Source organism: Haliotis cracherodii, unplaced genomic scaffold (assembly GCF_022045235.1).
Source record: "Haliotis cracherodii isolate W230 unplaced genomic scaffold, xgHalCrac1.p SCAF_8, whole genome shotgun sequence".
Taxonomy (NCBI): domain Eukaryota; kingdom Metazoa; phylum Mollusca; class Gastropoda; order Lepetellida; family Haliotidae; genus Haliotis; species Haliotis cracherodii.
Window position 1 is genome coordinate 10136857 of NW_027266341.1, and position 52104 is coordinate 10188960.

At 39.9% G+C, this 52104-nt stretch overlaps 2 protein-coding genes across 2 annotated transcripts; both read left to right on the forward strand.

The window, feature by feature from the left end:
- The first annotated feature begins 22432 nt into the window (after window positions 1-22432).
- Window positions 22433-44578, forward strand: LOC139450369 (uncharacterized). The gene is made up of 6 exons (XM_071232050.1): window positions 22433-22459; window positions 26831-26864; window positions 27545-28780; window positions 35303-35491; window positions 43303-43506; window positions 44448-44578. Exons 1-6 carry the CDS (start codon window positions 22433-22435, stop codon window positions 44576-44578), a joined length of 1821 nt encoding a protein of 606 aa, XP_071088151.1.
- An 893-nt stretch (window positions 44579-45471) lies between these two features.
- LOC139449388 (uncharacterized) lies at window positions 45472-48023 on the forward strand. The gene is made up of 2 exons (XM_071230754.1): window positions 45472-45553; window positions 47329-48023. Exons 1-2 carry the CDS (start codon window positions 45472-45474, stop codon window positions 48021-48023), a joined length of 777 nt encoding a protein of 258 aa, XP_071086855.1.
- Window positions 48024-52104: the final 4081 nt, after the last annotated feature.

Sequence of the window (52104 nt, forward strand, 5' to 3'; positions counted from 1 at the left end):
ACAGTTTAAAAAGGGCATTTTCTCGGGACCATATATGGTCCCCTGGCACTATGCGGGTGTGAAAAGTGAGGGACCATATATGGTCCCGTGGCACCAAGAGGGTTAAGTTTGTCGTAAATCTAAGATAGCCCCATACCTGGCGTAAGTTTATTTTATCTTCATCCAAGATGATGGCATACTTTGCCATAGATATTTTGCCAAACAATTAGTCTGCCGTACGCTCAAACATTAACATTTCATTTTGTAAAACTGTGTGATTCAAATTGACACTTCGAAAACACGAAGAACGCATCAAAGATTTCAAGTAAGAAATGTTCTTAATCGCGACAGCGATCCACATAACTGTGGAGTCGATAGCTTACGATACTTTTCTATCCTAATCCATGGTGAAGAAGTGTGAAACAACTTACCTTTTTTGAAAATTTAGGAAGGATAAAAACGGCAGGCTACAGTCATCAGGCAGTCGGCAGGCTACAGTAATGACCGTGACCTCACCGATAACTCAGGGGCAGCTAATCTTAGTTCATACTCTAACTGAGAGTGGTTTCCCTTTGTATTTGCCTGCCCAAGCTCCTCACAGCGATAGTACGTTCCCGGAGCTCTCTATATGTTACCGAGAGTGTAACGAAGGTGTCACGCGCTGGGAAGGAGCTTGTTGCCTGCCAAGCTCCTTCCCAGCGCGTGACACCTTCGTTACACTCTCGGTAATAGTATAGAGAGCTCCGGGAACGTACTATCGCTGTGAGGAGCTTGTCGCCCGGCCAAGCCCAATGGAAAAAAGTAAAGAGAGCTCCGCGAAGCGACTATCGCTGTGAGGAAATTGTGTTGGATGAACTATACAGTGTATTTATTGACTTAACAAGGACATCCATGTGATTAAATATTTGTGAAGAATATTCGTATAAAGAATATATTAAATATTTTTCTAGAAAAATTTATTGTATATTGTTTCCTTTTAAAAACAACACGTAGGCCATTTCAAATCTTAGAAAACAAGTGATTAAATATTGTCTGTTGAACAACTGCAACAGGTATTTAGAGGCATAGATATATTCCATTACGAAAAGCAATTAAAAAAAAAATTTGACAGCAAAAGTTACGCACAGATTTACGCATCGTATTTTCAAGAAGGGCGATTGGTAAAATCAAATAAAAAAAGGTTCCCATGCTCGTTTGAGTTTAAAATGTCATAAAAAGCAGCAAAGTTTGAACTCTTTCCGATATATTTTCGCAGAAAATGTTTATTGAATTAAATTTACTGATTAATATGAAATAGACAATTTCTCTTTAATAATCTTTGAATTTTTCATTCAATGGAACGATTTTAAAATCATAATAGATGATAGTCTTTTTTAAATTTAAGTGTACTTTTCGCCGTGTTATATTTAAAAACTTCGTTTCGAAAATCTAGGCCCAGTCTTGTGATGTTTTCTTGCTTTAAGCTTTGGGGGGTTCCAGAATAGTGGCGGTCGGAAAACAGGAATTGTATATTTATTTGTTTGGCCTAATCATTTATATAAACTTGTCGTAAATCCATTATTACCCACAAGTAATAACTATATAAACCGACTTCCTTTGGTCTTTATTATTTACAGCTGTATTATTATACGTTACCATTTCAATTCTAATAAACTTTACCTGTGAAGATCCGGGTTAGAATAGGTCTTCAGCAACCCATGCTTGTAAAAGGCGACTAAGGGAATCGAGCCGTCAGGATCGCTGACTTGGTTGATGCACGTCATCGTATCCTAAATGCGTAGATCGATGCTCATGATGTCAATCCCTGGATTGTCTGGTCCAGACTCGATTATTTACAGACCGCCGTCATATAGCTGGAACATTGCTGAATGCGGCGTAAAACACCAGCAAACCAACAAACAAATTTATAAGATTTAATACGAAAACATTGTTACCTTTTGAAGTGTCATAAAATCTGTCATATGGCCCTGAAGGACATACCTTGAACCTCCGGCGATGGGCTGGACTTGACGCTTATCAGTATATATTTGTGTACATTCAGACTACATCGATATATATATATAATTTATATTCGTATTGTGATCATATGATAGAAAGATAGATTAAAACATTTGCAAAGTCGCTAACAATCACTTATAAAAGAAGAGACAGAAAGCAATGTTTACCTGAAGTTAGAAGTGAGTGGTGTATGGGTGGGTTTTAAGAAAGACTCCCACAGTGATTCAGGGTCAGACCTGGACCCTACCAGCCTGTGCTGGCCGTAAGAGGCGACATAATGGATCAGATGGTCAGGCTCGGTGACTTGATTGTTTGAGGGTCATCGTACCTCTAAAGCGTGGATCATTGCTCATAATATCAATCCCTGGTCTGTTTGATCCTTACTTGATTATTTACACAGAGGCTTCAAACGTCACTCGAAACATTCTGACCTCTTTATATTTTGGTAAACGTCTCTGAATGTTTGGTTTCGGATGTGATACTTTTTGTTTCATTTATAAATTTTCACCAGCGTCTCCAATTATACCAAGGGTACGCGGGTACAATCATACCATTGTGTACATGTTCACATACTGCTGAACAAACTTTGAAATCACGACCCGCAGATCTGCATAATCCGTGCAGTTGATATAACAGCAGGAGGGCTGGAAATGTGCTACAGTCCAGCTATGTGTCGACTCGAGGTGGTGCACTGACGAATGAATACACTTGGAGCGTGGACTCTGCCAGTGAAGTTACGTTCAGCAACCCATGCTTGTCGTAAGAGGCAACTAACGGGATCTTAATGTTACTACACTGACCCGGGCTGGAGTTGTTGCCCTTGTTTTTTTAATTACAGTATGTCTTTATCGTATTTATGGTGATGGGTTCTAATTTTTTTTATCTACATGTGCCTTTCTCTCTAATAGTTCTTTTCCACAATGTGTTTAAATTTGTGTTTTCAGCTTTCTCTCAATAGTCGACCAGATATATGTTTAAATTGCCAAATATTTGGTATTGATCGTCAAAGCCATGAATAGGTATTCTGAAATCTGGGTAAACCTTGGAGATTAGAAACACAAAAATCAGTATGAACGCCCTTAATGCTACTAACGATCACTAACTGTATGGCTTTTAATAGATCGACAAATCCTAAAATATACGTCATGTCATCTGCACATTTCTTGTCGTTAGGAAACATATATTGTGACGTGAAAGGTTTGATCTAATGTGATATGGGTTTATGCCAAAATGTTTTAGGGTAAATCGGTAACTATGATACTCTGAAAGATTGATCACATTTGCAACAAGGCATCTGGAACTCAGGATATTTACAGTAAGTTTGGGTGACATAAATGTTGTCGCCCGATCCCAACAGACGTACATAAATGACGAAGAATGAATCAAGATAGAAGTATTCACCCGACGAGACGTTTATAAACGTCGTTAAAAGATTACACTACCAGCGCTGTGTGTTGTGAATGTAGCAAGACGCCATCATGCGGCGCCATCATGCAGATAGTGGTCTAAGGGAGATAATCGTGTTACCCTACCTAACCCTCAGTTTGCCTCAGTTTGCTCAGGAATTTATTAATATACCCACGAAATTAGGGTACATGACCATCATCTGACCATATACATAGCCCAGTTCAAATGATTCCCGTTTCGTAATTATTGTCACAATAAAGTATTTGCAGCTAAATATTTACTCGTGCTTTCATTGCCTTTGCATTTTTTTGATGCGTGAATCATCAAAACTATTCCAAAAAAATTTCTAGATTTTATTTCGGTTAAAATTCAGTTTCGTGTGCTATCATTGACATTTTGGCCGTGTCATGTTGTAGCCCAGAAATGACATTTCCGTACTACCAGACACAGTGACAAGCATATGAATTATGAACATAAGTGCATATGTAATAGTCCATGCATCTGATAGTTGACAACACGGCAATTTCATACAGAATTTCTCAGAAACTTAATTTTCTTGCGTAAGAACTTCATGATAATCTGTCCAGAAGGTAAATTCATAAGAAATTCACCGTCCTCCATTTAAAACAAAAAACACTGCCGTGTCAATATTTGCAGGAAATTAGTCAAAGAATACACTGACATCCCATATCCGTTATGTTGGTACCAATACTCACCTCTGAAACTACAATTTTGACAGCCGCCATCTTGTTGTAGCAGACGATGTTTCATGGTGGGCGATACCGGTCATGAATATGCATGAGGGCGTCTATTTTTAGATACGGACTCCTGTGCTTTGGAAAGCGGAGCAAGATCAGCGATACCAAGCGGAGGATCAGGGAACCAGTCTAGATTTTTATGAACACCGAAATGTTTGTACGAAAGCCTTTTAGGGCCATTTGTTTTTTTAAATTTTTTTTCGATACAACTTGAAATTTCAAGATCCTATGTTGAAATTTCAAGATACTAAGTTGAAATTTCAAGATACTAAGTTGAAATTTCAAGATATTAAGTTGAAATTTCAAGATACTTAGTTGAAATTTCAAGATACTAAGTTGAAATTTCACGATACTAAGTTTTTAACATCCTAAGATGTAAAAATACGTTTGAAGTGAATAATCTTGAAATTTCAACCTAGTATCTTGAAATTTCAACTTAGCATCTTGAAATTTCAAGATATATAGTATCTTGAAATTTCAACTTAGTATCTTGAAATTTCAATTTAGTATCTTCAAATTTCAAGATAGTATCTCAATGAATAACGGCTTTAATCTTCCTGTAAATTTTTAAAGTGAGGAGCATCACCATCTCAGGTAAAACGAATTAAAATAGCAGAAAGACCACTTTCAAACCACGTGTATGGTTTGCTGTTGTTGGAGTTGGTGTTGGTTTGTTAATAATTTACGATATATTTTTCAGAAAACCTCTTCATTTAATTTCAAGATCAAGTTGTAGGGAGAGAGGGGTGGTGGTTGTGGTTTGGGTTGTTGGTGGACATTGATGTAGGCTTTTTTGGGTTATAGGGTGTTGGGGATGGATGTTGGGTGCGTTTGGGGATCGTGGTATGGCGTGGGGGTTGGGGTGGGGTGGATGTAAGGGGGTTTTGGGTTCGTGATGTGGATGTGTGTGTGTGTGTGTGTGTGGGGGGGGGGGGGGGTGGATGTAGAGGGGGTAGGCGGGTCGTGGGATGGTGGTAGGAATGATGTAGGGGTTTGGGGGTCGTGGGGTGGCTGTGGGGGTAGGGATGGATGTAGGGGGAGGGGGTCGTGGGGGAGGGATGGATGTAGGGGAGGGGGGTCGTGGGGTGGGGGTAGGGATGGATGTAGGGGGAGGGGGTCGTGGGGTGGCAGGGTGGATCCCGAGATTTTGATCCCAAGTTTTGGAAATAAAGTCGTGAAATGAGCAGAATCACATGATACGTTGACATGTATGTCAGATAAACAGGGAGGTGCGCACCCTGTACACGTATACATACTTGCACTGGGTATTTTTAACATACAAGAACTAATGTGAAAACATTAACTCAATAGTTTCTTTTTAAGTTATAACAACAAAAGGAGATATACAACGAAACTGTAACGTACATATACAATAACACCGAAACTGACTAAAGCGTCGTCTACATCTGTAGGGCTCGCATTTCGCAGTAATGTAGGTTTACCGAAATGCGATCCCTGGAGATATAGAGGAGGTGACTGTTTGGCCCAAAGATATTTGTTTGCGTTTAAAAGGCACACGTTGAACTTGTGCTCCTGTCAGAGATATTGTATTTAATATAGTTAGTCTAACAGGTAGTTCTACACTCGCATGACAGCCACCCAAGGTGCAAGATTTACATTTTGTACTTTATGTACCAATTGTTAATATTTGAAAAAAGGGTCTCCATTTCATTTTGTTTTTCTCAATGTTTTTTTCCGGACGGGCGGGCGGAAACGGAATTACAAAAGTTACCTGCCTTTGCTTGAGAATGCATCTGATAAGCTGTCTGTTGTCTAAGATACGCGCAGAAATAGTTTACCATACGATCGTTATTGTGCTGTATAAAGGCAGCAATTGGTGTATAGATGCCAAGGGGTGAGAGCTTTATAGTATGAAAGCCTGATGGTGCCACTTTGGTAGCATATATATTTATTATTAAATCGAAATGTCTCGTTATTTCAATGATTTGTTCATTTTCTCGACATTATTTTCAATTATCTTCTCGTTATTTCGATTATTTTCACGTTATTTCAGTTTATTTAAGAAACTCTAATTTTCGAAAAGAAATTCCCGTTACTTCAATTATTTACTCGTAATTTCATTTATTTTCTCGTTGCTTCGAGTTTTTTCTCTCGTTATTTTAATTATTTTCTCGTAATTTCACATAGTTTCTCGTTATTTTAAGCTCATTTCAAAAACTGGAAATTTCGACAAAATAATTGAAACAACGAGATAATAATTGAAATAACGAGAAAAAACTCGAAGCAACGAGAAAATAATATAAATTACGCCAACAAAAATCGAAATTTCGAGTTTTTAAAATAAACTTGAAATAACGAGAAAATAGTCGAAATTACGATTAGTAGTCGAAGCAACGAGAAAATAATCGATTTTGTTATAGATAAACTTGAAACATTGAGGAAATATTGGAAATAACGAGTAAGAGCTAGAAAATTCGAGAAAATAGTTAAATAACAACAAATTTCGATTAAAAAACCCTAATGCTATCAAAATGGCACCATTAGGCTTTCGTATTATAGAATAAAGCGGAGGAATTAAATTACACATTTTCATGAAACGAGACATTCGCTAATCATTTTTCTAAGGAGGGCATGCTCTTTATTCATGGCTGCATGTAAAATGAGGGCCAATATATATACTTCTCATTTGATTTTATCATTTTTGATTTTCACTTGAAAATATCTTAAGTTAGCGATATTCTATCCAAAAGATAAACTGGCGTTTCGTCAGCACCCAAAGACAAATTCTACATGGACTTATTTAAAAAAATATAATTTGATTAAAAACTTTTTTAAATTATTTTTTTAAAAGCTTAATAAACAACAGCTGATGGGTATCTTCGATATCTAATATTTGAAAATCAATCAAGTTGCTTTTGGGGGCAAACATTTAAATTTCAAACAAGGTAGGGGTCATGTGGTTGTATATTTATTTCACATCCCAATCTTCATTCAACTAATATATTTTTGCGCAAAATTACCCGCCAATAGATTACTTTTTGCAGACAGTTGCAGGAATGAGTAATGGTTAAGTAGATAAATTTTTTATCAGTATATTCATCTGTAAATGACCCGTTAGCTTCATCTTGCCGAAAAACCAAAATCATAAAATAACTATCAATTCTACAGTATAGACATCATTTAAATAACTATCAATTCTGCAGGTTTGACAGCGTTTGATTTACTTTTTGACCTGAAAACAGTTTGCTACACTACTGAAAAAACCGAAAGCAGTCATACAGATAGAGAGAAACTCTCGGTAGTCTCACTGTACAGTGCAATTGCGCTCGAAATTTGAAGATGTGTGCAAGGCAACTTTTTAAATTGTCTGAGACGAGGAGGAGGAACTATTTTATGTGTTGTCATGCTTTTTTTATAATACATGGGGTTGTCAACGACAATAACAATGTCTATATCCAGGGCGACTTCATGTCCTGCATCAGGTGAGGGAACGGACAACAAGCAGTCCGACACATAGCGTCATGATGCTTCCCTTGACAAACAAGTAAAATATATTCAACTTCAGTAGAACTCAGAGAGCGTATTTGTTACAGACTAAATAGAAAATAAAATAGAAAATAAACAAACAAAAAGTAGCCCCGACATGTTGTTAAAGATAATGGAAAAGTTGCTATCCATAACAGCTTCATTTCATGATCTACCAGTATATTGCTCCTTAGGCACCGTGCATATTGTTAACAAATATCTTTGTCATTGATATCACACAATCCCCGGTGCATATTTTGTATTACTGAGTTATTCCATCCATTTCCGGCCTTTTCATTAATCCTTCTACAGGATACTACACCCCGTATCATTATTCAGCACGATGCTCACAACTTTTAACTTCTTATTTCGTTTTCTGGTCCCATAGATAAACACATTAGATTGTTTCGTTCATAAACGCGATAGAACGTTGTCAATAACGCACCAGTTGGATAGCGGGAGAGATATTTGGGTAGTATCAACTCACTATCAATTCATGAGACAGGTCTACCCTTATCAACTGAAAATGATTAAATCATGAAATATAAAATTTCAAATTTTGGACTTTGGAGAAGCAGCTTTACAGATATTTTTATCTTGAATTTGGGAATAATTCAGAAACGGAAATGTTAACGGAAATTTCACAGCACTCACACAGGGATTATATATGAGAATAGGTAATCGCCTTTCTTGTTCAGCTCCTTCTTTAATTACATAGTTGCTTGCCTTTTTGAACAGTAGAATTAGTTGTTATAATATTTCATAAAAGTGAAAGGTTTGTCACAAAAATAATCTCGGTCTGATGACGAAACGAAGAAAGGACAGTGAAAGACGTGACTTGAATTACAGGTCAATGGTTGATATTCTCCTTACTCCCTCTCACTTTGGAGTTTGTTTTCAGTTTTGAAAACAATTCCAACAGACTCGATGGGACAGAAAATAATGCTCTCAAAATTTTAATTCTATTTAACATTTGTGAAATGTTGGGGCGGTTGATCCGTACACCAAGCACATATTTGAAATAAAGTTTGAGATTGTAGTCTGTGTTTGTCTAGTTGCGGTGACCTTTATCCGGATAAGCAAAAAAATACAGTGAAATGTTTTAGTGACAAAACATATTCGTATCGCGTAGTTCGTTGAAACATTAGTTTTCAAACTTCTGAAATAAATTCTGTTCACCGGTAAAGGAATTGCGCATCTACGATCCCATCACATAGTACGTTTGTCATGTGTCACAATAACCGGCTGCTCGATATCAGTAAATGCGAGCTCATTTGTAAGAGACTGTATAATTAACCGAGCATTGTGCAAACATGCCCATTGACCCTAAATACAAACGGAGCAAGAACATCGCCCTGCGGTACCCCCACAATGCAATAATAAACGCCTTGAAAATTGAGGGATTTACAGGGAAACGGGACACCGAACTATACCTCTCGTACACCTAATTGCCGTTGGCCAAGTTTCCTACCAATCTAGTGGACTTAATTGCAGAGGACGGTGAAACATTCCGTACCTATTAAACCAATGGACGCGGTTATCTTTACGGAGGTGACTTTAATGACCCATTGAATGTTACTATCTGTACTGCCTTCTTCCGTCGTGTTTGTATGGTGACTCCTGATATGTCGAATTAACAGTTCTTAAATGAGTAGCTCTGACCGTCTGGTTTAGTCAGAAGTTGATAGATAGTTCCTGTAATTGATAACAATGCGTTGTAAACATCAGAAATTGATGGATTAACTACAATTATCGAAATTCTTTCCAAAACGGGTGGATGTATAAATAGAGGCGACATGAAGTCGAAATCAGAATTCCAGAATCTGCCTCCCGATTCGGTACAGAAACATGGTAAGTAGCTTTCTTCAAGTTGTTATAATGTTAAACTTATTTATATAACTATAAATTTATATAATTTATTATATATATTGAATATACTTACATATTCATGAATAATTTGTGTTTGTCAATGGCCTGACCATGTCTCCCCCTTATTGACCTCAGCGTTTTTCCAGCGACGAATCTTCCAATGACAATTTTCAGTCTGTTTTACTAAGAATTAGCGGACACACAGCTGATATTGTACCATCTAGTTTCCTCTATGCTGACATATTGATCACTATGTTACACTCATGATATGTGTGTGTGTGTGTGTCGCTGCTCGTACTAGTCCGGAATGATGCCGATTTATAGTGCCAGCTTACTAAGATACCATGCCGCAGTTTAACATGAATACCAATACCAATCAGACACAGTATACTGACTCTGAGCCGACCAGTCCTTGTTTTAGCCCTTTAATACCGAGCGCCAGACAGGGTAACAACAGGTACCATCTTTTAACGTCTTTTGGTTTGACCGACATGGGTACATTGTGTGAAGCCCATTTCTGGTGTCCCCCGCCGTGATATTGCTGGAATATTGCTAAAAGCGGCGTAAAACTATACTCACTCACTCACTCTTTTGGTATGACGCGGCCGGGTATCGAAGCCCGGACCTTCCGCTCTCCGGGCGGACGCTATACCACTAGACCACGGAGGCGTTCTCTGCACTATGGACGACAACGACGACGTCAACAACATAGTCACGTTAAACTCATTACACGTACTCATTCACTTTTCGACATGTACAATTGTGGTTTCGAGATGTTAATTTGCCGCCATGTCGTATTCCCATTCAATTCGAAAATATTCCCCGATGATGAAATTCAAAATACCGAGAATAGGTGGACGTGTTCGGCAGCTTGACTCCTGAGTTTTTAGGTCCTCGTTCCTGCCCCACACTGAAGCACATGTTACATGTGATATCTCCTTGGCCAAGTGACTTTTGTTCGAAATAACTTTGATAACCCAGCAGTTAATGGGTACCCGGTAGGATGAGATGGCAATGTGCCTGTAAACCTTCTAGCGCTTTGGATGTATATGGCCTTAGAATGAAATTCGAGTGCACACTGATCCATTGACCGGGGAAATAATGCCTAAGAGCTTAGCGCATGCTTATGCATGGAATCGTACAACCTAAACATATGGACTGTTATTATTGACAGTCAAGCACTTTTCAATGCATTTTATGACATGTATTTAACATACACACTACCATTTAACATTGGTACAACGAGTGACACGGGAAGTTCATAGACTTCATTTACTAATGTATTTGCGATAAACTATACATTTTAACGTTCAGCTCTCTACTGAAATGATTATATTTGGAAGGGGTAATTTCAAGTTCTACATTAAAAGATAGCCTCAAAATGTCATGCAGGCAGACTTGTATTTCTATGCGTGATTATTTAAAGGAATTTAGGACGTTTTCTTAACTGTATAAGACATTAACGCGTTCTTTTTTATGCACAATCTGTCCAATGTGAATTTGCCCTCATATAGCTTGACTATTGCTGAATGCGGCGTATAAACAGAAACAAAGACACACAAAAATCAATTCGAGCTGACTTGGTCAACCGCGTCTTCTCAACACAAACTTACTGTAGCACCATGTTAATATCAACAAGCAAAACGTTTCATATGTATCATGTATGTTTCCATTGTTACTGTACCTGGTTATAAATTACACTGATTCGCAGATAATTAGTTAAATTTTTGTTACAATTATGATTATGATGATTATTGCAGGTGCTCTTTGTGTCGACCCTCGTGCTCATCTTCTCCCTCTCCCCCGGTGGTCGGGCAAGTGACGGTAACGTCATCGGCGGGGTCATCAGCGCTGGCATTCCCGCGGGGTCGCAATTTTCCAACAATCCGTTTCACCCGAACGAGAAATATTACAAGAGCGGCCTTCATGTCTTCCTCGGGGGAGTTCCGGAAACATATTTCGGGAAAAGTCAACCCAAATATTTCTTCAACCAGCATAACTCCCACAATACCATCCCTTACGGCCAGCCAGGACAAGGGGGTCAGTTCTATTCCGGCCACGGTGCACCAATATATCCGAGCCAGAGTGGTCCAATTCACCCTGGCCAAGGGGGTCCTTTACATCCAGGTCAAAGTGGTCCTATTTTTCCTGGTCAAAGTGGTCCCGTCCACCCCGCTCCAGCTGGTCCTATTTTCCCTGGTCAAAGTGGTCCTATTTTCCCTGGTCAAAGTGGTCCCGTCCACCCTGGTCAAAGTGGTCCTATTTTCCCTGGTCAAAGTGGTCCCGTCCACCCTGGTCAAAGTGGTCCTATTTTCCCTGGTCAAAGTGGTCCCGTCCACCCTGGTCAAAGTGGTCCTATTTTCCCTGGTCAAAGTGGTCCCATCCACCCCGCCCCAGCTGGTCCTATTTTTCCTGGTCAAAGTGGTCCAATTCATCCCGGTACAGGTCTGGGGCAGGGTCATCCATATGGTCATGGCACCCCCACCTTCTCACCATTCCACTGCCCCCGTCAACTGGACTTCTCCGCCAACCTCAGCCTGTCTGACAACCCGTCCGGATACCCGACGTAAGTACATGCTCCGTCTTCATATCTGCTTTGTCCGCATGTCAACAAATACTAGGAGGCACGGGTGGCCCAGTCATCTAAGGCGCCGCGATTCGCTGTGCAGAGTTGCGTCCCTTGGGCACACCAGAAACCTATGATTGTGGGTTCCAATCCCGGTTCGCCCCGATTATGTATCTAGGTTTGTCAGCACCATACCCGTGTTCCTGGGTTTCACCGAAGTGGTAAACGTCTGAGACCTGCATTACTTCGGGCTTTCCTCCCACATTAAGCTGACAGGCCGCGATATAACTGGAATACTGTTAAAAGCGGCGTTAGACCCAACTCACTCACTCACTCACTCAGTGACTTGCATGTCATAGTACCCCGACGGCGTGCATTGTTGCTCATAATAACAATCACTGAATTATCTGGTCCAGACCCGATTATTTACAGGCTGCCGTCAATAGATGGAATACTTCCGAGTGCGGTGCTAAACAAACAAACACACTTTATGATAACATGCTTTATGTTTCAGAGCCAATATTACCGCCGAGTTGGCCGCTCGTTCCGACCTGGCAACCTGTTTTCTGATGACTACGATCCTGCCCGGGGCCCCACAGGAACCCTTTGATCCTGTGTAAGTACATAAGGGTATTTGCTGGTACCGGGTTCGAATCCACCTGATGTTTCATTTTCTAAGGGCGAGGTATGACAATAGCCTTCATTGCCCTATTGGGAATATCCAATAAATCCATTTACTATGACATATTGTTAGAAATGGAAGAGTGTGAATATTGTTGGTCGATCTGTTTGCTGTTTAACGCTGCAGTCAGCAATATTCCAGTTATATGGCAGCGGTCTGTAAATAATCGAGTCTGGACCAGACAATCCAGTGATTGACATTCATGAACATCGATCTACGCAACTGGGATACGATGACCTGCATCAACCAAGTCAGCGAGCCTGACCACCCGATCCCGTTAATCGCCTCTTACGACAAGCATGGTCGCCTTTTTCGGCAAGCATGGGTTGTTGAAGACCTATTCTAACCCTGATCTTCACCGATGGTTGGTCGATTTGAGGGGTATAGGGTCCGTTTGGAACAAAATACTAACGTTTGAATAATGAAAGTACTTGGACTCTGAGAACAGAATAAATATTTTGTTCATTAGTTACAAATTTCACATCAGTCAAAAATTTGAGTTAATAAAACTCAATTCTGTCAGACCAGCAGTGAGTAAGTGTGTATGTTTTTTCGCTGCTTTTAGCAACATTATAGCAATATCACGGTGGGGACACCAGAAATTGGCTTAACATATTGCACCAATATGGGGAATCAAACCCGGGACTTCGGTGTGACAGGCGAACCCTTTATCCTCTAGGCTACCTACCAAATCGCCCGTATCCCATAACAATTATCGAATCTTAACATACTGTTCGTTTACGGTGATAGGTTATCAGATATGATCATTATCATTTTGATTTCAGTGTGGCTTTCTCCATCAACACGTGCCCCTCCTTTGCCCGGCGTCTGTGGAGCTTCAGTCGCTATGGAGGACGCTGCTGGATAATTCAGAACGTGCAGGAGAACGTCACCTTCTCCCAGTGCCTGTGAGTGTCCGCCTTAACACATGCCATTGTCATCATGCACTAGGGTCCTCTCGGTTCAACTCGGGCCAATTCGGCTTATTTCGCCATCTGCGACTCCACAATGTTATGAACACAGTACTGCCAGATCCTGTCGCGTGATATATATTTTCGAACGTTTAGTGTAAACTTAATGAAAAATAGAAATTTTGACCAAAAGGAAAACAAAAGAATAAAATATGTAATGCCACGACTGCCGTTAACTTGAACTCAAATAATATGGATAGTTCGATTATTATTATTATTATTATTATTATTATTTCTGCACCAAAGCTTTATCTTACAACTGAGGCGGTCGGGTAGCCTAGTGGTTAAAGCGTCCGCTCGTCACGCCGAATACCCGGGTTCGATTCCCGACATGGGCACAATGCGTGAATCCCCCGTCGTAATGTTGCTGGAATATTGCTAAAAGCGGCGTAAAACCATACTCACTCACTCTTTTTACAACTGCTGCGTTGGGATGGCCTAGTGGTTAAAGCCTTGGGTCTTCACGCCGAATATGAGTTCGATTCCCTTTAGGGTTTTATGCGTCAAGCCAGTTGGTGTCCTCGTCTTGATTCTGCTTGGTTATTGCCAAAACCTCGTAAAACCGGATTCACTCACTCACTGCAACTGCTATTTTCTTTACAGAACCGAGAAGTGCCACAACTGTGAGGAGGAACAGTTCGACGGCAACAGGCAGAACGCCTGCATCAAGAACTTCAACTTCATGTCCGTGTGGGCGTTCTGCGAGAACCTGCCCGCCCTGAACCAGATCAGCAGGGAACGGATCATCGTCCCGACCCACTGTGCCTGTCGGAACGTCCCCTGCCACGGCTACAAGAAATAACCACGATCCAACGGAATCTCAGAACCAAATGACTGAAATGACAACTTCATATGATATCAATATCATAAACATCACGAACGCCATCATGATACAGAACTTTCCCTGATCACTGTGTTCAATTGTTTGAAAATGATTCCAGTCACCACAAGCTGTTGCCTGTATCAGTAGTCAAATTCAGGTAGATCTCCCGAGAGTGATAGCTAATTTATAGGGTAAATTACTTTTTACTATTATATAATATCAGTAGAATTACTCTTTAAATGATCGACTTATTGAAAGAGATAAGTGCAAAAATTACAAATTGATACACATATTTCGTTGATAACCTAACGTTGTTAATAACATAGACATGTGTAAATACCACATTTTTGCAAAATATATCCAACAGTGTACGGATCAAGTGTGCCCCCTCTGAAACCAAGGCCATCATTAAAACCAGTCGATCTGTATCAACATCTACATGTATTCCCTTGTTAAAACTTTGGAAGGTTAACCATGAAAGTAATCAATGTAATTCTGATTCATGTATCTGTGTCTGTAACTACATACTGTGTGTCGACAAATAGACCCTTGCTGTTTGTGACTGGAACACAGGGCCACGGATAGCCATACTATACTGACTGTACTGATTACATTAAATGTAATGTAATCAGTACAGTCAGTATAATATGGCCATCCGTGGCCCTGAGGACTGGAAGATGTAGATTGCGACAGCTACAGTTTGTTCCCGTCATACTTTGGATTCTGTTATCAATAAATGACAAGGTATCACACATGTGTCTTATATCGAATCTCTTTGTTTTTGTTGTCACTTTTACAAGGTGTTATACGATAATCACTCATATTGATTATTCGTCTGGACATCAACAATTAGAGACCGTCCGTTGATGAGATGTGGACAGTAAAGATGAATGAATGAATGAATGAATGAATGAATGATCTTTATTTCATCTATTAATTTCGGAGAGTGATATACATTTGTAATCATGTTAATACAACATATTGACAAGAACATTATGCAGAGAAATACTGAATATTTACATGGAGTGATCCTGATATGAGATATACTGTCTCTACAGAGATCATTGATCGCAGGTTCCAGGAGCGTATGTCTCGTGACACAGAAGATATGAATTCAGCCCAGTTGTCAAGGTTCATATCCTCTACAATAGGGGTTATACCATCTAGTTAGAGGACATGTCACAGGCTTTACTTCGTCATCTGCACAGTCCTCAATACAAATGTATTGTTCGAGGCTTAAAGTGTCAATGTGATGTCAGTCATGTCTCTGGGTGTCCCCATGTCTTTGTGACACGAAATGTCAGTCATTCTGGGTGCATATGACTTTGTGACACGAAATGTCAGTCCTTCTGGGTGTAAATTTGATTTAGTAGGCCAGGCGTTCTAAGTGTACATGTAGATTTGATATGGTAAGCCTGACTTTCTAAGTGTACATGTAGATTTGATGAAGTAGGCCAGACGTTCTAGGTTTACATGTATATTTGATATGGTAGGCCAGGCCTTCTTGGTTTACATGTAGATTTGATATGGTAGGCCAGGCCTTCTAGGTTTACATGTAGATTTGATATGGTGGGTCAGGCGTTCTAGGTGTACATGTAGATTTGATATGGTAGGCCAGGCCTTCTAGGTTTACATGTAGATTTGATATGGTAGGCCAGGCCTTCTAGGTTTACATGTAGATTTGATATGGTGGGTCAGGCGTTCTAGGTGTACATGTATATTTGATATGGTAGGCCTTCTAGGTGTACATGTAGATTTGATATGGTAGGCCAGACCTTCTAGGTTTACATGTAGATTTGATATGGTAGGCCAGGCCTTCTAGGTTTACATGTAGATTTGATATGGTAGGCCAGACCTTCTAGGTGTACATGTAGATTTGATATGGTAGGCCATACCTTCTAGGTTTACATGTAGATTTGATATGGTAGGCCAGGCCTTCTTGGTTTACATGTAGATTTGATATGGTAGGCCAGGCCTTCTTGGTTTACATGTAGATTTGATATGGTAGGCCAGGCCTTCTAGGTTTACATGTAGATTTGATATGGTGGGTCAGGCGTTCTAGGTGTACATGTAGATTTGATATGGTAGGCCAGGCCTTCTAGGTTTACATGTAGATTTGATATGGTAGGCCAGGCCTTCTAGGTTTACATGTAGATTTGATATGGTGGGTCAGGCGTTCTAGGTGTACATGTATATTTGATATGGTAGGCCTTCTAGGTGTACATGTAGATTTGATATGGTAGGCCAGACCTTCTAGGTTTACATGTAGATTTGATATGGTAGGCCAGGCCTTCTAGGTTTACATGTAGATTTGATATGGTAGGCCAGACCTTCTAGGTGTACATGTAGATTTGATATGGTAGGCCATACCTTCTAGGTTTACATGTAGATTTGATATGGTAGGCCAGGCCTTCTTGGTTTACATGTAGATTTGATATGGTAGGCCAGGCCTTCTTGGTTTACATGTAGATTTGATATGGTAGGTCAGGCGTTCTAGGTGTACATGTAGATTTGATATGGTAGGCCCTCTAGGTGTACATGTAGATTTGATATGGTAGGCCCTCTAGGTGTACATGTAGATTTGATATGGTAGGCCCTCTAGGTGTACATGTAGATTTGATATGGTAGGCCCTCTAGGTGTACATGTAGATTTGATATGGTGGGTCAGGCGTTCTAGGTGTACATGTAGATTTGATATGGTAGGCCCTCTAGGTGTACATGTAGATTTGATATGGTAGGCCTTCTAGGTGTACATGTAGATTTGATATGGTAGGCCCTCTAGGTGTACATGTAGATTTGATATGGTAGGCCCTCTAGGTGTACATGCAGATTTGATATGGTGGGTCAGGCGTTCTAGGTGTACATGTAGATTTGATATGGTAGGCCCTCTAGGTGTACATGTAGATTTGATATGGTAGGCCCTCTAGGAGTACATGTAGATTTGATATGGTAGGCCCTCTAGGTGTACATGTAGATTTGATATGGTAGGCCCTCTAGGTGTACATGTAGATTTGATATGGTAGGCCCTCTAGGTGTACATGTAGATTTGATATGGTGGGTCAGGCGTTCTAGGTGTACATGTAGATTTGATATGGTAGGCCCTCTAGGTGTACATGCAGATTTGATATGGTAGGTCAGGCGTTCTAGGTGTACATGTAGATTTGATATGGTGGGTCAGGCGTTCTAGGTGTACATGTAGATTTGATATGGTAGGCCCTCTAGGTGTACATGCAGATTTGATATGGTAGGCCCTCTAGGAGTACATGTAGATTTGATATGGTAGGCCCTCTAGGTGTACATGTAGATTTGATATGGTAGGCCCTCTAGGTGTACATGTAGATTTGATATGGTAGGCCCTCTAGGTGTACATGCAGATTTGATATGGTAGGCCCTCTAGGTGTACATGTAGATTTGATATGGTAGGCCCTCTAGGTGTACATGCAGATTTGATATGGTAGGTCAGACGTTCTAGGTGTACATGTAGATTTGATATGGTGGGTAAGGCCTTCTAGGTGTACATGTAGATTTGATATGGTGGGTCAGGCCTTCTAGGTGTACACGTAGGTTTGATATGGTGGGTCAGACGTTCTAGGTGTACATGTAGATTTGATATGGTAGGCCCTCTAGGTGTACATGTAGATTTGATATGGTAGGCCCTCTAGGTGTACATGCAGATTTGATATGGTGGGTCAGGCGTTCTAGGTGTACATGTAGATTTGATATGGTAGGCCCTCTAGGTGTACATGTAGATTTGATATGGTAGGCCCTCTAGGAGTACATGTAGATTTGATATGGTAGGCCCTCTAGGTGTACATGTAGATTTGATATGGTAGGCCCTCTAGGTGTACATGTAGATTTGATATGGTAGGCCCTCTAGGTGTACATGTAGATTTGATATGGTGGGTCAGGCGTTCTAGGTGTACATGTAGATTTGATATGGTAGGCCCTCTAGGTGTACATGCAGATTTGATATGGTAGGTCAGGCGTTCTAGGTGTACATGTAGATTTGATATGGTGGGTCAGGCGTTCTAGGTGTACATGTAGATTTGATATGGTAGGCCCTCTAGGTGTACATGCAGATTTGATATGGTAGGCCCTCTAGGAGTACATGCAGATTTGATATGGTAGGTCAGACGTTCTAGGTGTACATGTAGATTTGATATGGTAGGCCCTCTAGGAGTACATGTAGATTTGATATGGTAGGCCTTCTAGTTGTACATGCAGATTTGATATGGTAGGCCCTCTAGGTGTACATGTAGATTTGATATGGTAGGCCCTCTAGGTGTACATGCAGATTTGATATGGTAGGTCAGACGTTCTAGGTGTACATGTAGATTTGATATGGTGGGTAAGGCCTTCTAGGTGTACATGTAGATTTGATATGGTGGGTCAGGCCTTCTAGGTGTGCATGTAGATTTGATATGGTGGGTCAGATGTTCTAGGTGTACACGTAGGTTTGATATGATAGGCCAGGACTTCTTGGTTTACATGTAGGTTTGATATGGTAGGTCAGGCCTTTTAGGTGTACATGTAGATTTGATATGGTAGGTCAGATATTCTTAGTTTACATGAAGATTTGATATGGTAGGCCAGGCGTTCTAGGTGTACATGTAGATTTGATATGGTAGGCCAGGCCTTCTAGGTTTACTTGTAGATTTGATATGGTGGGTCAGGCGTTCTAGGTTTACATGTAGAATTGATATGGTAGGTCAGGCCTTTTAGGTGTACATGTAGATTTGATATGGTAGGTCAGATATTCTTAGTTTACATGAAGATTTGGCATGGTAGGCCAGTCCTTCTAGGTATACTTGTAGATTTCATATGGTAGGTCAGACACGTATAAGTAACCAAACATGTCATGAGAACATACAGTTGATTGTAGATATATATCAATAGAACTATCTGTACATAAGACATATAATCATTTATATAAAATTAAACATATGAGTAAGTGTGTGATAATAATTTTGCACTGCTTTTAGCAATAATCAAGCAATATCATTGCGGAGGACACTAGAAATGGCCTACCCAAAGTCTGCCCTCCCACAAACATCTTTATTATGACATCCCACGTCACGAGCGCGCGCATTTACCAAAAAGCTTTATCGAAATTTACATTAGACTTAAATTATACATATAAGCCACCATAGCTGCGTTCTTAATAAGATTATAACACAATCAACATATCGACAATACAGAGTACGTCATACATTTAGACGGCCGGGAAGCGGACATAAGCTACATTAATCTCTGGCTTAAGTACCATTTGAAAAGCTGTTGTATGAACGTTGTATCAGTTTCAACTTCCTTATTCGTTCAATGCGAGGTGTCCGTACAAATGCTGGTACCTTTATGGTTTATGTGGTTCCAGCCTTCTGAGATACCATGTGACAGTTTAATATGGATATCTCGGAGCCGACCAGTCCTTGCTATATTCCCTTTACGCCAGGAAGAGAAACAACAAGTACCATCTTTTAGCGTCTTTTGGTTTGATGCGACCAGGGGATCTAACAACAGACCTTCCGCTCTCTGGGGAGGTGTTCCATTCACGAGACCAAAGATGTTTTGGTTAGGTTTGGTTTGTTGTTTTACGCCGCACTCAGCAATATTTCAGCTATATGACGGCGGTCTGGAAATAATCGAGTCTGGACCAGACAATCCAGTGATTTACATCATGAACATCAATCCACACAATTGGGATCGATGACATGCATCAACCAAGTCAGCGAACCTGACCACCCGATCCCGTTAGTCGCCTCTTACGACAGGCATAGTCGCCTTTTACGGCAAGCATGGGTTGCTGAAGACCTATTCTACCCCGGATCTTGACGGGTCCGAGACCAAGAGGCGGTATCATATGAATAAAACGTATCACAAATATATTAGTAGTTTGCTTGTTTGTTGTTTAACGACGCACTCTGCAATATTCCAGCCATATGACGGCGGTCTGGAAATAATCATCTCTGGACCAGACAATCCAGTGATTGACATCATGAGCATCGATCCAGGCAATTGGGAGTTACGATTACATGCATCAACCAAGTCAGCGAGTCTGACCAACCGATCCTGAAAGTCGCATTTTACGACAAGCACAGTCAACTTTTACGGCAAGCATGGGTTGCTGAAGACCTATTTTACTCCGGATCTTCACGCACACCTTTTGACCATAAAATGTTCCAGGGCCCAACTCGTTTAACGATCTGATGGACAAATTGCCAGATCGCGTAACAAAACACGAAAACTCATGTTGTTATTGATTTGCTAACAGTTCCATAAGAAAATGGTAATTCGATTTATTGATTTGATTTTTAAAAAAAACATTAAAGCAGATTCGGTGAATCGTTAGACGAACAGTAGGAGAAATAAGAAAAATTCTTCGCTGATCAAACATTTCATGCAATTTCTGACAATGTATGGAATGTTTCAAGGGACTTTGTCGCGTTGTCGCATTGCCGCATTGTCGCCCTTCCAAAAACATGCAAAAAGTGTCAAAATTAGCCAAAGCGCGACATTGCGACAATGTGACAGTTGGCCATAATTTGTCGCATTGTCGCGCTTTAGAAATTCAAAGTGTGCATAGATGTATAATAGCGCGACTATGCGACAATGCGACGACGCGATATTTTGATGAAATGTCGCATTGTCGCATTGTCGCGCTTGTAATGATTCTTTTATATTTAATATTTTAACAAAGTGCGACAACGCGACAATGAGCCAATGCGACATTTCATCAAAATGTCGCGTTGTCGAATTGTCGCTTTGTCGCGCTTTCAGTAGTGACTGCTTATTTTGAAACTTTAAACAAAACATGATCTATGGTTATAAATGAATGCGCCCAGTGAACAAACTCACAACACAACACTCACAACAATTACAAATGTGCATAGATACGTCCGTGAAGGAGCTAAGTATGTGAGTTAAGGGGTCGTCGGTTAACTGAATTTTGAAGTATTAACTCCGATTAAGTATGTATGATTCAACCTAAGCTGCCTGTGATGTGCTAGAAGTTATTCAATTATTTCAAACATTCAGTTATTTGACAGCATGTCAGCTTGTTGTGGGAGGAAATCCCTGGGTGATGTATGTGTATGGTGCTGGGATTCGAACACGCGATCGAAGTTTTCTGGTACGTCTAGGAGACACACAGCGAACTGCGTCGCCTAAAACGATAGAGCCAACTGTGTGTCATTTGAAAGAAATGTCGGAGATGTTTATGAAAACCGACACAGACAATAACGATATATGAACTAATTTCTAAAGGAACGATGAACGATTTGTTTTCATTTTGAGAAAAGCAAACCACGTTGCCTTTGCTACTTTGGTTTTAGAACCATTGGAACTAGCAAAAGACAAGTGGAGTTTGAAAAGGAGTATAACACTTTCGGCGCATGCGTAAATTAATTCACTTACTACGCATGCGCACCATTGATCGAAAAGGGCGACAACGCTACAATCCGACAATGCGACATTATCAAATGTCGCGTTGTCGCGCATTTTAACGCCTTTTTTACACAATTTTGATGGGGCGACAATGCGACAACGCGACATATTTCGACCTTGAAAATTGCCGCGTTGTCGCATTGTCGCGCTTTGGTAAAATAAAAAAAGATTACTTAAAGCGCGACAGTGCAACAACGCGACAATGCGACAAATGGCCAAAATGTCGCGTCGTCGCATTGTCGTCATGTTGCAATGTCGTGCTTTGGCTAATTTTGACACTTTTTGCTTGTTTTAGGAAGGGCGACAATGCGACAACACGTCAATGCCCCTTGTAGTATTCCATACAATCCTACATTTCGTGAGCAACATCGATTGTGGATCTTTGGTTCATTCTGTGACAAAGCTTAAAGCGCCGTGTGGCTATTTGATTATCAGAGGATGTCGTGTCTCGCAATGACGGAGGACATGCTGGTGTTCACAGTAAGTATGTTTTAAAACTTGTAATTCAAGCAGAAATCTCGGCCATGGGAGACCCTGTCTCGTCATACATATTTATTTCACGTGTTGAGATTCCTGCACTATTAGTACGAAAAGATAAGAAAATATTGGAATATAGGAAATATTGAACATTCATTGGCACAATTTACACATGATACAATGATCACATTGGACAGTCCCGGATAAAACACTCAACTCGGGTTTAAATTGACTGAACATTTTGCTTGTTTTTTTTCTGGATTAAACAATAATGCAGAGAAATCATGATTTATATGGATTTGGATAAAAAAGTCCTTATAAAGCTTGTAAAGAATGGACATTCATGTGGGCTTGAACTGTGGAGATGAAATGATTCAACTTTAGCATCATTAGGAAATGAAAAGATAAATAGAGAAATTAACCAAGGGCCTAGAATAGTTCGAACCCTTATGGGGAGAAATGTTATAAAGGAAACAAAGAAACACATACAGGAATTATCATGATTTTGACACCTAGCTATGGAGGCTGTAGTGTTCCAAATAGTAAACACATTATTGCTCAAAAATAAAACTTGGCCCGATCATATGTCAATGTTTATGTCAAAGTTAATAAAATATGGCTAGCAGATTCACAATACATGGCTTAAAATATTGTACCTAATATGTCAAAGACATCTTCATATGGTATTTACTGCGTGGTCGTATTACTTGGAAAAACATTGTGACACAACTAACTCGGCAGAAAGTAAAACTGCTCTGTCCTCAGGGGCACATTACAGGTGTAGACTACATTGACGACCTTCTTAATGATACAGTCATGTATGTACCATTTGCTCAATATTCCAGAAAAAGAAATAATATAAAATGTAATTCTATTGAATTTGAAAATATTTTAACATCCACTGCTAGATGGTGTAAGAAAACGGAGACTAACTTTTCCATGCGTAGTGAATGAATATCCCAAGCTCGCATTTAACATAATGAACAATATTGAAGTAAGATGGTTTATCAATCTTATTTGAATATAGTATTTGTTACAAGTTATGGCCGAGACGAATGGGGGAAATAGGTAAGGAATAGGAAGAAAATGATTGAGTTACTGCCTTAAAATTCCATTTGCCGCACGGTTTTGAATATATTGAATATATCGATTTATCTCAAAATGAAGAAAGAAGTTAGATGAGGTTGCACTGTCTGACATTTGAGTTTGGTGGATAGCGTTAAAAGCTATCATGTCACCACAATCCATTAGTCATATTCTTTAACGGAAACATACAGTTGGAGAGAACTCGCGGATTGCCAATTGTGCAAATTACTTTCAGAAAATGAACATACTTTATCAAATAGATTCTTATGTCATGGGATGAAAGAGTTTCGGCTTTTTGTGTTCATCATTCATCAATCATTCTGGTAAATATTGCTCTCTTGGGGTTTGCTAAAGTATCCATGACTTTAACTTCTTTATTCATCATTCGACTCCAACTTTAGCTGTAGCATTCTTTCCCTGGAAGGCATTTGAGCCGGAAACGCTCGAAAATACTCCAACATTGGAAGGAAGCATCTTAAAATTGTTACAATCCCGCGACTGTACGTAACAGTGACACATAATTTTGCTCAATAAACCCATGACGTATGAGGTCGTCTCACATTAGGATATATTTTATGAAGGCATGTGCAACGTCACATATGAATGTGCAAACAAACAATGAGAGTGCTTTGCGAAATGGAATGGCGTCTATGGTCTGTGTTTGTTTGTTGTTCAACGCCGCACTCTGCAATATTCCATCTATATGACGGCGGTCTGGAAATAGTCGAGTTTGGACCATACACTCCAGTGATTGACATCATGAGCATCGATCCACGCAATTGGGATACGATAACATGCATCAGCCAAGTCAACTAGCCTGTCCACCCGATCCCGTTAGTCGCCTCTTACGACAAGCATAGTCGCCTTTCTACTTCTAATATTCATTTTTTCTTCATTTTCTTCCTCTTCTTTATTGAATAACTTAATCATTAAAAGCGTGTGTCTGTTTTATCCCACTTTGGGTTTAACAGTAATTGCTGTTGTTACAAGTAGCTGAAACAAGGTATGACAAACGCGCTCATCTCAACAAATATTCAATGACTCACCAAAAATATTTCCGTCGAATACTAGTAAGATATGTATCCAAATTAAATCAATAATTTGCCAGTGACACGCTATAAATGTAGAAATATGTATTTTAATGTAAATGTTTGTGTCTCTTTGCATATATTGCTTTGTTGTGGAGTTAAGGGAATGAAGCTGTTTGTCCAACCTGCTTTGTATGTGTTGTTGGCGTGTTCATGTCTATGCCATAAAAGACGAGTGGCCGTTGTTTATCGTTCTGCTGGGAGAATGAACCACGAGGAGCGCAACATATTTCTTATATGAGATATGAACAATATGTACTGGTAGATTTTTAGTAAATTTATGGTACCTAATAAAGTCGATATATTTAATAATTCAATATCATAGATACAAATATGAAATTTTGGAGCTCGATAGTCACACGTTGTCCTCACAAAGGCATTGAAAAGTGTTCATTGTCATGACACATAAGGTCACAAGGTTGCGCTGAACTCAGTATCTCGTTTGACCGCCCCGGGCAGCAATCACGGCTCTGCATCTCCTCGGCACTGACTGGATAAGTGTACGAAATTCTGCACCATTCTGCTGGTAACTCGTTGCCAAGTTGTTGGAGTGTCTGCGGCTTGTTCTGACGTTGACGTACACGTCCATAGAGTTCATCCCAGAGGTGTTCGATTGGGTTGAGATCTGGAGATCTCGACAGCCAGGGCAAGACGCTGATGTTGGCATTATGGGTGGTAGCTCTTGATCGGCCGGCTCTTAGACGGTTGCAATGGAATTGAACTGTGTGTATCGGTCACAAAGGCGGCAAATGGTGCTGTGGTGGACGTTGAAGTGGCGTGTAACAGAAGACTGCGATTCCCCTCTTTGGATACGTCCTTTGGCGATGTTCCGATAGGCAGCGCTGAGTCTCGGCATTTTCGAACTTTCGAAAAATGATGACAATTAAATGACAACTTTTGGCTTTTGCTTGCCTTTTTATGGCCACTACCACGAGTAACGAATGCCATAACTTGCACGTGCATTTTGCTTTACTATTTTTGACCCACCGTTTGTCGAATATCATGCCACCAACATTTTCCAATAACACATATCCAATTTATATACGGGATTTTTTGTGTAGTCAGGTTCAAGGAACTACATACTACCAGTGCGTTTCTTTTTTTGAAGAGTGTAATGATGACTCCTTGAATACAATCCGACCTCGGCAATGTCGAACGATTCCATTTTATGATCAGGGTGTTAAGTTGAGTTTTTCTCAGATATTCTCACAACTTCCATGTCGATTATTTGTACCTTTTCTCCCCAAACCGATTGTCATATGCATTTATATGCGTTGCCCAGTTACATCTAAGGGAAAAACTCACCAGACACTTCCCTCTCAAAAATAACGTCGTTCAATTTACGACGTCGTCATATTGCGAGCGCTTGTTCTAATCTCCAGAAATGACGTCACGATAGAACAATACTTTATCATGAAATAAACCATGTTCGTTCTTAATTGTTCTTTGTGATTTATGGTGTAGCTGTGTTATATTATAAATACACAAGTAAGTATTGAAGCACAGAATTCAATAAATCCACACTACCTGGATCTGGAGTGCCCTTCCCCAAGACTGCCACCTCGTACTCCAATGTGTTGATGATCTACTGAACAGCATTGTATCGATAATCGCTACGTACATCAATAGAGCGTCCACTGTACAATAATCCATGTGCCTTCGTGTCTTATATTTGTTAAAGTCTTTGACTATATATGTCAAAGCTTGTACTTCTGTGAGCCTATAGAAATGAATTCAAGAGGACATGAAGTGACACAATAGGCCTACGCACGCGTTAGAAACAAAAAACTCACAAGACATTTTTACATTTAGTTTAGGAGGCCACGGGGCAGATGCACTGGTGGCGTAAGAATGTCAGTTAAACTCGAACACTCAACCCCCACCAACCCAATTCGAATTAAAAAATAAAAATGAAAAATGAAAAAGAAAATGCTTGCTACAATTCCTATTGATGTTGCAAAATCGACATATCAATCAAAGTTGATTGAAAATCAGTAAGGATCCTAAACAACACTTATAACAGTTCTTATATGATTGAAATGGTGCCGATGTGACGTTGCATTTTAACTCACTCACTCTCTCTATAATAACCTATAAGAACTATTATAACACTCAGTGTTTGGATATTGTTTTATCAAATGAGAAACTTTAATAATAAATTACGATTTTCCTATAATGTATGTATTTATTTTGTTCACAGGTCCTTGGTGTGTCCCTGTTGGTCACCTGTGTCGGTAAGATATTTCCCTTCAAAACATGTTTCCAATAATGGATTTTCCTCTCCGATCGGTGAGCTAAAACGGCTGATGCTAAACTGATTGTCGAGTATATCTTACTGACATCTCGATAAGTATGCAAAGTCGCTGTCCCCGATGACCAGTTTATTACTGACAGAGAACGGGAGTCAACCGGTGTTCATGTGGGTTCCGATATCTTTTGTCGGTTCTTTCCGCGTCTGCGACGAAATGGAGTTATTTTATATGAGTAGCGTGAGCAGTGCCACGTGATTGGCAGCATCCTGGCAGGGCCGTCTCCATGGTCTAGTGGTAGAGCGTCCGCCCGGAGAGCGGAAGGTCCGGGGTTCGATCCGGCCGCGACATACCAAAAAGACGTTAAAAGATGGTACTTGTTGTTACCCTGTCTGGCGCTCGGCATTAAGGGACTAAAACAAGGACTGGTCGGCATAGTGTGTCTGCGTGAGGTATTCATGTTAAACTGCGGCATGGTATCTCAGTGAGCTAGCACATCAGTTCGGACTAGTACAAGCAGCCACACAGATACACACACACACACATGCATGTACGACGCTGTATCAGTGCCATAATCCTGGACGCGACGTTAAACCTTATTTCACCTCACCTCACCCATGTTGGCAGATTGGAACAACATTAACTCCCACAACTTCTTCTTTCAGGCTGTGCTGATTACACGGGTACAGAATTTGCTGTGATGTTCGCTGAAAAGGACGAATCCCATGACATTACTATTTCAGAAATACTCTTGACAGTCAGTGGACCTACAAGCACTTTTGTCACAATTTCAGTACCCGGACATAACTATGAGAGCTCACATACAATTGGTCATACTAAACAGTTGAATGTAACCCTACCTGAACACATTAAACACTGGAACAGTCTGATTATTGAACCTAATGGCATCAGAATCTCTGCCAATGACGCGGTGGCCGTCAGATGCATTAATAAATACACTGCTGTATCTCAAGGATACCTGGCCATACCTAAGCACGCTGCATCTACTAACTACCTAGCTGTGTCCTACGACCCTGCTGGAAGAAATGCTTCATACATCCTGATAACAGCCTACAATAATGCCACCACTGTCAATGTGATCTTCAAAGTTCCAAGCCCAGGTAAATGTGTGAACATGGATGCTGAAGTTTCTACAGGCTACTCATTGACCTTCACCCTCAACAGCCTTGACGTATGGGGGGTGAGGTGCGACCAGGATTTGACCGGTACCTCGATTACAAGTTCCGCACCAGTCGCAGTTGTTTCTGGTCTGGCCAGTTTGTTCTCTGTGTTGCCGTTTCTGGAGACGATGCTTCTACCGGTGGACCTCTATGGAAGCAATTATGTGTTGACCACTCACACAGCAGGCGCAATGTACAGAGTCGTTGCAGCGTCCAATGACACATTGGTATCACTCGCGAGCAATATGAAGATGCTGCTAGGTGCTGGGGACTTTGTAGACATACCAAAAAGTAACGCCTTGTCGTGCATGACGACGAATAAGCCAGTACAAGTCATTATGTTAGGAGTGGCGTCATTATTTGGTTCTCATACGCTTGTTTCATCCCTGGCTGTTCCTATGATGATGCCAATACCACAAGTTGAACGTTTCCTGACTTCTTATCAGCTATACGTTGAAAGCCCTTCAAACATGACAACGGAACATTATATTACCTTGGTGGCTCCCAGCGATCACATCGACGTCCTTGCAGCTTCGATACAGTACCTTATGATAATGGTTAACGAAACCAGCCAGTGCTGTAACATGTCTCAAGTCATAGGCACGGTTGTAGATGGGACAACGGTAAATGTGTCGAGCAGTGTCCCGTTTATTATCATCTACAATGGCCTTGAACTTCAATCTGGAGCTCTTCATGGCTACATCGGCGGAGCAAGTTTAGGTAAGAGGGTCCCGTGTGTTCTTTGGGGGATTGACACTGTGTGGAGATTTTAGAGTTTTGCCTATTTGGATTTGAAGGATTAGCCACAAACGTGATAGTCAGTTCGAAAATCGCAAATAAAGATCGTGAATTCTGACAGCAATATTTCAGTAAGTGCAAAGGTCACCGGTTGTGACGTCATAGGCAGGGGTGGTCTGCTGATGATCTTTCGTTACAAAACAATTACGGTCAATTTTGAGTGAGTTAGTGAGTGAGTGAGTTTGGTTACACGCCGCTTTTAACAGTATTCCAGTTATATCGCGGCGTGTCAGCTTAATGTGGGAGGAAAGCCCCAAGTGATGCAGGTCTTAGACGTTTACCACTTCGGTGAAACCCACGAGCACGGGTATGGTGCTGACAAACCTAGAAACATACTTGGGGCGAACCGGGATTCGAACCCACAATCATAGGTTTCTGGCGTGTCCAAGGGACGCAACTCTGCACAGTGAATCGCGGCGCCTTGGACGACTTGGCCACTTGTGCCCCCCCCCCCCCCGTCAATTTTGAAATATTTCGCCTGTCACATACAGAGTAAACACAAATCACTACATAAATTATCAGTAATCACCACTCATGACATTACAAGGTGATTTCCACGATATTATTGGCGTATTTTTTAATCCGTTTGACCTTGCATGCTCCCGTGACCCGGAAACGGTAGAAGATGAATCAACACGCCAAATGCAAGTTTCTCGGTATCTTTTTTTTGAACTTTTGTTGATATATAAGGATCACCATTCAATGAATCTTGAATATAAAGGGATATGATTCATGTATCTGCGTTGTACACGCTGATGATTTTGTTTTCATTGTATTAAATGTGTCCCAGGCAATACGTCTATAGATATCGTTGATCGGCAGTGATCACCCTCAACAACATGGGCGCGAAAATAGGCGTGACAAAACGTGTTTCAAAACAGCATTCATGCGATGCCGAATATGATAGGATATACGCAAGTGCGTGATGTATACTGAACAACAAAAGTTCCTGTGATATTGAATAAGATTCAATGCAAAGTTATGTTTTTTACCAAATCTAAAGAAATCAGTTTGCAACAGATAAAAAACTCCTGTAAGTGTTCAAATGGGTTAATTTGCCATACTGACTTCAGGAATGGAATCCAGTTGTCTGGTTGATTTTTGGTTACGCGTGACCTGCCACTCCTAGGATGGTCTCTGACTGCATTCGTCTGCTGCCAACGTTGCATAAACACCAAATGGTCTGTGGACGTTAAATTGTCTTGCAACATCACGTTGACTCGATCCTGCTTCAAGCATACCAATGTCATTATTTAAGTTCAGGATTCCTTAACAAATAGAAACAGATAAGATTCTTATGTACAAACACATACACAACTGATGTGGCCATTAATCTTATGTATGAAGTGGTTTCTTAAAAGTTCTGAAATATAATTGTTTTATGAATATGATACAGGACCCGTGAAGATCCGGGGTAGAATAGGTTTTCAGCAACCCATGTAAAAGGCGACTATGCTTGACGTAAAAGGCGACTAACGGGATCGGGTGGTCAGGCTCGCTGACTTGGTTGATGCATGTCATCGATCCCAATTGCGTGGATCGATGCTCATGATATTAATCACTGGATTGTCTGGTCCAGACTCGATTATCTACAGACTGCCGTCATATAGCTGAAATATTGCTGAGTGCGGCGTAAAACAACAAACCAAACAACCAGCCAACAGAACATGAGAGTTTTGCTTGTTTATTCACAAGAACAAGCTTGACACTTAAGCTGTTGAGTTAACCATAAATTTATACGAGAAAGTTATCTTTTGAAAAAGGATATGGGCACATATACGTCCAGTGACAATTCTTGCAGTTTTGTTCTCTTGGAGAAAGATACATGGAAATATCCTACCTTAAGTATTTTTATAGGGTTCTCACCAATGAAATAATGTGTAAATCGTCTGGCAGGACTTTCCAGGTTTGTTGCAATATGCTCAGGTGTGCAACAGTGACGCTCACACATGTCCCCTAAAGAAACATGAACCATTGTGAAATGTGATCAACAGGTTTTTGTCTATCAGTCAATGTGATGTACAAACATTCAAAATAAATGCAGATTATCACAAGATTTGGATCTGACATCCTTGATCATTTGATGGCTTTCTGAATACCCAGTCAGTATAGATCCTTATCGTGTTCTATGTGTCTCAGCCTTCTGGGTGGAGTGAAATGAAATGTTCCTGTATACATGATTACCCTTGTCAGATTAATGTTATCCTGTCAGCCACACCCCCTGACTTTATGTCACCTTATGTGGTTTATTTTCGCATACATGTACTGCTGCAAACCTGTTTTCCCCTTGTATGCAATCACAGTATCAAACTTCATCAGCTGGTGTGTCACAAGTTCCTCAGTTGGTGTGTATAAAAATACCCTTGCCATCATTAAAGAAGAATTGCAATAAAAAACACATTTGTCTTCCCTTGAATAATCTTAGGCTTAGTGCTTGAAATTTTTAGTGTCATAAATTATGGTTTTTTTTAATTTTCATTAGGATTTTTCTTAGATAGACCGACGTAAAACTATCTGACAAGTTAGATAGAATAATAACTTAAAAAGCCCTCATTTCTGAGGTGTCCATACTTTTTTCTGCTTTTAGGACAAAACATGAGCCGTCTACCTGAGTTGGTTTACGTAAACCAAACTTTACTTGTTTTAAAATGTGAAATGAATTCCACTGATGAGAAATATTTTTTTATCCCATCGTTCCAGGAAATCCATTTGAAATGGGCTTTTTGTACGTACCCAAACCGGTGTTTTTGTACCCAGAATAATTTTATATTGCAGTTTTGTAGTTTCAAAGATACAGATTACTTTTTGTATGAAAACGTAAATTTATTATCACTTTCTTGTCACAACACTACAATTAACTTACGGTTAACCAATTTACTTGCCTCTTCTTCAGTGACAAGAATTTATTACTATCACAATCAATCAATTTGTGTTGTGCGAATGTGGACTTACTTCACTCAAGGACCACGTACAATTAGGTAAGGCATATAATGAACTTGATGAAATGTTTTATCATAACGTTCAGCTCTTTGTTTGCAATGAAATAAATAAAAAATAAACATAATCATACAGATTCAGTTTAGTTTTCTTGGGTACAAAATCACCAAGTACTTTGGGTACAATTTTGTTTCGGGAACAAAATCATATAGGCCCTACATTCATCCAGTCGACGTGTACCTACTTTCATCCGTTGACGAAAAATAGTACATTATGTATTATATTTTGAATTTGAATTTACGAAGGTTGATCAAACGAAATCATTCGCAAAGTCTATAAAAAAAAGATGTTATTTACAAAGATTTAAACATCCGTGTCAATAATTCTATAAAAGTAAGTTAGATATAACAAAATTATTATAATAGTCTCACGGGATCACGTTGCATGTGGAATTGTTTGTTTACCGCCGTTGCCATGATCCTACAAGTTCCATCCAATCGATGATGTTACGATTGAGATTCTTTTGTTTATAACTGATTACACTGACATTTGCTAATTTTTAGAAATTAAGGAACTTGAGTGTTTTCCTTTCGCCAGCCCCAAAAAATATTATGATCGAATATGAAAATTGATAAAGTTATGAAGAAAATATCGGACTGCATGCCGCTCAACGGGAAGTGCACAAAATCAACAATGGCCGTTTCTGGTAGTTGTGTGCCGACAAATGGTCGATACTTTCATAACTCGCGATATTTTTTCATTTTGATGTAAATGAACTACCGAAAGTTTTGATATTTGACAAGCTGAGCATTTATGCATACCATACGTAACTTAAAATATACGCAAAGCCTACTCGCAAACAGTTATAGCGAGTTTCATTTTTGGGTGTTCTTCGACTATACGCCTGTCAACTGGGTTCGACAGTAGCATTGAGAGCTTTAATGTCATTGCTCATATTGACTGCTTTAATAGCTTAGCTCACATTGGTGCTTTAATGTCATTGTTCATAAGGCCTGCTATAATACCATTCCTCATATTGCGTATTTTAAAATCATTGTTCACATTGCCTGTTTAATGTCATTGTTTGTATCGTCTGTTTTAATGTCATTGTTCACATTGCCTGTTTTAATGTCATTGTTTGTATCGTCTGTTTTAATGTCATTGTTCATATTGCCTGCTTTAAGGTCATTACTCATATTATCTGCTTTAATATGATTATATATTAATCCTGCTTAAATGTTATTGATAAAATTGTCCGTTTTTATGCTTTTGCAAACACAGACTCTATCAATGTTTTTGCTCACACTGTCTGAAAATGGTATTGCTCAAACTGGCTGCCTGAAAGTCTACGAACTGGATTCTTGTGTTTATTTTGCCCAGTATCAACATGAGATCTGTTCCAAACCATCACAAGGATTTCTTATATTTCTACATTGAAATGAATAATGAGTCACGACGCAATCAAACTACCACATTACAAGCGCCCCCGTTGTGTGGCAGTGCGAACACATTGACGCTGTTTGGCATTTTACTCTCAGTTGAATTGTAACGTGGGATAAGCGAGACTGGTTACCCTCTGTCGTTGACGTAATACATGAAATTTGAACCGGGTCGATGTTTCTGAGGTGGACTTAACTCAATTTTGCTGAGTCAACTGTAAACGAAATGTTGTAAAATGCATTACAACTCCTCCCCGAGGAGGTTGTTAAACGAACATAATTCTTTACTTTATATGTACTTAGCTACTGTTTTACTTGTAAGCAACAGACTCATGTCTGCGTTTGTCCATAACTTTCTCAGTTTCGACAAAAACAGTAAATGCGCCGCCATGTTACTGGATTTCTGCTCCATCACTTGATTGTCTGGTACGCTACCGCGTATGACAGCAATACTGCTGTGCGGTCCTAGGCAACAAACGCACTCATTTGTATCCCAACTGTGAAATTGTTTAAGAGATGGATGCTACCGTTAGGGAAGGACACATTCACCCTTTTCGCTTGCACGTGTTGTCATCACTGATTTTCAGTGATTCATTCATATAATTTTCACCACTATTTTTTGACTTTTGAAGTTTCTCTGGTCGGATAATTGAGACTTGTTATTCCCTGTCCTTACTCCTAAGTATTTACTCCTAAGTATTGTAAATACTTCCACGTTTCAGTTAAATTGACACTCCTTATACATCTTTAGGGCGCGGGGGGGGGGGGGGGGGGGGGGGGGGGGGGGGCATATTTATTCTGTTCCTACTGCCAGAGGCGACTATGCTTGTCGTAAGAGGTGACTAACGGGATCGGGTGGTCAGGCTCACTGACTTGGTTGATGCATGTCCTTTAAATAGTCGTGGACGGATCAGTCAAAGTCTTAAACTAGCTTATTGTTTGTTTGTTTGTTGTTTAACGCCGCACTCAGCAATATTCCAGCTATATGACGGCGGTCTGTAAATAATCGTGTCTGTACCAGACAATCCAGTCATTGACATCATGAGCATCTATCCACGCAATTGGGATCGATGACATGTATCAACCAAGTCAGCCGGCCTGACCACCCGATCCCGTTAGTCGCCTTTTACGACAAGCATAGTCGCCTTTTACGGCAAGTATGCGTTGCTGAAGACCTATTCTACCCCGGATTCTTCACGGGTCGAAAGTCGTTTATTAACTGATCAGGTCACTACCATCCTTCGGGTCACATCATATGTTTTAAATATCATACTGACACGCGCCTGTACCTGATCACTTTATCTCTTATCAATGTCGTTCGACGTGAGGCAGCTCCGTGTTGTGTGTGGGACTCAGATATAAGGAGAGTGTCCAATATAGATCGAATCGTATCTAAAATAACGTCATCACGGATTTCAAAATTTGCTCAAAAGCGATTCTTGCTTAGGGTCCGATTCTTACATAGGTATTGTATGTGCAATATATATATATATCATGCGTGTTATCATTATTCCGACCGCCTCCGTGGTCTAGTTGTAGAGCGTCCGCCCGGAGAGCGGAAGGTCCGGGGTTCGATCCCCGGCCGTGTCATACCAAAAGGCATACCAGTCATTGACATCATGAGCATCGATCTACACAATATAACCTGACCACACGATCTCGTTTGTCGCCTCTTACGACTTGATAAGTCGGGTTGCTGAAGACCCATTCTTCACGTACCGACCGCCTCCGTGGTCTAGTGGTAGAGCATCCGCCCGGAGCGCGGAAGGTCCGGGGTTCGATCCCCGGCCGTGTCATACCAAAAGACGTTAAAAGATGGTACTTGTTGTTACCCTGTCTGGCGCTCAGCATTAAGGGGTCTAAAACAAGAACTGGTCGGTTCGGAGTCAGTATACTGTGTCTGAGGGGGGTATTCATGTTAAACTGCGGCATGGTATCTCAGTGAGCTAGCACTATAAATCGGCATCAGTCCGGACTAGTACAAGCAGACACAAACACACACACGTACATGCACGTCGCTATATAAGTGCAATAATCTTGGACCTCACCTCACTTATCATTATTCCAGATCCTGTGACCTGTCCTGTTGGTGAAGGTTACCAGTATTTGACTGACCCGAAATTGTGTGTCAAGGTCAACACCCCGGCATTGAACTGGTCAGAGGCCAGGGTGGCATGTTTGGCGAGCGGAGATCGCCTGGTCAAGTTGAACACTCAACAGAAGAGCGATGCTGTGATCAATATGGTGTCCAATCATGGTAACTGCTTTTACTTTTAGTTGTATTTTTATATTCAACGCACACAGTTAAGAGTAAATGTTAGTACCAAGCATTTTAAATCTTGGGTGGTCAGGTTCGCTGGCTTGGTTGATGCATGTCATCGTACACCCATTGCGTTGATCGATGCTCATGTCAATCACTGGAGTGTTTGGTCCAGACTCGATTATTTACAGACCGCCGTCATATAGTTGGAATATTGCTGATTGTGGCCGCAAAGAAACAAACATAACAAATAAACTTCTATAAAAGTAGCACACGTCAGTATTTTTCACAGCTGATGGAAAAGACGCTGTGAGCTGACTTTGAGAAGAATGGGCGATGCACTCCACCCTTCGCTTTGTTGTTCTAGCCATCGCATCCACGGATCAGTACATCTGGATAGGGCTGCGTCAGGTCAACAGTTCTAGTTCCGGCGTTTTGGTGTGGCGTTGGACGGACGGAGAAAGCATGCACTATGAGAGATGGGCCGCTGGCCAACCGGATGACAGCGGTCTTTGTGGCCAACTCCTATACACGGTTGGTTACAGATGGGACGACTACAGGTGCACCAGCAGAAATCCGCACGTTTGCGAAAAGGTTCTTCATAATCCACAGCCCACAAGTGTTAACAACACGTGTATTCGTAAGTGTGTTCTTCGATCTAAAGAATGGAGTGAGAGATTGAGTATGGTTTTACGATGCGTACAGAAATATTCCAGCAATATCACAGCGGGGTTCATCAGCAATGGTCAACGAATGGGTAAACTTGATGTCAATATCTGATCAACATTCAAATTACTATGTGAGTGAGTGAGTTAAGATTTCAAGTCACATCGGCAATATTTCAGCCATATCGTGACTTGAACAAGTTATAGCATATATAAAAAAACTGTCGTTAAAGGACAGTACAACAACTAGCAATATATCACAGATTATAACTTTAAAACTAGTTTTAGATCAATAAAATGATTGAATTATGACAGACGGCACATTATAAAAACTAAAGTTACTTCCGGTTTGGCAATGGCGGCGTGAGGACGCAATCGGCGGGGGCTCTAATCAAAGTCCGACATTATCCAAAACATCATGGCCTCTAAGGGCAAATCAAAGAAGGGATCACCAAAAACTAAGAGTGAAGAATCTGTTGGGGGCACTATTGGCCAGTATTTACAGTCAGCAATTCCGGAGGGCCAAGAAACTGTTTCGATGCCAGATTCCGCTCCATCATCGCACACACCACGTGTAGATAACGAATGGAAGGATTTCATTCGAAGTGAGCTGAAACTCGTTACGGATAAAATATGCTGTAGAATTGATACCGTCACGGCGGAATTATCTGAATTATCTAAAAGAGTTGATGGTGTGGAGTCGGCGACAGATTTTCAGTCAAAACGCATTGATGACTTCGCAAAACAAATCGACTCGACGGAAGTTAGTATGAAAGACCAAATTAACATGCTGAAAAAGAAACTTTTAGAAGCAGAAATGTACTCGAGAAAATCTAATCTTCTTGTCTACGGAGTGCCAAATACAATCACTACACTAGATTCGCATTGTCGGGGGATATTCAAAGACAAACTAGACTTGGATGAACAGACTGTAGAAAACATGATGTTTGTGAACATACATCGTCTACCGAGATTCCACGAAAGTGACAAACCAAATCCAATCATTATCAAGTTTGTTCTTATGCAGGATAGGGAAGCTATTATGAAGGCTACTTTCGCCAGAGGAAAACGCCTATCAGAAGCTGGCCTTTCGATCAGAACAGATCTACCGTTAGACTTGAAGAAACTGCGAGGAAGATTACTTCAAAAATCAGCGATCATTCGTAAAAACTACCATCTACAGACTCGTGTTCGCGAGAAGGGGACGGATGTTATTCTTTACTACAGAAAAGATATCGGGTCAGATTGGAAAACTCTAGGGGAAGATCAGGATCCTGTTCTCATATGAACGTTAACACAACATGCCTGCCTAATGAATATTAATCTATTTGACTTTTTGGATTCTAAGAATATTCAGTGATTGCGAAAATGGTGAAATGTGTTATTTTTTTTTTACCTACATTCCACTCGTTCAAAAGATTCTTCTACATCTATTTTCACATAGTATGGATGGTTCGTTTGGATTATGCCTTGTGTTTTATTCAAGGACAATCGGGGAATTCTTATATTACTGGGTAAGTGAGCCAATAATGCCTTTATTGTAACTACTTCATGATCTACCCATGTTTATCGACAGACCGCGAGAAACTTTAGCAATATCATATCACGTGGCGCATCATGTGCTTCAAAATGGCGGACATCTGTATATTTCCTCGTGTTTACATGTTAGGACTCGGTTTCCAAGACCTGACGATTAATTGCATCTCTGTAAGATGTTTAAGTTCTGCCAAAGGATATGTGGATATATTGAATCTACCCATGTTTATCGACAGACCGCGAGAAACTTTTGCAATATCATATCACGTGACACGTCACGTGGCGCGTCATGTGCTTCAAAATGGCGGACATCTGTCTATTTCCTCGTGTTTACATGTTAGGACTCGGATTCCATGACCTGACGACTAATTGCATCTCTTTAAGATGTTAACATTCTGCCAAAGGATATGTGGATATATTCAATACACTTCATCACAGAGACTAAATGTCGAAGAATCCACTGATCACCTGATGATTCTTCTTTATTTTTCATTGATTGGAAACTGTTGACACCAGGCGAGTTTGTCGAATATGGGTTTTTTGTTTCCTGTGATGAAGATTTTATCACCCTCTTCATGCACACTAAGCACATGTTTAAAGATTGAAACAGAGCCCCCAGAATGTGAGGGGAATTTGCCTACCTGAAGTATACAACTGTGTGCAAGGCTAATTGCAAAGAATTTTTAACCCTTTTTCTGTGTGTTATTTTTATGTTGTTTGTGTGTGTCAGAAATTTTAGTGAAATACTCTCACTGGTCCTGATGATATGGAAATTACTGTTTCCCTTCAATAATGGCTAGTATTGGTTTTAGCTGCTGTTCTGTTAATTGTAGAGGACTACAGGATACTGAGAAAAGAAAAGATGTCTTAAATTTTTTACGATCAAAATTATATTCACTGTATCTTTTACAAGATACGCATTTTTCCAAAGAGCAAGAACCCATTATAAGAGCACAATGGGGTTATGACTGTATTTTTAACTCTAAAAATAGTCAATCTAGAGGAGTGGCAATTTTATTCAATAGAAATGTGGATTATAAAATACATAATTCTCATACTGATGACAATGGGAATTTGCTTATTTTAGATATTACAATTTGTGATAGACGTTTAACACTAGTGAATATGTATGGGCCAAATACAGATTCTCCTGATTTCTTTGAGCATGTTAAAGTCATGGCTAAGAATATTGGTAATGGGGACTATATTTTCTCAGCTGACTGGAACCTAATCTTAAATAGCACTATTGATGTAGATAATTATGTTAACATCAATAATCCTAAAGCTAGAGAAAAGGTTTTAGAACTTATTGGAGACTTAAATTTAGTAGATGTCTGGCGAGATTTCAACCCTGACTGTAAGAAGTTTACTTGGCGCAAAAAGTCTCCACTAAAGCAAGCAAGATTGGATTATTTTTTGATCTCTGAAACTTTATACCCTTTTATAACAAATGCTATGATTAAACCAGGATATAGAACTGATCACTCTATTATTGATATTGATATTTCATTCAAAGATATAAAAAAACGTTCTACTTATTGGAAATTTAATACATCGTTACTGACGGACAAAAACTATGTGAAGGAAGTCAAAGAAACTATTTTGAAAATAAAAACTCAATATGCTTTGGACTATCAAGGTGATATTGTTGATATAGAAAACCACTTACTCCAATTTAACATTAATGATCAATTATTTTTTTAAACATTATTAATGGAATTGAGAGGTAAAACAATTTCCTATTCAACTTTCAAGAAAAAGGAAAGAATTGAAAAAGAAAAGAATTTATTAGATGAAATTGAATCTATTGAGAACTCGCCCACTATTACCTATGAATTGTTAGAGGAAAAAAGAAATGAGTTAGAAGATATTAGGAAACATAAAATGGCGGGTATAGCGATTAGATCTAGAACTAAATGGATAATGGAAGGTGAAAAAATAAGTAGTTATTTTTGTAATTTGGAAAAAAGGAATTTTGTAAGCAAATCAATGACTAATCTGGAACTAAAAAATGGCTCTACTATTACGGATAGTACTGAAATAATTACGGAAGCTGCAAACTTTTATGAAAATTTATATAGTAGCAGAGAAGATTGCATACATGATGTTGATCTAGACTCTATTCTTGACAAAAATACTTTACCAATTTTAGACAAATCGGCTAATAAAGATCTGGAGAATATGATTACTTTAGAAGAATTAGCTATAGCATTAAAAAACATGCCAAATAAAAAAAGCCCAGGTTCAGATGGATTTCCTTCAGAATTCTACAAGTTCTTTTGGAAAGATATAGGACAATTTTTATTGAGATCTCTAAATTATGGCTTAAAGACAGGAGAATTGTCAGTTACTCAAAAACAGGGGGTCGTCGTTTGTATCCCAAAGGGTGACAAGCCAAAACGTTTTTAAACGAATTGGAGACCTATTTCATTACTTAATGTTTCTTATAAATTAGCCTCATCATGTATTACAAATAGAATTAAAGCAAAACTTCCATTTATTATTAATGAAGACCAAACTGGCTTTATGTCTGGCCGTTATATTGGGGATAACATTCGTTTGATATATGATATGTTATCGTATACTGAAAAGAAAAAAATACCTGGCTTACTTCTTTTGATTGACTTTGAAAAAGCCTTTGATTCTATTGCTTGGTCTTTCATTGACAAATGTTTGAAATTTTGGGGTTTTGGAGATAATTTAAGAAAATATATTTCTTCTTTTTATGTTAATATTAAGAGTGCTATGTCTATAAATGGTAACATGTCCTCTTGGTTTGATATTCAGAGAGGTTGCAGACAGGGTGACCCATTGTCTCCTTATATATTTAATTTATGTGCAGAAATATTGTCGAATTTGATTCGCTCTAATGCTAATATCAAAGGTATTTTTATTGAAGACAAAGAATTTTTGATGTGTCAATATGCTGATGATACTGAATTACTTTTAGATGGTAGTCAGTCCTCTTTTGAAGCTACTATTGAAACACTTAATTATTTTGCAAATATTTCTGGTCTGAAAATTAATTATGATAAATCTCAGGCAATTTGGTTTGGTTCCAAAAGAGGTTGTAAAGATAAGTACATGGAGAATTGTCCAATAAGCTGGAACCCAGAGGTATTTAGAATTTTAGGTATTAAATTTTCAGTTGATTTGAAAAAAATGTCAGACTTAAATTTTAAAGATAAGTTGTATGAATTAAAAGTAATAATTCAGAAATGGATGAAAAGAGTTATTACACCAATTGGCAGAATTGTAGTTATAAAATCTCTACTTGTATCGAAGCTTACCTATTTGTTGTTATCATTGCCGGATCCCTCCCAAGAATTTCTTAAAACATTAAATGACATGCTCTTTAAGTTTTTGTGGAACGGAAAGACTGATAAAGTTAAAAGACTAAAAGTCTGTCAACCTGTTGAACAGGGAGGGTTAGGTATGATTAATATATTTTTGTACACAAAATCTATTAAGATTACTTGGATAAGGCGGTTATTATGTGGAGATACCAAAAAGTGGAAAGACATCCACAAGGCTGCATTTCCTTTTGTTAATGAAATCGAAGAGTTTGGATCTCGTTTTATAGAAAAGAAACTGTGTTTGTTTTATAATTTATTTTGGAAAAACTGTTATGAAGCTTTTGTAGATTTTGATAAGAAGATTGTACCAGATACTTTCAGCAGTTTTTTAGCTGAACCTTTTCTTTTCAATCGCAACATCAAAGTTAATAAATTACCAATATTCTTGAAAGATTGGGTTGATAAAGGTATCACACAAATAGCAGACATTGTAAATCATAATCATGAATTCATATCTTTTGAAGAATTCAAGGATATGTACAAGATAAAATCAAATTTCTTGGCTTTTTATGGTATTGTTTGTGGTATTAAGAGATATTTGACCAGTTTGAATTTGACTAAACTCCCTACTGACTCTGTAGAAGAACATCGCTGTGCTATTAAAAAGATCTTCTCTCAAAGGACAGGTTCTAAATATATTTATAATATTCTTGTATTTGTTGATATGAAAACAAGAGGCCAGGAAAAGTGGGAGTTACAGTTTGGAAAATTGAATTGGAATATTATTTGTATTAAGCCTTCTAAAGCAACGCAAGAGGTGAAATTGCGTTGGTTCAGTATCGAATCATACATAGAATACTTGCAACTAATTCTTTGTTGTTTAAAATGAATATTTCTGATACCACTCTTTGTTCTTTTTGCAAATGTTATGATGAAACTATTGTACACATCTTTTGGGAATGTGAACTTGTACAAGTATTTTGGAAAACCTTCTCAGATTGGATAAATAAATGTAGCCATATACATCATATGAAATTAAGTGCTGAACTTGTTTTATTTGGTGTTAAAGAAAAAATTGTTACTGACAAAGTTTTTGATCTTCTTATTTTAATAGCTAAATCTTTTATATATTTTTGCAGATTCAAAAAAACAAATCTTTGCTTCGCAATATTTCAAAAAGATGTTAGTCTGAGATACAAAATTGAGAAGAATATAGCCTTTACAAATGGTAATGTAGCTACATTTTATAAATCATGGATCTTTTATCACATATTGTTTGAAGAAGCAGAACAGCAATAACATATGTTTCTCTTTCTCACATTTGTTTCTTGCCAGGATCAGTGTTTGAATAATATTTTGAATGCTTGACTGCGTGTATGTTTTGTTATATTTCTTAAAAATCACCTTGGCACCATTTCCAATACTTGTATTTAATTTCCCCAAATGTATACATACATTGTCTTTAGAACGTGAGGTGACCATTGCCCTGGATGGCCATCCTCCTCATGTAACGGGGAAAAGGTGAAATAAAATGTTTAAAATAAAAAAAACAACTAAAGTTAGGCCAATTAACCAGGGACGATGGAGACTTACAGTACCTTTGCTACCTGCATGGACACCGGCAGGATTTACATCATCCCTTCAAATATATAACCAAGGAAGAATTACTTTTGGAAATCTCAATACATTGTGCTATAACTTGCTCAGTCTGACATTCCCAATATGTTTAGATATTGATTTCCCGACCCTGTCAACAACGCGGCAGAAAATGCTTAGGCGGTTTGATTTGTTTTTTGTTTAACGCCTCACTCAGCAATATTCCAGCTATATGACGGCGGTCTGTAAAATAATCGAGTCTGGACCAGACAATACAGTGATTGACATCATGAGCATCGATCCGCGCAATTAGGCGGTTTGTAAGAGATCGGGAGGTTTACTGTAGTGAGACAGGGAAACCAATTGACCTTCATCGTTGCTTTCTCCAGAATTGTATTCTCACGCATTTACTTCAGTATAATCGAGTCTGGACCAGACAATCCAGTGATTGACATCATAAGCATCGATCCACGCAATTGGGATACGGTGACATGCATCAACCAAGTCAGCGAGCCTGACCACCCGATCCCGTTAGTTACCTTTTACGACAAGCATAGTCGCCTTGTACGGCAAGCATGGGTTGCTGAAGACCTATTCTAACCCGGAATCTTCACGGGTCCTTTCTGCAGATGACTGAGACTGATTATTCTGGGAAAGTTTGAAGAGGTTGGTTTACAAAGAGCCCACTGTATACAGATGTGTTTGTATGTTTCAGATGACATAGTTGGTTGTTCAGCGACTTCCGGCTATACCTATGTAATGTATTTCAACACATCAATGTGCCTGAGACTGTCCGACACCCTCAAGACGTGGACTCAGGGACTCTCCGAATGTCAGAACTCTGGAGGGCACCTGGTCAAGGTCGACACGCAGGAAAAAAATACGTTACTATACACCTACCTAAAACTTGAAACCACAGGTCAGTGTATCCATAAACTGTCTCTTCACATTTACTGTGCAGAGTTGCGTCGCTTAAGCGTGCAGCTCAAGTTACGTCCAAGTCTCATACATGTAGGTCGTCAGCAACCCATGCTTGCCGTAAAAGGCGACTTTGCTTGTCGTAAGAGGAGACTAACGGGATCGGGTGGTCAGGTTCGCTGACTTGGTTGATGCATGTCATCGATCCCAATTGCGCGGATCGATGCTCATGATGTCAATGACTGGATTGTCTGGCCCAGACTCGATTATTTGCAGACCGCCGTCATATAGCTGGAATATTGCTGAGTGTGGCGATCCCTTGTTGCTGTCGATCTATAGCCCCATCTTTATATCGTGTCGTACCCCAATAATAAGATATTTGTAATGTTCTACAACTAGTTTTAAGTCAATCTGTGATATATTGCTAGTTATTATAGTGTTCTTCGTAGACAGATTTCATAAATATTGTATAACCTGTTCAAGTCACATTATGGCTGAAATTTGTGATTTGGCAGCTTTTCGTTAAACTAAACAGGCAGAAGGAAAAAAAGTATTCTGTCCCTCATCAAGGATTTATATGCTGATAACAGGCACGCCAACATCGGTGATTGAAAAATGTGCTTCATTAAGTCCTATACTGGCGAAAAAAGGAACTGCACTTCATATAAAGTGGTGTAAATGTTATGTTCTTGAAAATAACAACATTTGGTCATTCGTCTGATCAATGTTTCATCATAACAAATTAATTGAAGGTATTACCTATTAACAGGAGAAGATAACGCCCTAAAAGAAGGGTGGCGTCAATTAACAATGCCAATATTGGTTCTGGCCATAATTTGCGTTGACACTCGATGATTGAAAACAGCCTGAGGGATGTACTTCCAAATGTTAACCAAAGATTGGACCAGCTGAACGTAACCGGCTGGTGGCGTTCTATGGAAGAGAGCCATGGCATACCGACTGGTGCTGTTCTATGGGAGAGAGCCATGACAGACAGGCTGGAACCGGCTGATGCTGTTCTATGGGAGAGAGCCATCATACCGGCTGAATTGTTCTATGGGAGAGAGCCATGACAGACAGGCTGATACTGTTCTATGGGAGAGAGCCATGGTATACCGGCTGGTACTGTTCTATGGGAGAGAGCCATGGCATACCGGCTGATGCTGTTCTGTGGGAGAGAGCCATGGCATACCGGCTGAATTGTTCTATGGGAGAGAGCCATGACAGACAGGCTGATACTGTTCTATGGGAGAGAGCCATGGTATACCGGCTGGTACTGTTCTATGGGAGAGAGCCATGGCATACCGGCTGGTACTGTTCTATGGGAGAGAGCCATGGCATACCGGCTGATGCTGTCCTATGGGAGAGAGCCATGGCATACCGGCTGATGCTGTTCTATGGGAGAGAGCCATGGCATACCGGCTGGTACTGTTCTATGGGAGAGAGCCATGGCATACCGGCTGGTACTGTTCTATGGGAGAGAGCCATGGCATACCGGCTAATGCTGTTCTATGGGAGAGAGCCATGGCATACCGGCTGGTACTGTTCTGTGGGAGAGAGCCATGGCATACCGGCTAATGCTGTTCTATAGGAGAGAGCCATGGCATACCGGCTGATGCTGTTCTATGGGAGAGAGCCATGGCATACCGGCCGGTACTGTCCTATGAGAGAGCCATGGCATACCGGCTGATGCTGTTCTATGGGAGAGAGCCATGGCATACCGGCTGATGCTCTCCTATGAGAGAGAGCCATGGCAGCACAGGAACGTTACGCTGTCACTTGGCAGTATTTGCTTACATCTTCTGTGTATTTGCATTAAGAATATGGTATTATTTCAGTATCGAATTGGTACATCGGACTATGGGATACTGACGATATTGTTGTCGTGTGGACAGACTGTACCTCAGTGAACTTTACAAATTGGTATGGAGTGGAACCGAACAGAGAATCTCAAGAATGCATACAGATGAATCTACTTTGGAATGGGCAATGGCTTGATGTCCACTGTGATACGAACAGCCGCTTTGTATGTGAAGCAGATACTGAGAGTAAGTGACATTTCAAGAAATGTTTTGTTTATTGCTTAACGCGACACTATCCAACATTCCAGCCGCACGACGTTGCCCCCCCCCCCCCCCCCCCCCCAACACAACTAGACTGTCACAGACTTTTTTTTTCAAAGCGAGCATTCAACAACAACAAAAAGACAACACTATATACATAATAATACAATCACTTGATTGTCTTGTGCAGAGTCGATTATTTACAGACCGCCGTCATACAGCTGGAATATTGCTGAGTGAAGCGTTAAACAATAAACAAACAAGGAAAATCAAGTGTACAACATTCAAGGCTTCAGCAGAGCCTTATGGTAGTCAAACACCGCTGGTTGCTCTTTGCTGCGTCATCCCAAATTATTCTGCAATTCTTAACTATTATTTGGTGTTGATAATAAAATATGAAGATGACTATTTCCTTGTGTTTTCCTGTGATAAGTTCGGCTGCGGTGTTCTTGTGATCGAAATATGAACGAATAAGCCTAGGAAAGTAATCCTGACATACCTAGAATGTATGAACAGGGATATGTGCATACTATGCAAATACAGAAATATGTGCATCAAAATGTTTTATCTCAGGGGAAAAAACTGGAATAATGCTGACTGTGGCGTAAAATAACACTCACCTTCTTAGACTTTCGTCTTGAATACTAATACATATAATTGTTTAGTGATCCATTCATATTAATTTCATCACTTTTTTGCCTTTTGTTTGTTGTTTAACGCCGCACTCAGAATTATTCCAGCTATATGAATGCGGTCATCAAGCCGGGACCAGACAGTCAGTCATTGACATCATGAGCATCGATCTACACAATATAACCTGACCACACGATCTCGTTTGTCGCCTCTTACGACTTGACAAGTCGGGTTGCTGAAGACCCATTCTTCACGTACCGACCGCCTCCGTGGTCTAGTGGTAGAGCATCCGCCCGCTGAGCGGAGGGTCAGGGGTTCGATTCCCGGTCGCGTCATATCAAAAGACGTTTAAAGATGGTTCTTGTTATCCTCGGCACTAAGGGGCTAAAACAAGGACTGTTCGGCTCGGAGTCAGTATACTGTGTCTGAGTTGGGTATTCATTTTAAACTGCGGCATGGTATCTTAGTAAGCTAGCACTATAAATCGGCATCATTCCGGACTAGCACACACACACACACACACACACACACACTCACACTCACAATCACACACATACACACTCACAATCACACACACACACACTCACAATCACACACACACACACTCACAATCACACACACAATCACACATACACACATACATGGATGCAGGGGCGGTCGGGTAGCCTAGTGGTTAAAGCGTTCGCTCGTCACGCCGAAGACCCGGGTTCGATTCCCGACATGGGTACAATGTGTGAAGCCCATTTCTGGTGTCCCCCGCCGTGATATTTCTGGAATATTGCTAAAAGCGGCGTAAAACCATCCCCACACACACACACACACACACACACACACACACACACACATGCATGCACGTCGCTATATTAGTGCAATAATTTTGGACGCGACGTTAAACCCCATTTCACCTCTTCAATTTGTCATGTCCTCTCAATGGAATCTGCAGATAATGGTAACGGATCGGTCTCTGGTGTTCACATTTTGAATTTACACCAATAAGAATTGTTATATTTTTAGTATTTCTTTTTGATATTTTAATTCATTCAATATGTGAACATTCGGAGGTAATATTTTCAACGTTTCAGTTGTTCACGTTCATGTTAACAACATGTGTTTTATCATTATACCAGACAACCATGTTGCGGGTTACCTAGACGAGAACGACAAGTTCCAGTGTAACGCCTCTGTTCTCATGACGTCGTACAGCAGTGATGTATCGACCACTGTCGTTACGGACATCAACAGTGACCTTGTAGAGTCGACGTCCGTCAAAGCAGCCTCCTCCCCGGCAACAACTCTGCCTGAGCCATCAACATCCTTTCCCATTGAGCCAACGCCGTCAAGCACAGTGACGTCAATGCCCTTTCATACAGACCCGACACCGTTTAACACTGAAACGGCAGCGTTGGAAACAATGGCCATTTTTTCAACGTTGGAAACGTCAGAAATACAGCTTTTTGGAGTCACCGATACAATAGATATTCAACCATACGGACCTACGACCGTCAGCGAAGACATGGAAACCAAACTGACCTATGACCCCAACCCCGCACGTGTGACGAAAGAGGTGTGTCGTTGTGCTTGTATTCCGACAGGGAGACTCAGTGACTTATCTCCCCTTGTTCTGAAGAAAAAGGAAGATGAAATCAGACGGGACCTTATTCTCAACACCAAAACCCTTACAATGACAATTGCTAAGGTGAAAAGTGCAGAAGACGAAAGAAAATCTGCCGTTGGTATCGGGTTGCTTGGTGTGTTTCTCATTTCATGTCCTTTGATATTGATAATCTTGTCAGATCTGTGCACGATCAAGTTCCAGAGATAAAGGTGGGGGTGGGGTAGCCTAGTACTTAAAGCGTTCGCTCGTCACGCCGAAGGCCAGGTTTCGAATCCTCAAATGGTTGCAGTTTGTTAATCTCATTTCTGGTGCTCCCGACATGATATTGCTGGAATATTGTAAAAAAAGGCGTAAAACCATACCCAGCCACCCAGTCACTCACTCACTCACTCACTCACTCACTCACTCGGGGATAAGGTTAAATCAGTTACGGAGACAATACAGCTCCAAAATAACCCAGAAGAAGCTACCGAAACCTTACAAATAATGTGTACATATTATATATACGTACACGACAAACTGACAACGACGTGTATTTCACAATTGTTATGATTTTTACTGGAATATGATTCTGATTACTAGTATTATCTATCTATCTATCTATCTATCTATCTATCTATCTATCTATCTATCTATTGCAGATTGCTGGTTTGTTTTGTTTAAAAATACCACTCTTACTTCCATACTGTTTTCCCAAACTTAACGACAGCTGTCAAGATTTCACCTTCCTCGCAAACCACGAGAAATTAAATTCTATTCTTTCCTCTATCTGTTGGTGATAATACTATCTTAACATGAACAGGTAGATAAAAACGACAAAAAAACCAACACATTTCTATTTTTATGAATCACTACCAAAAAGTGATGATAACAGTTGTTCTCGAAAAGGTGAGCGCCTTCTGACCCACGGGTGGCACCCGTCATATAAGAAAGTCAGTTGTTCACCAGGAAAAAAAAACACACGGGGGGCATGGGTGCAAGACAAAACAGTGAATTGCATCGGACATAATTTTTGTCACAACATTTTCCTAACGATTAGTTATATATTTAGGAAACCATCAAACCGAGAAACCCCACAGGAACCTAAGACATCAATGATCTTAGATCAATAATATCTATAACCCATAGCCGTCCTTCGCATCGAATCATGGTCCTAAGAATGCTTGCCATTTTTAAATCTCAAGACAATGCTGAGACAATGCCGTTATCGGATTGGCTTCTTCATCTGTATAGAATTGATTGATCACAGCGTGTGTCACAGTGCTTTGAAGTAAATTCAATCACTAACCGCTTATCTTGCGTATATAAACAAGCGCACCTTTAACACATATTGGTATTGTTGCCATAACGAAATAAACATAGGTAAATACCGTAAAACCTTGTTAACTTGAAGTCATTGGAAACATTGACAATACATCAAGTTATCGGTAGTTCGGATAAAACGGAGTGCAATAAACCGACAAGTGTGGACGAGGGCCGGTTTGTTGTTAACAAAATCGATATAACGAGGTTACAATACATTTTACTAAATTTATGACGCTGTAAGTATTTCATGCTGCCTACAAACAGGGAATACGCTGTTTCATGTACATGTTAAACTCAAGTGTAAATAGTTTGTCATAATATGAGCATTGCTTTTATTGTTTTTTTGTGTGATAATTCTTCACGTATAAATGTTTCCTGTATTTTGTATCCTTATGTCAGATGATCACCATACGGTTATTTTCAATCACACACCTTGACTGATGTTTTAGTATGATAATTGGAGAAATACTTTGATATGTGTAATTAATTAACGCACGTACCACGTACTTATGTTCAAATGTACTGTTAACATTGTCACACAGTTTTACGGATAATTTCTTTAGTGATTGAAATGTGTGAGATAAAAACGTTGAATGATGAGTTTGATGGTGATTTCTGAATCAGTTGTCGGTCGGGTAGAACAGAGAAAATAATAAAGAGAAAATGCAATTTAATGATTGTGATTCCTGAATCAATTGTTGGTCAGGTAAAACATGAAAAATAATGAAGAGAAATTGTCTTTTTTTAAAATTAGGATATAAATCTGTATTTTACCGCAGCTCTTTTATTTTAAAGTGCTTAAAAAGCATTTCATTATATTGTTTGAACTTTGCAAGACCCTTTGGAGAAATACGTTTGGAAATTAAACACTATTTTCAACTACTTTATATGGATTTGGTTATTTTGTCATTGAATATTGTCCGGGTCTGGATATAATTTTATTCTTAATAGTGTCGGAAGAGTAATGCTCCGAAACAGTTACCAGTCACACACACAAACGCAATTTCTATTCCAGAAAGCTTCGTAAGTCTTCAAAGTTTTTGTTTGTTGGTTTGTTGTTTAACGCCACACTCAGCAATATTCCAGCAATATGACGCCGGTCTGTAAATAATCGACTTTGGAGCAGACAATCCAGTGATGGACATCATGAGCATCGATCCACGCAATTGGGATACGATGATATACATCAACGAAATCAGCGAGCCTGACCACCCGATCCCGTTTGTGGCCTCTTACGACAAGCGAAGTCGTCTTTCATGGCAAGCATGGGTTGCTGAAACCTATGCTATCCCGGGATCTTCATGGGCAGTAGAGACTCCCATACTATAACATGGACGAACCCTTACCACTTTGAGAATTAAGCATGTTTTAGGGATACCTGTACATATTGACCCATTAAGCTACTATATACTACAGTGAGTATTTGTGATGCCATTGGTTAATGTCTTTCATTAGCAATCAGTTGATGAAGGTGAGAAGTTGTAATCCGTTTGACTCTGCATAGATTAATCAATGATAACAACCAATAAACAGATTTGAGTAACAGTCTACAACAAGACATTGGAAAGTTATCGCGCAACGCTGAAAATTCAAATTAGCAGTTGGATACAAAATCATTTCATACCTTCAAGTTAACATTGTTTCTTTCATGCTGATTGGCTGCACGGGTAGTCACGTGATCTGATATTTGTAGTTTACACACCTGTGAACGGACCGAAAAGTTCACACGATTTGAACAATTCTTTTGTGAAATGCATAGTGTGAACTTTTGCCGGAATTACTTTCCGGGGTTTCCCTGAATTTCTCGATCGGGGTTTCCCTGAATTTCTCGATCGGTGTTTCCAATCAACTCGTCAGATTTTTTAAAAAATATCTGCATTTATCAGCAGTATAATTAATTTAGTATTTTTGCCAGGTCTTGTAACATTGCATCTGACTAAAAAATAAATAAATGGTTGGTTCTGGTGTTTAATGTCGTCTAGTGATTTGGTGATTTGGATCTGGAATGGCTAACTATCAATACTAATAACGCAAAGGAAGAAAATGAATTCTGTAAACTTACTGAGGTAAACGAAATTGATTTATTGAGCGATATTGACTTTGATGTCTTGTTTTCGGAAATGACAGGAAGCAAGCCCCAAGACAATATGCGAAGGAAAACAATAGTGTACCTTGTTTGATGTGGCCGCCGACACAACCCGGTTCACTTTTGTATCGGGAACCAAATCCAAGATTTTGAGAAACCGTAAAACATAAAAAGGTAAGGAAAGAAACCTAAATTAAAAAACACAAAAAACTCCCCTGTTTCCCATCTTCATAACGCTTGAACCGTGTGTGACGACACCTCCTTAGTTCCCATCTTCATAATGCTTGAACCGTGTGTCACGACGCCTCCTTAGTTCCCAGCTTGATAATGCTTGAACTGTGAGTCACGACGCCTCCTTTGTTCCCAGCTTGATAATACTTGAACCGTGAGTCACGACGCCTCCTTAGTTCCTAGCTTGATAATACTTGAACCGTGAGTCACGACGCCTCCTTAGTTCCCAGCTTCATAATACTTGAACCGTGTCACGACGCCTCCTTAGTTCCTAGCTTGATAATACTTGAACCGTGAGTCACGACGCCTCCTTAGTTCCCAGCTTCATAATACTTGAACCGTGTGACACGACACCTCCTTAGTTCCTAGCTTGATAATACTTGAACCGTGTGTCACGACACCTTATTAGTGACCAGCTTCATAATACTTGAACCGTGAGTCACGACGCCTCCTTAGTTCCTAGCTTGATAATACTTGAACCGTGAGTCACGACGCCTCCTTAGTTCCCAGCTTCATAATACTTGAACCGTGTGACACGACACCTCCTTAGTTCCTAGCTTGATAATACTTGAACCGTGTGTCACGACACCTTATTAGTGACCAGCTTCATAATACTTGAACCGTGAGTCACGACGCCTCCTTAGTTCCTAGCTTGATAATACTTGA

What these genes read in the sequence shown, in the direction of transcription:
- LOC139450369 (XM_071232050.1), top strand. Translation starts at nt 22,433, where the DNA reads ATGACGGAGGACATGCTGGTGTTCACA. An exon ending in AGGACATGCTGGTGTTCACA is followed by an intron (nt 22,460 to 26,830) that starts GTAAGTATGTTT and finishes TTTTGTTCACAG; the next exon opens with GTCCTTGGTGTGTCCCTGTT. An exon ending in CATCGGCGGAGCAAGTTTAG is followed by an intron (nt 28,781 to 35,302) that starts GTAAGAGGGTCC and finishes TCATTATTCCAG; the next exon opens with ATCCTGTGACCTGTCCTGTT.
- LOC139449388 (XM_071230754.1), top strand. Translation starts at nt 45,472, where the DNA reads ATGAATCTACTTTGGAATGGGCAATGGCTTGATGTCCACTGTGATACG. An exon ending in ATGTGAAGCAGATACTGAGA is followed by an intron (nt 45,554 to 47,328) that starts GTAAGTGACATT and finishes TCATTATACCAG; the next exon opens with ACAACCATGTTGCGGGTTAC.